Source organism: Gymnoscopelus microlampas (genome assembly GCF_963454915.1).
Source record: "Gymnoscopelus microlampas genome assembly, chromosome: 16".
NCBI lineage: Eukaryota > Metazoa > Chordata > Actinopteri > Myctophiformes > Myctophidae > Gymnoscopelus > Gymnoscopelus microlampas.
This window is the reverse complement of record NC_139953.1, coordinates 27,755,077-27,827,165: the sequence shown is the minus strand read 5'-3', so window position 1 is coordinate 27,827,165 and position 72,089 is coordinate 27,755,077. Positions and strand designations below refer to the sequence as shown.

At 40.1% G+C, this 72,089-nt stretch overlaps 3 protein-coding genes across 4 annotated transcripts; 1 reads left to right on the top strand and 2 right to left on the bottom strand.

Annotated features, from left to right (window-relative positions):
- Nucleotides 1–15,784: 15,784 nt before the first annotated feature.
- On the top strand, nucleotides 15,785–42,767 carry ptk2bb (protein tyrosine kinase 2 beta, b). 2 transcript variants are annotated; one of them, XM_084082669.1, is made up of 31 exons: nucleotides 15,785–15,953; nucleotides 22,010–22,245; nucleotides 22,628–22,806; nucleotides 23,907–23,994; nucleotides 24,497–24,576; nucleotides 25,233–25,295; nucleotides 25,424–25,478; nucleotides 26,079–26,219; nucleotides 27,136–27,210; nucleotides 27,796–27,897; nucleotides 28,283–28,400; nucleotides 28,650–28,689; nucleotides 30,914–30,954; nucleotides 31,049–31,093; nucleotides 31,182–31,276; nucleotides 31,365–31,446; nucleotides 31,691–31,791; nucleotides 32,267–32,382; nucleotides 34,191–34,291; nucleotides 34,550–34,639; nucleotides 36,292–36,496; nucleotides 37,126–37,234; nucleotides 37,743–37,802; nucleotides 37,934–38,056; nucleotides 39,029–39,181; nucleotides 39,422–39,457; nucleotides 39,711–39,735; nucleotides 39,861–39,895; nucleotides 40,561–40,695; nucleotides 41,087–41,170; nucleotides 41,774–42,767. In XM_084082669.1, exons 2-31 carry the CDS (start codon nucleotides 22,048–22,050, stop codon nucleotides 41,993–41,995), a joined length of 2,997 nt encoding a protein of 998 aa, XP_083938795.1. In that variant the 5' UTR covers nucleotides 15,785–15,953; nucleotides 22,010–22,047; the 3' UTR covers nucleotides 41,996–42,767. The 2 variants fall into 2 exon arrangements, with proteins under 2 accessions (XP_083938795.1, XP_083938794.1); XM_084082668.1 differs by having other exon boundaries at nucleotides 39,029–39,457.
- A 3,135-nt stretch (nucleotides 42,768–45,902) lies between these two features.
- On the bottom strand, nucleotides 45,903–54,180 carry chrna2b (cholinergic receptor, nicotinic, alpha 2b (neuronal)). Its single transcript, XM_084082924.1, has 6 exons — nucleotides 54,096–54,180; nucleotides 50,380–50,531; nucleotides 49,271–49,315; nucleotides 48,775–48,884; nucleotides 46,669–47,836; nucleotides 45,903–46,258 (listed from the first exon to the last, which is right to left on the bottom strand). The coding sequence occupies exons 1-6, from the start codon at nucleotides 54,166–54,168 to the stop codon at nucleotides 46,133–46,135; spliced, it is 1,674 nt and encodes a 557-aa protein (XP_083939050.1). The 5' UTR covers nucleotides 54,169–54,180; the 3' UTR covers nucleotides 45,903–46,132.
- Nucleotides 54,181–58,679: 4,499 nt separating this feature from the next.
- LOC311063528 (uncharacterized protein) lies at nucleotides 58,680–70,204 on the bottom strand. The gene is made up of 3 exons (XM_084083007.1): nucleotides 70,025–70,204; nucleotides 61,822–62,366; nucleotides 58,680–59,395 (listed from the first exon to the last, which is right to left on the bottom strand). Exons 2-3 carry the CDS (start codon nucleotides 62,358–62,360, stop codon nucleotides 59,257–59,259), a joined length of 678 nt encoding a protein of 225 aa, XP_083939133.1. The 5' UTR covers nucleotides 62,361–62,366; nucleotides 70,025–70,204; the 3' UTR covers nucleotides 58,680–59,256.
- Between the last annotated feature and the right edge of the window lie 1,885 nt (nucleotides 70,205–72,089).

Here is a 72,089-nt window from a genome sequence, read left to right as displayed (position 1 = left end):
TTTCACAAATAATGAAAATAGCAGGTGCACAAACTCCCAAACGGTTAAACTGGAAAATGGGTGTCACTTTGCATGTCGTCACAGAATACTACAAAGACTTGATATTAGAACTGCCCTGCACAGAAAGAGAATGTTTCGTTTAGAATTTATATTATCGCCATTGAAATAGAACACTTGCAAGTATGTTATTATGAAAAGACATGAGCTTCACAGAGGTACTGAACAGAAACCTAATACCATAATGTCAGGGTGTTATTTTTTGACAGAATTAAATATTTAATTTGAGAGACCATCTATAGATAAGTTTAATTTGTGTTTCTCTGCGATGAGCAATTACTCATGGACCTGACCTACTTATGGCTTCATAACGGCCCTAAAGCCAGGACTTAATTCACATGTAATTTAAATATCAGTGGAGGATCAGGAGGTCAAGGGTCATATGCATTAGATGACCTTTGGCCTTGTTTGTGTGACTTTCCCTCACAGATTGGAATGAGTCCAGCTAACTTAGGCCACATCTAGCAGTGTATCAAAATCAACTAACAGCAAACGAAACAAAACTACTGTCTTTATTGCCTGATGACGTTTGGAAAGAGAATGTCCCTTGAGGTTGCTCAGTCAATGTTGTTCCATTATGTGTGGAGCATGTATTTAACAAGGTATTTAATGTGTTCAATATCACACAATGTACGTAAATCGAAAATAAATGTCAGTCTGTAGCAAATTCTCATCACATGTGTGAAGACTTTTGAACAGTGACATACGTCATGTATTGACTTGGTACTTCTCATTATAAGAAGTACAGAGTAAACATTCATGTGTACAGTATTGTCTTGTGCAGCCAGAGTTTACTACAGTACATAGATACTGTAAACAGTACATTAACAACTGTTGGTTGATGGTCATTATGCATCTGTCATGGTCAATTAATCATTTCTCCTTTTATTAAAGAGTGCAGAGTAAGCTACCAAAGCCTAAAGCTTTAGTTCAAAATCGGAGGGTGAACCTTTGTTACAGTTTTACACTTGTGACGCAGAACATCTGCTCATATAGCAATAAAATGCTTTTTACAATCACTGCACGTACAGTGCCTCTCATAACTTATTAATGGAGCGTCTCCTAAATTAGTTTCTCTTTCGATAATCATTAAAAGTCTAGGCTGTTTTATTTCTAGGTAGCCTGTGGGAGGCCTTGCTCATCTTGAACAAGCTGTCTTCAACCATAGAATTGCCAAATGTGAATTCTGTACAAGTTAATTTTCCTTCAACATTTGAGGTCATGCTTTAGTATTTCCTAGGTCTGTGGGTAGAGGTGGAGAGCAACCCCATCTGACGGACCTCTGCCATAATATCCACAACCCAACATTCTTCCTGAAAAGCCCTGGCTGTAGGTGATCAAACTGACCATTTCTAGACCAATATTTTGGAAGCCCCAGCCCTGAATTGGCAAAGGAAGTGGATGTTTGTTCAGTGAAAAGTTGAGGGAGAGGTGGATAAAAATGGGAGTGGGTGGGACAGAAATAACTACAAAAATGTTCATCCCCTCTTTTAGGTGGGTGGATAGGACTTTGAGACAAACAATGACATCAGAATAACCCCCCCCATAAATAGACACATGCACTTAAGATGAGTGTGCACGTGCGCACACACACACACACACACACACACACACACACACTTGACTTCAGCACAAAGCCACATAGTTCCTTTGGCTGAATGAGGCGTTGACACATAAGGATTAAGTGATGTCATTCTCTGAACAGCCCCTTTGCGGTGTCCCTCTGGGACTCCCCTGACCCCTCAGGAGCCACCTGCAGTTCATAAACATCACCCTTGTGTGTATGTGCCATGTATCTGGGGCGGAGGAGTCATAAGGAAAGGCCGCGGTCCAGATGGCTAACAATGAGCCAGAGATACTGCATGAGCGCCAACAGCGTGCATTCCTGTAGCGTGTTGTCGAGCAGGGGGGGTGGGGTCACTGAGTGCATTGGCCTTTAACCCATTAAGGCCTGAGGTTCCGATTCTACAAATGTCTTCTAAATCCCAGTTTTCTGAAAAACCCATGTTGTTATATCAGTGGTTCTCATACTCCTTCATGTCAAGGACCTCCAAAATTATTTGTATTTGGGCCGCGGACCCCCATCGAAAAATATTTTGTTCCAGGGACCCCTGGAAGATTTGAGTTAAAAATGTTTGCTTTAAAAATATATATATTCAAATATTTGCAAAAATGTTCAAAAATAGCAGATCTACAAGCTCATAGCGCTGCACTCGCGCTATGAGCTTGTATATCTGCTGTTTTTTTAAAGTCAAAGTAAAATAATGATTTAAGTGGTTACACAGATGCGTTCCCGGTTTAAATACTGGGTTAAGGATGATCTCAACCTCATAATAAGATGTCTATGCACTATGCTTTTACTGCACGTTTTCCATGTACTGAAAGAAGACTAAAGCCTTTCCCCTAAAGGCTAATAGCTGCTCCTTACGCCAGTGCTGAGCCAGCTGTCACAGCCCCACTGCTATCAGACAAGATAATTAATTTCATACATTCCTTAACACTTAGAAGATTCAAGAGATCATTGATGAGCCCAGTTTACTTCAAGGCCACATCTAGCAGTGTATGAACACCAACCAACAGCAGAGAATAACAGAAAAAGCTGAGAGATATACTCAAATATATCAAAGATAACATTGTAACTTTTCTTACTTTAGTCAGTGAATGTCGTTTCACTACTCTGCTATATATATACTATAAAGCCAAAGTGCAGTAACTACAAAAACATAATTAACTGATAAATGGGTTTGAAAGTGTTTCAATTGGTCAACCAAATGATATATCAGCATATAAGTGATATTGCACTACTGTATATCTGTTCTTCAGGTAATTATTTATCCCCCAAAACCACGAAGACTGATTTGACCTTTGGGATACACAAATAAGTCTGTGTGTCCAAAAAGGTCATGACTTGACTGCACTTTGGCTTTGTAGGGCACATATTTGTGTACTACTACAGTACCATGTTTGAGGCATTTTAGTTACATTCACTTATCAGAAGCCTTCTCTCCACGTCTTGATTTGTATCTCTATACGCCTACCAATCCAACCTGAAGCAGCAGTGTAAAAACAGCCAAGGGCTGATATGAACAGTCCCGCTCCTACACAGACATTGATGCGTATCTAATGAGTCCATCAGCCCTGACAGCAGAGGGTCCCGAGGGATCCATCCTCCATGATTATTACTAGTATATCACAGTTGAATGCTTCTGGATTGAGAATGCCATCTGTCATTAAAGTGAGTGTGTGTTTTGCTAAACAGAGATAGGAGGTACAGTACAATGCAGCCTCATGTTGTTTTGGAAAATTAAACACAGCTTCCCGTCACCTGTCAAATATGCCCCAATTCTCTTATTATTCTATTAATTGCTCTTATAAACAAGGTCTGTGAACCTTGCATTTCGGGCCTACAGTATATGTGCTTCAAGCCACCAAAACATAAATGATTTATCATCCCTACCTCAAAAACACATAAGGACTCAGGAGTTTTAATAATTGATGACATCTCCTGTTAGCCACCAGCAGAGTTTCCCCACATGTCAAGTGAGGCAGTCACACTGGAATTGATGTACATCAACTTAACTTTGTATTTCAGGGTTGAAATAAGGTCCCTGGGGTTAACTGTTACACATTCTGTGGTGAATAGAGTGTTTTTCGCTAGAAACCTTCGCTCTCGTTCTAGAATGTTTAATTATGAAGTCAGGGATTTTCTGCTGGAGCTGTTACCTCCGCAACCCAATTTCGGACAAGTGGTATAAGATGGATGGATGGGTGGATGGGTGGAGGTTGTCACACATTATAGCATCATAGCTGATGTTCATGGCTTCATAGCACAGATAAACCATTTCTTCTCACTTTTAGAATTTTGCTATGAAACATATTATGAGCTACCTAATTCAAACATCATGACTTCTAGAATTAAAACACTACATAATACTTCTATTCAGATCCTGATGTACTGTTATCAATTTCACTGCCAGTGTGATGACTCTATGGCAGTGGTTCTCAACCTGTGGGTCGGGACCCCCACATGATTTTGAAATAGGCAGATCTACAAGCTCACAATCTACAAGCTCACAATATTTCACAATATTTATCTGTGGAACCGAGTCAAACTAAATGTAATGCCTCAACTCCTACATTCCAAGTGCTTTTCAGGGTGGGTGGTCCCCAGTTCAAATATTATTTTGGGGACCACTGCTCTATGTCTTCTGCATGTTAGCATATAGTCCGGGAGTCAAAGGGGGATTTTTTGGCTGAACGTGGTTTCGTCGGTTAAAGTTTTTTTCTCAACTGATTCTTGCTTTTGTTTTTTGATTTCACATTAGAACATTTCATAGATATTAACTCCTTCACACCCGAAGCACCAAAATCCATTAAGAATGTTGATTTATGACATGTTATGCACAGTAAATCAATTTAAAAAAATGCCCAAGGGATTTCACCGGGCACCCTCTTGAATCCTTAAGAGGGGACCCCCAGCAGCAAGAATCAGTTGAGAAAAAAACTTTAACCGACAAAACCACGTTAAGCCCCATGACTCCCGGACTAATAGTCTATGCTAAAATGCAGAGGTGATAATGAATTTTATTTGTAAAGCACCTTTCCAAACAAAGTTACAAAGTGCTGAAGTAAAATGTAAAAACAGAGCCTGATGTTAGAGAAAGGTTTCAGTTTGATTTCCTATCCTCTTTGAACCTGATTTAAACAAGCCAACCTAAGCTCCTCGACAACTCCCCTAATCTCTAATCAGTTTTATGACATGAATCCACTGAAGGCACTTTTAAAAAACCTTTTGTTGTGTGTAAGTAACCATTACAAATCTGATCCTGCAATCTTGTATCTCAGTCTCGCACTGTTATTATTAACAGTTTGCCAGTGTAATTTTAATAGTGGCTAATCACCGCATTGACTAAAACCCAATTCTGTTGCAAGGGCTTGCATTGTTCTATTTGACAGTAAATAATAGCTAAACGTGAAGGAAACATGAAAGGTTTTCCACATGCAGCCAATGACACATTTTAGGTGGTGCATTGTTTGTTGCCCTGTCACAATATGTGGCTGCAAATGTACTCTCACTGCTCGTGTTTACATTTCAACACACACGTGTGGGTGCAGTTGTTCTTTCTGAAATTGTAACATGTGTTGTGGCTTCTGGTAGACTTCCTCAAGGTGTGAAGGGAAGCTCTCTCTGTCCCGTGACTCACAAGTGTTACAGTAAAATATACTCACATGATAAGACAGATGCTTACGGTTTGGTTTCAGAAAGCTCTTTTTGCCCAGATACAGCTTGTGTGTGTGTGTGTGTGTGTGTGTGTGTGTGTGTGTGTGTGTGTGTGTGTGTGTGTGTGTGTGTGTGTGTGTGTGTGTGTGTGTGTGTGTGTGTGTGTGTGTGTGTGTGTGTGTGCGTGTGCGTGTGGGAGGGGGGTGGGAACATGTTTACAGCTCACACACGCTGCTTTGAGTTCTCTCGACAGGGGCAGAGAGACTGCGTACCAGAGCTCAGCTAGAGTGAAAGTGCATGCAGTACACCAGCGGCAAGTTCTCAGGGATAAAAATATCGGCAGCGAGAAGCCTCAAGCCCAGCAGTGTGTATTACTAGAGAGATACAACAACTCTAATGCTTTTGTAGCATCAGTATCTGTGGCAAACAGCCCAGTGTCAAGGTAGCTTCAAATGAATCTCCATGAAGTGAAAAATGCATGGCACAACTTCTGAGAGGAGCTGCTGCTGCTGCTGTTGTTTTATTGTCAGGGAGCACAACAATAACAATAACAATAACAACATTGTTGATGTACCACCACAGCCTTAAAGGTTTTCGATGGAGAAAATGAATAAAATAAATAACAAACAACTTGAACTGTTTGGTTGCTACTATATATGTCTATGAATTGAATACCAAGGACCCCAATGGAAACAAGACCGCAAGGACTTTTTTGGACGGACCTTTTAGACAAAGTATTATAAATGTAATTGTTTACATTTTTTTGCCTAATACAATATTCAATCAATCAATCAAACAAACAACAAAACCTAAAGCCTGAAACACTGGATATGAGAACAATTTTAGAGATGTTTTGAGATGAAGATTTGTGGAGGGCTCTGTGAAGTCAGGGAAATGTTAAATGAGCAGTTCCTGTGGGTGAATTGCAGCTCAGTTTGGGTCTCATTGCCAACAAGCCCCGCAGGCTTGCAGCTCGCTGTGCGATTGGTCTCAGTGGGCTGCCAGGATGGGTGGGCAGAACTCCCATCTACTACACATGCACACAACACACAACACACAACACGCACGCACGCACACACACACACACACACACACACACACACACACACACACACACACACACACACACACACACACACATGCATAGAAACAGTGACAAATATGCAGTGAGAGCGAAGCAAAAAACTGGACAAACACAACAAAGCCATGGCACACCATAGTACTGAAAATACAAGTGTGTACTGTAGCTACACACACACACACTTGAGGATATGGCTCCTACACACATTAAAAGCTCTCACACATCACTTCCAGAAGAGCAGCGGGTGGTCTGGGGGCTCACATTGCCTGTATGTTCTCTGCCTATTCAAAAGACAATTCTCTTGTGCTAGGATTCAAAGAGATTGGTCAGCCACCTGCACCGATGATTAGGAGGAGGGAGGTGTTAGGAAGGAGGGAGGGACGGGGAGATGAGAGGAGAGGAGAGGAGAGGAGAGGAGAGGGAGGTAGCTAGCAGTGGAAGAATGACATCACCCTCCCCGAAATGTCACCATTATCTCAAGCCTCGGCTTAGCGGTCTGTGGCTACAGAGGTGACATCATCCTGTGTTTCGCCCCTCCCCCTTCTGTAAGCGTACTCCTGGCTCCCTCGAGTCGTGTGCGCATGCGTGATTCTTTTTGCGTGTTGCGTGTGAGTGTGCGTGTTGTGTGATATTAAAATGTTTTTTTCCAGAATGAAACACACATTGGAATGTCCCCCTTTCAAGGAATAACAGGAAAGATTTTTTTTTTGCTCAGTTCACCAATTGCAAGTAACCAACTTTTCAGTTTCTCGTGTATTACAGCCCTAAACTGGCTATTAGGGTCAGAAGGAAGTTTTGATATAATTATACAATTATATATATTCTACATATATATATTATATATTTTAGGGTCTTTCTGCCTTTATTCAAGGTTTCATATAGAGATGGACAGGAAACAGGAGAGAGATGGGGAGAGACATGCAGCAAAGACCTTGGGGAACCGGACTCGAAACTGCGGTGCGCTGTCAGGCTGCTTATGAGCCTAGGTGCCTGGACCTCTAGGCAGGTCCGGGCCATAATATAAACATGTGATTGTCTCCTGGTTTCAGAGTCAGACTGGTTCTGAATAACAAATAGCCTAGCCCCGCCGCTGTCTACAGGGCGACACTGTGTAGAGTTTTCATAAAAAATGCATGAGGGGCTATGCAAGTGAAAGTCTGACATGTTGGAAAACAGAATCATGGAATACATGGAAAATAAACTAGTGTCAACACTACATCTTACATTAAAAAAGACCTTTCCGAACTCATAAACAGCGGTATGTGCATACTGTACAAATATTCGGCCTGCCACTCAGGGCCCCATATCGAAGGCCAAGCAGGTCGTTCTGAATAGATCTTGTCCTCCACTCTCTCTGGTCATGTGGACCGAATCAAACGGTTTCATGGTGGTAGTACTTAGTACTGAAGGCACTGCCATCACACACAATGGCACACAATGTAAAAAGGCCAAATCACCAGGTTGCCTTCAGCCGTTGTGACATGTCTGTAACAAGCTGTGCAGGGTCGACTTCTAACTGCAGCCACCAGCACTTTGCTGTTCTTTCCTCCAACACAAACACAATGTCAAAACCGGCAGAGGTCCGACAACAACCCATGCCTACAGCAACTATGAGGGAACACACAGCATCCCAAGTATGAGAGCATCTTTTAAATAATGGTTTTCAAATGGGAGGTCCCTCAGGGTTCCTTGGAGGAGTTCCAAATAGACCCTTACAGGCGGTAGTGAGGGCTTAGAATAAACATCTGATTAATAAAATCATTGTTTTATATTTCTTTTACAAATAAAAATATGCGATAATAAACAGACAAATCTAAACTAACACAGGTCATGTCATATTTTTATCAGAGATTGCCTGTCAGTTTTTGTAACATCATTATGTATTCTACATAATGATTATGTATTCTATATAATGATGCAGTTTTACAACATCATGTAATTACATCATCACTCCATGATGTCGCGACTCACAACATAATTTAACAACTTATAGCAACAAATCAACCTGCCCCTAGCAACTTCTGCTCGTAATTAGTTGCCAACACTGAGAACACCTTCTCAACCACTTCTTTTTCCGCAGTACACCACATCATCCTCTTGAACAGTCCCACTCTGCCCGGCATTCCACCATTCTTCAGCCTCTGCCAGTTCTATGGGGAACTTGCCATTTATCATAGATCTTCTCCATGATATCCAAGATGGTTTCCCAGGAATATAGGTTCTCTATTTTAAAAGTGGGTTGATATGGCAGATCTGATCACCGTCATCAACAATCAATCTGATCACCGTCATCAACACCTTCCAGGAGTACTGTATGTGTGCATTCAGCCATGTTTGCACCTGTAAATTACACAGGAAATACTAAAGTTGAGATGCCAGGAAAAAATTATTATGATTGAATGAATTGAATGAATTATGATTTAAACACAGTCATCCGAATAGGCTGTAGATAGAGCTTTTATTGTCAGAAAATGCTGACTCTAACCTGACCTTATATTTTCCACCATCACTGCCAACTGTGTAACCAACTCGACGACAAAACAAAAACCTGTCATGTAAGGTACTGTGGTACAGTGGTCTGGATCTTGGTCTATGAATGCAAAGGTTCTTGCACAGTTATAAGCTGGAGTGCATGTTGTGATGGCCAAGTTCCTCTCTTAACTCCAAACAATGTTTTAAAGACTATAACGAAGACTAAAGTCATGACTCTGATGAAGGTGCACTTGGCATCGAAACGCTATAGTCACTGTTATCTAGCACCAAATAAAAGGCATTTAATTGTCCGTGATGCTCCATTGGTTCATTCCTTTTGTCTGCTGTGATGCATCGGACCTGCCGCTCACTTAATAAGCACTAGGAGAAAGCTGTGGAGTGTCCAAAGGTATTGTGGTGCAATGGTATGGTCAGCTAGAACTGTACAGCAACTATTGTTAAAACTTAGGCTGCCCACCAATTTTATCTGTTCTTGTGAGCCAAGAAAATTCTTCATGGCCCTTCCACTGAAAACTTCAGCTCGGTGGGGCTTTTGTTGTCATAATCCCTTTATTTTACCTCTACAGAAACATATACACCATGGCAAGGCGTGGGACTTGAACCTGCAGGCCGGCTATACAGGGACTACAGTTCTAGCTGACTATAATTATCACTCAACAGGTTTCTTATGAAGTGTTCTTTAGACACTAGAAGACAGAGAAACAGACCATTGTACACACATCACAGGCTGTCTCCTATACTGATGTGTTCTTCTGGATGTTGGCTTTTAAAACATGCTTGCAAGTTTGTGAGGTGGTTATAGGAGTTATTTATACTTTTTTACATTTGCAAAAGTATTTGTGTATGCAATGTATTTTTAAGGAGAAGGCTTCCGCACACCCGGTTCCTCTCTAGTTGGTGCGTTGGTCACAAAAAGTATACTTAAAAAAATCTTAATAAAAAGATAAGGCCCGCACACAGCTGCTTGCTTTGTTCAGAGTTTAATTTAAAAGAGCAACGTTTCGGTCCCTTCGGACCTTTCTCAAGCTGGGGTATAGACAGGTTGACAAACATTTTATACTTTCTGAGGCTATGACAGCCAATCAAAAGAGTAGTGTATGCAATGTATAGCATGCACTGAATAACAAGCATACTTGACATATGATCATCATACTGTTATCTCATTGTCAGGGATTGTCACTGATTGTCATAACGTTGTACTATCAGTGTTGTGAAATTTCAGCCTCTGTGATACAAAATGTACCCTATATCAATGGTTCAAAAACGCATCTCCCATTTGGGATGAATATTTGCACACCCCACCTAATAACTTTCCCCATGCAGTCATTAGGGTAAACTCCATCACGCTGTCAGGATTGACCTCTGTCATTCTTTTACACCAGCTGATGCCCTCAGCAGCTGATGCCCCTAAAATCCATCCAAGCATGCCGACCCATGATGCCGGCCATGCCATCACTGCCCTTTGTCTGTGTCCTAGCAATCCAGGAATATTAACACTGAGTTACATACCGTGAATATTTCATTTACGCAGTGTCAAAGGGTACGACTGGTAAATATCTAATCTCCATGCAAAACTATGTTATGCTTCACTTTGTCATATCTGAAATATGCACAACCATGTTAATGATGGAGAACCTGACAATGCAATCACTTATTCATTGAGGACATATTGAGGAGATAATGTTTGTACAGGCAAAAAAAGGTTTGAGTGACGGTATTGTTACCAGGTCACCTTTATGCAGCTATAAATAAATAAAGATATTATACCACCAGTGAATATTTGTATTTGTTTTTCCTAGCAGAGAGTGACAGCGAGTTTTGTAGTGGAGTAGTGTTATAGCTTCCACTTGACATTTAAGATAAGTTGAGGTCATAGTTTAATATTAGCACGCAAAAGACATGACTTGACTTGAACGCAAAATCAAGGACTTTGACCGGTGGTCCCAACTCCATTAAACCTTGGCGGAAAGAGTTAATTCTGTAAAAATGCATGTCCTTCCCAATTTGTATTTCATTTTTCAATGTATCCCCATTATTATGAATACGTTTTCATTGTTTTCTTTCTTCGGTATTGCATCGTCTACGTTACTCAAAGGTCAAGCTTTCCAAAATGTATCCTAATATAGATCCCATGTGTGAACGTTGCAAGGCCTTCCCTGCCACTTTGGGCACATGTTTTGGCTATGTCCAAATTTGTTTAACTTTTGGAATTCTATATTTAAAGCTCTGTCAGATATCCTAGGATATGAGGTGGAACCTAAGCCTGTAATGGCAGTGTTGGGGGTTCCGGGAGATAACAGTCCTCTACGTCTAGAGGACGTAACTCCACTATGGCGAGATGTGTGACCCTCTTGGCACATAGACTAATTCTATTGAACTGGAAACAGGCCCAACCTCCTCCCACGTTCAATATGTTGATCAATGATGTTATGCAACACCTAAAATTGGAAAAACGTATATTTACATTACAGGGTTCCATTGGAAATTCTAGGCCAGGTGATGAATACCCTCTGGTTTATTGTGGGTTTAATATGAGATGCCATACTTTTTCATGCACCAAAACCTAAAAATTAAAACAAGCAACAACAACAACAACAGCCTTTGTATGTTTTTTTTTTTTATTTATTCTTATGTAACTTTTTGTATTCTTGTGTAATTTGTTTTATGGTCTGTGTAAATATGTATTGTAAGGATGGGGTATGGGATTGTTTCTTGTGTGGTGTACACATTTACAATAATTAGCAATTGATTTATGTTACTATGTGTACGTCTATTTGTTCAATGTCTATCAAAATGTTATAAAAAAATAATAAACAGACTTCCAAAAAAAACTAAAAAGTCATAACATGACTTGAAGGTTAATAGAAGACTTGTAACCTGTTTCTATTTTTAGACTTTTGATTCAAATGAAGGCCAGTACTGTTACCTGTTTTTAATTCATTCCATTCAAATTATGGTTTTATATTTTTCAGTTAATTGAAGAATTTTTGAATTTATTGACTAGTCTAACCTAACTTCCTGTTGTTTTATTATGGGCCACCTTTAACCACTGTGACCTTATTTTTCTTGTTAAGTAAAATGTATATGTTTTAAAATTGAATATGCATTGTTTTGGGTTGTTTTCTAGGCAGTGGAATGCCAGGTCTCTAATCCGTTCTCTGCCCTGCCCTTCCCAATTCACACCCTGATGAACACCACAAGCTCCTGCTGTGTGTTGATGGGATGAAATGACCCCCCAGAGGATTGCTACCTACACATGCCCGCACGCATGCAGCCATGCACGCACACACACACACACACACACACACACACACACACACACACACACACACACATGCACGTATGCACGTACATGCTTATTCAGATTACTCACAATTCACACATACCTACCAGCTCCCCACATGCCCTACCCCCTATGCTGACCACATAAAACAAATCCTGTTTCTGCTCCATTGCCCCGGGCTCCTATCTCTTTGTCTTCCAGGAGGCCATTATAAAGGGTCAAAGGTGAGCAAATACAAAAAGATGGACTAAACATATAGCCAACCACTATGCAGGGAAGTGATGTCATATTGGTCAACAGTGACTGTGCCCCGGCTGAAAAAGAAGAGGCCATTGGTGAAAGAATGTGGACTTAATGACCATCAAGGGAAAGATAAATATTTTAGACATTACTAAAGAGTAAAGATGGGGCAAAGAGGTAGGATGGGGTGTGTAGACTTAAATACTTAAAGGTGTGTAGATCAAAGCATTCCATGTGAACTATTTGCACAGAGCTTTCAGTGGGACTTTAACTTAAGGGTGGAGGCATTGGTTATTGGGTGGGGTGGTTTAATGGGAGTGGGAGTCGTCTGAAGAGCTTTAGTCATACTTCATCCCAAAATCAGGCACTAAAAATAACACCGGGTCAAAATGTGTCAAAAATGGTAATGAGGACCACTGTTAAAAATGTTGTATTTCATTGAAGAAATTATCCATCTAATGTCAGAGTTCCAGAATTGGTCTGACCCACCTGACACAAAGAGCTGTTCTTGCAGACAAATCAAACAAAAGTGTGCAGAAGTATAGTTAGACCTGTGCGCACGCACACACACGCACACACACACACACACTCACACACACATGCACACACACGCACACACACGCACACAGACACACACACATGCACACGCACATGGACGCACACGCAAGAGCGTTTTTTATTCTATCAGCACATGTAAATCAGGGATGATGAAATGACATACCATTTTACAGATCACACTCACAGTCAATCATAATATTATTAGCTCCTGATGTGGCATTACACTGTCAGAATGTATATGGTACATTTCCCTCAACACCTCAGGCAGCTTGTGAATGTCCCTGGAGAGGAGTGAAACAGATATGCAAAAGGAGAATGCCAGAAGGCCAACTATCTGTGCCCTGAGCTTGTATTTCCCAGAGATTGGCACCACTCCTGGTATCCTCCTCACTTTCCAACAAGGGCACAGTGAGAACAGGAATGGCAGGAATCATTCAAGAGGCAGGATGGCCCATGGTCTACTAACTTTAACTCCAATGAAGACCAAGCACTACCACTACCATTACAATATATTACTTTCTATCAATTACTCCTTTTTTTTTTTGTCGCATTCCTAAGCCAATAATTTGATGACCGGTGGAGACTCAAAAGAGTGTCCTCCCGTAGACGCGTCTCCTATTGACCGATGACCCGGTCATCAAATTATTGGCTCAGGAATGTGACAAAAACAATACAATATCCATGAATTCAAGGCTTCATGGGGTGCGTAATTCAATGAAAATACTGTACGTATTTTTCTGGGTGAACTACTCCTTTAAAATGACTACTTCAACAACAACAAGAATAGTAATAATCATAATCATGGCACTTCGACAGATAGAGCAGGGTGCAAACCGGTGACCTTCTGCTTACCAGATGGCCTCTCCACCCACTAAGCTATAGTGTGTTTCCAGTTAAGTGTTAAAACACAATTGTGAACATAAAACACAATAAATCTGACAAATAAACAGTATTAAATAAAGCAATAGATACAAACGTAGCATCAATTAATGAAAAATGCATTAGTTAATGGGAGAAATAGTTGAGATTTGTCTTAAGTTTAAGATTAAAATTATCATTTTTTCCTAACCCAAATATCCTCCACTACTATGAGTGCCCTATTTGAAACCAGTGGTGGGCAATAATTAAGAACATTTACTTAAGTACTGTACTTAAGTACATTTGCAGAGTATTTCGTATTTTTTTCCCCAAGCTGATGACTTGTTTCACTCCGCTATACATTTTAAATAGAAATATTAACTACATTTCTAGGAAGGGACTCTTGGGACCCACCAAAAATACATTATTAATGAATCACTTAAGCCCTATTTCAAATAGACTTATTATATAGTGAATATAGCTGATCTTCTATTTTCGCCAGTTCTGAACATTTTTGAAAATTTCTGATTTCTGATTAGATAATGTTCTAAATGCATGTCTATTAAAAAAGAAAATTTTATTCGTAATTTGTGTTTACTTGAGTATACACTTTGTCACCACTGTCTACTACTACTGTGAGTGCCCTATCTGAAACAGTGTACCAGTGGCACCTGTTGCAGATTCTTGTCCTTGACACTGCGGTGTGATGGCAGGTGGGTGTGGCCTGGTCTTGCCCGGCCCTGCCCCAGACTTGAACTCACAGCTGTCATCATCATCAACACACAACTATTCAAGACTTTCTAGCTAGCAGGACCATGATGCTGATGATGACGATGATGACGATGATGATGAAGGAAATTCAAAGCTGACTGAGTTGAATTTAGTGGTGATCAACAAAGCAGGGTCAATTGTTTGTTTGTTTTAGTGATTTATATATAGCAAAATGATTTAGCTACTATTAACCTATGTATTATAGCCTAACAATAACAACCACAAAGGTTGTGCTGTAAATGGGATGGCCTGACATCCAAGTTCAGGCTTTTCAAAGCGTATGGCCCCCTCTGCTGTTTAATTTCATTATTACATCAATTCTATATTGTTATTTTATTAATGTATCCACTGGAAACGATAGCAGAATAAACTAGTCTATAGTTTTATCCGACCCTTTCGCAATTGAACGAGCGCAGTACAACAGCAAATACATTTTATTTCAACGTACACCATTATCTTTACTAATTTATTCTTAAATAGCCTACACCGGGTGCGTTCGAAAATACAGCACTGAGCGCACTGGCCAATACAAACTAATAGGCGAGTGTGCTCCGGTGCGTAATTTTCGACGCACCCATATAACCAGACAGTTAATTAATTGACCAGTAGGTGTGGCTTAAACTGTTTGTATCCGACGTTGACAATAGTGGTTTTCAAACAATACAAATCTTCCACTTTTCCACCTATAATTATTATGAAGGGTAGACCAGTGGTGGAAAGTAAGTAACTAATTACATTTACTCAGTATAGCCTACTGTACTTAAGTACAATTTTGAGGTGCTTTTACTTTACTTGAGTATGTCCAATTTTCAATACTTTTACTTCTACTCTCATAGTTTACTCCACTATAATTATTTGAAAACTTACTAGTTACTTTTACAGAACATATACATTAACCACTTCAGCCCTATTTAAACTTTCAAAAAGATTTTAAGACATTTTATACATATGATAGCCTACCTTGTGAAACGGGACATTCTGTGAGTACTTTTACTGTTGGTGGCCTACTTTCATTATATTTTGATGCCAATACTTTGTACTCTTACTCGAGTACATTTTGAATGCAGGACTTTTACTTGTAACAGAGTACATCTACATTGCAGTATTGATACTCTTACTTAAGTAAAACAAGTGAGAACTTCTTCCATCACTGTAATGTTCTTTGGTATAGGTAGACTCTATCAAATAAGGAAGCGCGTCCCCCTTGCAGTGAACGGTGAACTGCAGAGGTGAGGGAGTGGCTCTGTAAACACTTCTCTGCACCTTTTGGTCGACAACTGTGAGACTTTACTGAACTGTCAGGCCTACAGTAGGCTACAACCCCGCAAGGAATTACATTTTGTACAAGCTGTTCGTCTCTGATTCTTGGACGAGAACAAATCTACATATAGGTGAGTCTAAAATGCCTGCACTGCATATTCACTTAGACAAACAGGCAGGGTGCGCCGAACCCCTGGAGAATGTCACAGTTATTCTACCTTAGGCTAGTGCTCAAAGTGCAACTGTGGCAGGTATCAATGGTGGGAAAAGTACTCACATTGGTTACTTAAGTAAAAGTATCAATACTGCAATGTAGATACTAGATACTCTGTTACAAGTAAAAGTAAGAAAAAAGAAAAAAAAAAACACTTTTGTAAAAGTACTAAAGTACTGGCATCAAAATGTACTTAGAGTACCAAAAGTAAAAGTAGGCCTACTCATTATGCAGAATGTCTCATTCCACAAGTCTTGAAAATAGCAGATCTACAAGCTCACAAGTGTTGCATTGTGAGCTTGTAGATCGCCTATTTTCAAATAGGCAAAGATTAAATAGGGCTGAAGTGGTTAATGTATGTTTTGTAATAATCAAAATCTACAAAATAACTAGGTTAGGCTAGTAGGCTACTGGAAATACTCTAGTAAAGTAAAAATACTCAGAATTGTACCCAGAAAGTACAGTACTTGAGTAAATGTACGTAGTTACTTTACACCACTGGTATTTATAGCTGTAATAGGCGCAACATTGATGTCTGCGCTGCTCAAAGTTATTAATTAACTCACAGAGTTGTGTATCCACAACGCCGTTTAAAGAAAACGCCTCTTGCTTCTTGTAAATAGAAGAATTTAAGTATTGTCTGTTGCTTTGTGCAACATATTTTAAATGTGGCCACTATGCCTGTCTGAATATTTGTATCTGTAGAACAATGAGATCAATATGACACCATAATCTACAGAGATAGCCCATTATTTTAGCCTAACTGCCATAACTGTCGGATCGGATGCATGCATTGCTTTATCAAAGCAAGTCTGTGCAGGTGGTGAAATAGTTGGCCAACATTCCACAGGCCTGGGGACACATGACGTTGCAACAAGAACACTGCTTCTCCTCCCTCAAGAAGATCTTACAGGCTTTCTAGAATTACATCTAAAACTCTTTATTTTTTACTAAAACTCTATATTTTTTATTATCTTATAGACTATAGACTAACTAACGAGTTTTTTTTATTATCATAAAAGTTCTTCAGACTACACCGTAGGCCATATAGTTGCTCATTGTGGATTTTAATTCAGGTACAACAGGATGTCATGACATGTTCAGTCATGTCACATATACAGTTGGCCTTACAGTGTACACACACACACACACACACACACACACACACACACACACACATATAGCCTACTTCAATAGACCTTTACACACTAAACATAGCCTTCTTGGGTCACAGTTTAATTCCTGTTGCAATGTGTTTGTGAACACTGTCAGTAGTGACAAGCAAGTATAAGTATAAGCTGTTCCCTAGCAACGCAATTACCTTAACAAGGTCTGTAGATGCAGCTCTTAGAATGATAATAACTATAACATTAGAACTATTAGACTACTTAAAGGACGACTTCACCACTTTTCAACATATCTTCATATAATAGGTCCTCACTAATGCTCATGATAAAATGATACTTTTTTTTCCTACTTGGTCTGTGTCTCATAGGAGGGCTGTGGACAGTCCAGAAACCCGTCTACCAGTGACATCATCGTTAGGCAGGATTTTTTTTCCCAAAAAGATTACAATTTTTTTATTCAGATTTTTATTAAGGCGAGAACAATGGGATCTATTATTGCATTGCAACTTTCCAGGAATACAAAGCCTGCCGTTTCTATTAGCTTGGATTCCCCATCGATGATGTCACTGGTAGACGGGTTTCTGAACTGTCTACAGCCCTCCTCTGAGACACAGACTGATTAGGAAAGAATTGTATCATTTTATCATGAGCATTAGTGAGGACCTATTATATGAAGATATGTTGAAAAGTGGTGAAGTCGTCCTTTAATAGTAGATAGCAAGATAGCGTAACAATAGCTCTGTTTAAACAGCTACAGTGAGTTACAGTTTATAAGTCAACTCAATACCAATGTGTTAACCATTACCCAAATCGGAAGATAAATGAAAGATGATGTAATATAACAAATATGACAACACATCATGACACAACATTGCTATAAAACAAGCCATTGATGCGTGCTACACTGCCAGACAAGTATTTTTCATTGACTGTATGGATAATGTAACCTTGCAACATGTACTGTATGACACATTACCATGGTAGTAGTAGGTTTGATGGCTATGGGCTGGTTCCCTGCTTATTACAATTTTAATACAAATTGAACAAAAAATAATCCTGTAATACATTTTGATTTGTGTGCTTTAAATGGATTTATTTTCTTCTGTGGACCCAAATAGCAGCATTTTCTGTCAATCACACTCCTGATTCAACTTGTTGAATTATTTTCCAGTAGTTGGGAACCTGCAGTGGAATCCCCTCTCATCTGTCATTATCTGTCACCCAGAAACTGTTCACACTTCACAGTTGTCATTCACTTATCTCTCTGATACCAAAAATGAGGAGATGGGATAATAGCTAGCTCTACGTGCTATTGCGATTTCCCCGAAATCGGCCTTCTTTTTATTCTGTAATTTGAGGTGCCAATTGTGCTGTATGTCACACACTAACCATTAAGGTATTGAGTATAGTCACTATTCCAAATGATTGTCCTATACTTGCACATGACCGGTCTTGTGGCTTGTTGTGTTGAAAGTGTTGCTTCACACCACCTACTGTAGTTCTCGTGTGATTATGATCAAATCTCCCACAGGACAGTTGTTACCATAACGACTCAAGTACCGGCATGAGAAACATCAAAAGTGTGCCTGGAAAGTTCACAGTAGCTTTCATTTCACTACAAAGGAGGACTACAGCATCATTAAAAACAGCCAGATAAAATACATTATTTGCCAACTAAATACGTGCCTTGTGCATGTAATGCTATAGTACACAGTAGTTGAGTTGTGTTGATGTAGTGTAATTCTCTCTGAGAACTCTGTTTGATAAGACCTTTGTAAGCCATGGACTAGCGGTGTAGGGCATTCCAAATAAAACAACACACAGCTTGTGAAAGTGTTCACATTTTTTCTAGTAAGCTTTTGCTTTCCCTTAGGTGAAACCCAGTCCCTCTCCATCTATGCCCAATTGTTCTAGGTTTTAGTGTTTGCCTGCCAAAGTCAAAACTACAGAGATCAAGTCTCACACACTTGTTATCTGAACCAGTCTTGAGGTCACAGAAATGTTGCTCATTCCAAAGAAAAGAAAGATAGAAATACTGTATGGCCACAAATTACTCCCAGACAAAATTGTTTGTGTTAATGATGTATTTCACAATTTATTTTTGTATAGAACACACAGTAAACACAGTTATTTTATTTTAAAACAGTGATCAAAAGAACTTATATGTTGGTGTTATTCCTCATTCTGAATCATTTCTTTAATTTATTTTTTATTTTTGATGCCTTTGCCTAGACTGTTTTGTCAGTTAACTCACTACTATCCACTGTATACAAGTGTTGTGCATTGAATGTTTACTGTGTCATGATGCCAGACATTGTAAATACTGTTCCATTTTGTGCTATTAAATTCCGTTCATCTCAATTCAATGAATTATATAAAGATAAAATGAACTCACTGCTTTATGATACAGTAGACTTACGCAATCTATATATAAATGCATAAATACATATATATTAAAAATTATATATATATATATATACTATATATATAATATGTCCAGATTTCACATATACATTTGACTTTATTATTATGCCCTCTCCCTCCTACCCTACCTCATGCCTCCCACACCTAGGTGGTGTTGCAAGGTGCTGCCAGACACATGCATCTCTCTCCCTTCCATCTCTGTCTTTCAACACACACACACACACACACACACACACACACACACACACACACACACACACACACACACACACACACACACACACACACACACACACACACACACACACACACACTGTATTCTGTGTATTCGTATGGGCATGTTAATGCATGTTACCGCATGTGCATAACGGTCTGTTGTTTTGGCTTTTGTTTTTGTTCATTTAGCTTTACGTGGGTACATTTGATTAATGCATGAAGTCTGATCAGGTGGAGCTGGAGCGGCCAGTTTCAGGAGAGCTTTTGTTTTTGTTTTTGTCAAGTTGTCCTTGTTTATGTATGCATGGATGTATTTGTTGTATTGTTCTGTCTATTGTACTCTCTGCATTGTTGTGGTAAGGACCCCCTTGAAAACGAGATGATACTCAAGGGGTTCAAGGGGTTATCTTTTCAGTAAAGGTACTATACACACACACACACACACACACACACACACACACACACACACACACACACACACACACACACACACACACACACACACACACACACACACACACACACACACACACACACACACACACACACACACACACACACACACACAGCCCAGTTGAGGAATTCATGGCCTCAGGCTAACAAAACAGTACCCTCTGCAATAGCAGTGAAAGCCGTGAGAGAGACACACAATTCAGCTATCTTAACAGAGGAGCAGACTAACAGAATGTGGACTCATTTATGAAGACATGTTATGACAGTCAAATATATTTTTTATGGACAGTACTGTGAGTAAGGTGGGTAAAAGTCTGAAGTAGAAGTCTACTGTTCCTTGTAGCTGTATATTTGCAGGGTCAACCTGCCTTCTTTGCTAGACTGACAGTATCTGACTGAGTATCAACTGTCTAAATATCCTAGGAATGTGGAGTCGGGTATAGACAAGTTATTAGCGCATAGATGGATGCATTTTCTTGTTAAGTTCTTTGATACATCAAGTTAGTGGGATTTTCAATATAAAGTGTGGGTATTTGTACGATTATTTGAGACAGCTTTACAATTTGACACCAAGCACTTGGTGAGAGTGAACATTATTAAGGCAACTGTTGCTCTTCTGTGTGCTATTTGTGATCATTTGTGACTGATGACAGTGCAATGAGTAATGTTTGTTGAAGCCAGGCGATTTGTTGCAAAATCCCATATCTCCGGAACATATTTCCTCTGAGTGGTCAATGTCTTAAGATGGCTAGAACAAACATAATCACTGCCTCCTTCCTAGATTACAGTTTGCGTACTTTGCTTCAAAGCACAGAGCCTTGTGTGCAGAACAAATGCACTGTGCTTGCATAACTGCCCAGAGCTGTGAAAACACTAGATTGCTGTTCTCCACTCTGTCCTACGTTGTGGTATTGTTTCAGATCTGCTGGTTTAGGGTGTTTAATTCAAAACATTGTTCTCATTTTTGCAGTCCTTAATCCGACTTTTCATGGCAATCTGTTCATTCGATTTTGTGATGTATTGTGGCCAAATGGTGGCACAAGAGTAAAGGTAATGGGGACTACAATCAGTAGGGTTCATCCTCTGCAGAGCAAGAAGGTGCACAGCAAATTCTATGGCAATTCAGCTAGTATTTTTCAAGATATCTCAGTGTCTTTCCAGTGTTACTGAAGATGCAAGAGTATATAAGTTGATACATTAACATCATTTTTGCCTTGTGAATTACAGGCCCTCACTTGAATTAGTAGGTTGCAAGGAATGTAATCAGCAAATCTCAGTCAGAACTGAATGATGTGAGTCATTGCCACATTACACAGGCTCATTGAATGTGAAACATACTGTACAATAATATGACCTTGATACTCTGACATTATCAGCTCATAGAACAACACAGTAACATAGTGTACCACTATTTGTGTATTGTATGTGTATTCAGCTCAACATGCAAGGGAAAATGTGTTTGGATGTGCATTTAAACCAAATCATTATCCAGAAACAGAAGCATGCCATGTGCCGTGAGTGTTCATTGTGAATGTGAACATGCCATACTGGCCTCAGAGAAATTACATAGTTGCAACCCACTATTATCTTGTTCCAATCCATGTTTTTTTTTTAATATTTCTCTTCACTGTGTTCTTTATTGTATCTTATCCCTGTCCAGATTGAACAACAGGTTCACTGATTAATAACGGATGGGGTTTATAACAATGTAGACCCACAGTTTCTAAATAGAATTCTCTTTTGTCTTTGAAAGGATGATGTGGGTGTGATGGTGTTGGCCCTGCTTTGAGAATGTATGAGGAGATGTTTGGTGACACCCTGGCCTGGAAGGCCACCAGTCCAGGGCCCGAAGACCCCGAGCCCAGCCCAGAATCATCATTCATTGGGGAGAACGGGCCTGTCAAGATCCTCAAGGTGTGCTTCTGCACCAACAACAATTTGAGCAAGAACTTCAAGTTGGTCAAATGTGACAGCTCCTGGCAAATCAGGGTGAGTGAGATATACATTATACAGTTATTTGCATATGTTGACCAATATTAGAAATATTAGAAATAGGACTCTTACTAGAATGCTTATAGTGTTACAGACCATTTTATTTGCCTCCTTAACCACTTAAGCCCTATCTATATACTTTAAGCTTTAATACATTAAGCAAATAGTGAAAATAACCGATCTACGAGCTCACAATGTGTTGCATCGTGACAATATTGTGAGCTGGTAGATCTGCTATTTATTTATTTTTAATGGAATGATTTTGAAATGTTTGAAAATCTTCCCCACATCGGTACAGTGTGATATTTGGTAAAAATAAATACAAAATCATTCACTATAAAACATTAATGAGGTCTTTTGATCTATCTGTGTCCTTCAGGCCATCATCCAGTCGATCCTGATCAGCGGTCGCTTGGGGCCAAACATCCAACATAACGGTTGCTATGGTCTCCTACTGAAGCACCTCAAGTCAGAGGAGGTTCACTGGCTTCATCCAGACCTAACTGTGGGAGAGGTGGAACAACGTTATGAGAGCCAGCATGTGGAAGCTGAGTGGAGGTGAATCAATGGATTATTGAGACTGAACTAAGGGTTATTTATACTTTGTTGTGCACCGGTGTCACATACCGAAAATAGCCATTCTGCCAGCTTGTAGCTTGTAGAGCTGCTATTTCCTGTGACACTGTGGGCAAACAAGTACAGTATATATCAGTGATTATGTTTCAGTATGAGTGATTGTCTACATGATATTTCTTCTAAATAATACAGCGAGGAGAATGGGCTCTCAGGAGGCAATGAGGTGGCTACTAATAAAGAGAGGAAGAGTTTGGGAAGGAACTTAAATTTGAATGTAAAAGATGACATTATTCGCTATTGCTAGTTATACAATAGCACTAGACAACTGTAATACTATACTCTTCCTCAATGTCACTCTGCTCAAACTACTTGCCATGATCAATACATCATTTAACATGGTTTCCAGCATAAAAAGAAAAGAAAACCTGAAAACAGGCTGGAAGCACATCTACCCTCATTGAGAAATTCTAGATTCATTAGTAATTAACAAGTTGTGACTCAGTCCCTCCCATTGAGAGATGCAAACGATGGAGAGAGGAAAAAAAGGAAATATGTTTTCACATAAATGATTGTGACTGCCTCTCCTCTGCAACTAAATGTGAAGCGACAATGGTTTCTGATTACGTGCGGTGACACAACTGGACCTGTCACCAGTAACTGTCAATCTGCTTAAAGTTTCTCTCTCTCACGCACGCACGCACGCACGCACGCACGCACTCACGCACGCACGCACGCATGCATGCACACACACACGCACACACACACAATTACTTTACGAACGTAATGTTCCATTTTCTAACACAGGTCTAATAAATAAACAAATAAAGGAAATGCTGCCATTACACACATTGGAAGGGTGCTGTGAGTGAGATTTTTGACATAACAAAATGCGTTGTGGATTAAATAAACATAATTTAGGTTCCCTGTCTTCTTATTAGTAAATGAAGGCAGGCAGAGGCAGCTCTCAGGGGTCTGCGCTAACAGCATTACTGCATGACTTTGCCGGACTTTTTTGGCTTCCTTCCTCTCTTTATTAAATCATAATACTTATATATACATATTTGTTTTTCTCTTGACTACAGATATGACCTACGCGTGAGATACATTCCTGTTAATTTCCTGGAAAAGTTCAAAGAAGATAGAACCACATTATTATATTTATACCAGCAGGTAAAAAACGTCATACTATTATTTTGGATCAATATCGCCAGATTGTATTTGTTGTAAATGTCATGATATTTTACTACACAGTCAAGTGGTATTTTTTGGTTATTTGTTTTTGTTTTTGTTAAAAGGTTAAAGTACTATATTTTGATAGTAATCATTGCTACAGAGCGTTTGTTCGGTCACAGGTGTCTCTCCAGCTCTTTAGTAAACAGAATATGTACATTTTCAGGTAGGTGACAACATTTAAGCCAATCAGGAGAGAGTACTGAAAATGCATTTTCTGTTTAAAGAGCTGGAGAGACATGGAGACTCCTTTTACTGAACAAACACTCTAATAGCAATGAGTACTATCAGAATATAGAGCTGTTTAACACTTATTTTAACCAAAGTAAATCACTTACCCTACCTTTAATATAACAAATGTCACCAAATTGATTTTACTGTGTAAGCTCAGTACTGTCAAGATGGTGAAGCATATAACTAATGTATAGCTGTGATTTCTCAGGTACGAAGTGATTACATGCAGTATCATGCTAATAAGGTCAGTGATGGGATGGCCCTGCAGCTTGGCTGTTTGGAGATCAGGTGAGTCCTCACTGTAGCTGTGGACAGGGTTTGATTTGCTGGGGGGGATCCATGCCCCTGCTTCTGATATCCCCCACTCTGGTCATTTTTTTTTATCACCGGCTGCTTCTGGTCAGATGTAATTAAATACATGTATTTCCTTTTGGGAAATGTAAACTGTCTGATATGTTTGATAAAATGTAAATTTAGGATGTTAATTTAAGTTGTATGTTAATCAAATTAACCCTGTCGTCCCTATTCGGTGCACATTTAAAAGAATTGTCCAATTTCTTATTAATTACATTTTTTAAAAATAAAATGTTGTCTTTACGAAAATGTCCCCTCCCTCGATAAACGGTGGAAGCCCATTTCTGCCACTGAATAAAAATGAAAAGACCTAAATAGTGACTATTATTCATCAGTTCATGATTATAAAGCATATTCTTGCTGCACAATTCCAATTTGTAAGCAGTAAAATTGTGCAACAAAGAAGTAATCCTCAGTGTTACGGGTCCATTCGGTTACATATGTACACTCAAATGGATAAATGAACACTTAGGATTTGACTCTGGGTGGGAATATTATCATTGGTGTCAGATTTATTTGTGAAGGCCAGACTATGCTTTTGTATGATTTATCCGTTGCTAATATCTGTATCTTGCATGTGCACCTTACAGGAGGTTCTATAAAGACATGAACGCTAAAGGTCTAGAGAAGAAGTCTAACTTTGAGCTGCTAGAGTAAGTTGTTGTTTTTTACTGACTTTGTTTCTTCACAAAATATCACCACTTTGGCTTATGTACATACTGTTTATCTGATCATGACTTTGAGTTGTCTTTTTTTTCCTGAATGTTGTTGACAACTAAAGGAAGGAAGTGGGCCTCAATCTGTTCTTTCCCCAGGAGCTGATTGACAGCATGAAGGTATGTTTTTGTCCTTGTTGATGCCAACAGGGTTTTATCAATATTGTATCTGCCCACAGTTAGAGAGAAGGCAGCCCTGCATAATTCATAATTTACTGCAGAGCTGTAAATCAAGTAGACCTTCATATGATTCTCTTTATTTTATTATATCGTTTTTTTTTCTTTTCAGCAAGTTGTTAACTCATTCAATCTGGGAACGCATCTGTGTCATTTTAGATTTTAGCTATAACCATTATTTCATACTTTGGCTATTCAAAAATGGCAGATATACAAGCTCATATATCTCATATGAGCTTGTAGATCTGCACTAAATAAAAAAATCCTGAACATTTTTGCAAAGCTTTGAATATATATTTTTAAAGCGAACATTTGTAACTCAAATCTTTGCTTCTGGGGGTATTATTGAGATGGGGCTCGGCGGCCAAATATATAACTTTGGGGGTCCTTGACATGAAAAAGTTTGAGCACCACTGATATAGCAACATACGTTTTTCAGAAAACTCTTGGATTTAGAAGACATTTGTAGATGCGTTCCCGGATTGAATGGGTTAAATAAAAACTGAAAACCTGCCTAAAATAGCATATTACCATGTGTTTCAGTCCAGACAGCTCCGGAAGCTGATACAGCAAACGTTCCAACAGTACGCCACACTGAAGGACGAGGAGTGCATGCTCAAGTTCTTTGAGACCCTCAGAGAGTTCGTCAGCTATGATGAGGAGGCGTACCCCTGTGAGCTGGTGGTGAGTGACAAGATGACATTCAGTACAATGTAAAGCACATCGTTGCTGTCGGGTGGAAACCTTGTATGTCAACAACTGTTACTTTCCTGGGCAAAAAAACGTGTAGTTATTATTTAGTCACAAGCTTGTATTAAAAATGTTCATTGGTTCAATATTTATAAAACCCACACACAGTCTTAATCGATGCGATGCAATGTAAGAGTGTGGTCTAGCCAACACCAACTCTGGACTCCTGGATCGCTGCCCTCCACACTCTCCTTTCTAATATCAGGGTCTTGAGCTCTACAGTGTTGTTAGCTAAGCTGTCGCACCGCAGTGCATCTACGTACTGTAGTAGTGTCAGTTTGCTTGCCCCTAGTTCTGGGTGCCTGACGCAGTGCCCTGCCAGCCTCATCCTTCTCTCTCTCTGACTTTGTCTGTGACCCGTGGTAGGTCCCCATAGAGGTTTCATTAAAAACACACCTGGGGTGCAAACCCTGTCTGCACCATAAATATAATATCTCTTGTTCTAGGGCACTCCGCTCCTGAAATATATAATGGATTATGTGATTTTAATGTTGACCATGATAGTGATCTTATCCTTTGACCTTTTTGACCCAACCATTATCTGTTTGGGGCAGATAATTGATCAACCCCACCAAGTTTCATGAAAATCCACCCATCTGTTCTTTATTGTAGTCATTTTGTTCATGGAAGGATACTCAGACACACAGACAGGACTAATTTCAATACGCTGCCGCTCATGCATGCGTCAGGGTAAAAAGAAAGTCACCAAGAGAATATTGTTACTTGTCTAGCTTATATGATTCCAGTGATATAATAAGGAAAAAAATATATAATAAGGATAAGGATATATACAAATATTTACTCAGGTTAATATTTATTTTAATATTACACCATTGTTATTTGTCAACAGCAAGGCTGGAGTTTGGCAGTGGAACTGGTCGTTGGTGCCAGAGGCATTCGCCAACGCACACAGAAGGATGCAGCGGTGAGCTTAGTGGAATATTGCCTGTTACTGTGTATATGACAGAATGATAAGCATGTTCTTGTTGCAGAACACATTACTTTATTTTCCTTTGACTATATGTTGTAGTCTAAACTGACCTAACAAAAAAATCCTATCATTTGTGGTAATGATATATTTTTATTCCAAATGTCTGGTGTCCCACATTCATTCTGTGGCGAGTCACTACAACCAAGTGTGCTGTGTTGAAAGGATTTTTTACAGACATAAAACAACCACAGCAATATGACCATGTATAAAAATGACACAAAATCATGAAAAAAAGTAAAATACTGTGCATGAATGAATATAGCACGAATATATATTTTGAGAAGACTGGCTCATATCTCTGTCAAGTGATACTACAGTATGTCAGTGGTTCCATGGAACCAAATGAATCCTTACAGGTCCATTTGAACACTCTCAGTTATGGTCCTTAAAAAAAAGTTTGAGAACGCTGCAGTATGTTATCCATTAACATAACACAATGCGGTAACCTTTGTAAGTACCATAATAATGTTACAGTTATTACATGTCTCAGTCTGACTTTAATGACTTTACCCCTCCCAGCCTGTGTTTCTAGCTGACTTCAAACAGATCAAGAGTATAAAATGCTTATCTCAGAGTGATGGCAAGGCTCTCATACACGTGGAAATAGAGAAAGCCAGACAAGTAAGCATCTGAATGAAACTATGCACCTTTACACTGTTTGTACATGGTTCAGAATCCACAATTAAAAATGTACATTTATGTACCATATCGCCACTGTTGTGCGGAAACCTTGTATGTCTAAACCCTGTTAAAAAAATCCCAAACGTTTCAGAAATAGCGACAATAACCGATTGACGTGTTGTGAACTTGTAGACTTTTGTGTGACATTGTCATACGACTAAGTATAAAATAGAGCTTTCATTTATGAAAAAAACATAAAAAGATGAAACATGGACCTACACCTTTTCTGACCAACAGCAACGATATACAGTACAGTATGATACGTCAAGAATGTAACCTGGTGCATGTCATGTGTCTTGTAAATGGATTGTCTCTTTTGTGACAGCCTCTTTCCATCAATGTGGCCACATTTGCCATGGCAGAGAACATGGTGGATCTTATGGATGGCTACTGCCGCATGGAGCATGGCACAGAGGAATCTTTTATTTCCCGACCAAACAAAGGTGTGTTCTCAGGAGATTAAGGATGAATGTATGTGTTTTCTGGGCCTAATCTCAGCTCATCATAACAAAGTATAATTATGGGTAGCAGCTCTGAGGGATTTGTTTGATGCAGCATTACTATTGAAATACCTTGTGATAAAGAGGCTCATCTTCAGAGAAGTTGCCTTTAAAGTATTTAAAAGGGCTGTCTAAGTTATTTAACGCAATATTAAAATGTTCTTATTTTCTCTACTTTTCTTGACTTAATAGACGGAAATCTACAAACAGCTCTGCCTGATATCCCTACAGGGTGAGTGTATTTTAATTAATTTGACTAAACTCCTCACAAAAAGTTCTGAAACTTAACTTGTCGATTATTTCTCCCCTTCAATAATATCAATTGGTATTGTATTTTATATAATTTGTGTTGTTGATTAGTCACCTTTACAACTAAATGTTGTGGGCTAAATGTGTGGGAAGCGCCCCCCAAAAATTGGCCAAAATCCCCCTATATGCTTTTGTTGCGACCTGCCAGAGTCACAGGTGTGTGACTGGCAACTGAACATGGGTCCTGCAACTTTGACATCTGTCTGTGGTACCATATCTTGCCTGTAAATCTCTGGAAGAGAGCCTATTGTTCCTTAGTGAAGCAAGGGTGATGAACTAGTCTTCTTGGGGTGTTGGCCACTTCGTGGTCTGTCTGTGACTTCACCAGTCTCACAGAACTTGGTCCTAAGTTTGGAAAATGGGTTATAGTACCAGGGCTGACACCAACTGATGCTGCCACTCTGCGTAACGGAACATCAGCTTCCATTGTCCCTATTGCACAAACGTGGCATCTTTCCATGGGTGCAGTGTTGCTGCTTGGAGCATACACAAACTCAACAAAGTTGTAGGACCCATGCTCAGGTGCCAGTCACACACCTGTGACTGGCACATTTTTTGGGGGCATTACCCACACGTTTAGCTGTGTTGCTCATTCCACGATTGCACAACCCATACAAGTTATAACTTGTTGTAAAGGTGACTAATCAATGATAAATTGTATTATTGAAGGGGAGAAATAATTGACCGAAGTTAAGTTTCCAAACTTTTTGTGAGGAGTTTATAATACAGTGGTTCTCAAAAGTGGGGTCATGGGGTTCCAGGGGGTCCCCAGCAAAATGAGGAACAGTTTAACCACACTAATCCTATTTTATGCTTTAGAAAATAGCAGATCTACAGTACACGCTCCCAACACGTCACACTGAATTCAAATGTCCAGTAAAAACGTGTTTATTTTGCTTAATATTTTATGTAAAGCACATTGAATTTCTCTGTTTGAAATGTACTGTACTTGCTTTTCCTTGCTTGATGCTTTGTGATCTTGTAGATGTGCTATTTTTTGTGGGGGTCAATTTGGGGGTCCTTGACATGACAGTGTTTGGGGACCACTATCTTAATGTCCTTTGTGTCCGTTGCAGTAAATGCTGCACATTCTAGTCTGTATTTATAGTGGCTCATAGGAATTAGACTATGTGACAACCAGGAATAGTTTGGTGACCACCGGAGAGACGGGTGACAGCCGGAATGTAGACGGTATACCGGGAGCAGTATGGGTTGGCGCCCCAGCCTGTGTCTTCCGTGAGGAAGAAGCCCAACAAACCTACGGTGAGGCCTTTAGGAGGGCCATTCAAGCAAACCGCAAGTGGAGCTAATACCATTAGACGGCCCAATCTAGTGGTATCGGCCCAAGGAACCATCACGCCAGAAGGAAATGTTTGGATCGGGATGGTGCAGAGGATTTGGTACAGCGCTCAGGTCCTGGACCTGGTGAGACGAAGGAGGAGCCCGGCCAGGAGGCCACCCACAGAGCCTAGTCCCTCCACGTGCCAGAGTCTCCCCCGAGTTCCGGCAGAGTAGTTCTGGAGAAGCGGACTGATTAGCCCTGTCTTTCCCTATAGAACTGACCGTGGGTAGCTACCTGGGACGTAAGTTGGGGCTTGATCAACCCCGGCTGGGTCACCTGGGCGAGGGTGTATGTTGCGAGACCCGAAACACCCGATGACCCCAGGCTACAACACTGATGATACGTCCCAGGTGCATCCATGAGATGTATTCTTTATAGTGTACTCAGTTTCATTGATTGTAATAATAGAAAAGTTAAGACTGAAGAGAAGATATATTCAGAGAGTAGTGTATATCCCAATGGTTCTCAAACCTTTTCATGTCAACCACCTCCAAATACATGTTTTTGTCCATAAACCCCTATATGAAAATGTTTTGTGCTAGCGAAAAAAAATCACAATTATTCAAAAATGTTTCCGCAATTGTTGAACTTGTAAATTGGATATTTTTAAATAGCCAAAAAAATGTAATAGGGCTTAAGTGTTTAAACTATTCCACATTTTGCTTGGCACCCCCCTCGGACCCTTGGAGTCCCCGGACGCCACTTTGAGAATCACCAGTATATCCGACTGTCAGTGCTCTAAGGAGCTATAACGCCAAGCAAGATTTATGTCCCAGTCTCTCTCTCATATTCTCTCTCCTCTCAGCAACAAAAGGGACACTACTGGCTCTTTCAGATACAGTATGGGTGAGTAAAAAAAATATTTCAACTGTTTTTCTTTAAGAAATGTCTCGCCAAATTATGTGTCCCATAAATCATACATTTTGGATTCTATTTCCAGGGTCAGATATCTATTGTGAGATCATGGATGAAAGGCCAAAATCAGGTAGGTAGTAGGCCTGTCTACTCTTGAACAAAAGTACCTTTGGGAATTCACTTTTGCCCGAGACAATGTTTTATACTTTCTTTTCTAGTCAAGTATGGGATTGACCGCAATGACATCGTTCTCGGGCGAATACTCGGTTCAGGATTTTTCGGGGAGGTCTACGATGGAGTTTACAGGAATCCAGTGAGCATGTTATCACATCGCTACGGCATTGTCCATGTATTTATGTTTCTGTATGATCTTGGCTGATATTTTTTAATTTGTTCAATAGAATGGAGACAGAACCTGTGTGGCAGTCAAGACCTGCAAAGACTGTTCACCTGATGTTATGGAGAAGTTCATGAGTGAAGCAGGTGATCAAATGCCTCCACTGTTACTGTTGCACTGCAAAATCCTGAATGTTAATATGGACTCTTCAATTTTTACAAACTTAGAGTTAAATTAATGTTCAGTATTTTGCAGTATAATACTACTATTACTACTACTACTACTACTACTACTACTACTACTACTACTACTACTAATAATAATAATAATAATAATAATAATAATAATAATAATGATGATGATGATAATCTTTGCTGATGTATTTGCTAGTTATTATGAAGAACCTGGACCATCCACACATTGTCAAACTGATTGGAATCATAGAGGAGGATCCTGTGTGGATCGTTATGGAGCTCTACGAGCATGGGGAGGTTGGTGAAAATCTACATATTTTCAGCTTGTATACCGAGTAGGATTTTCCTAGAATCAATGTGTGAACTCATACACAAATAATTCCTCTCAATCATCACTTTTTTTTTGTTTTGTTTCTGGACGTCATGTGTGTGCTATTGGTCTCGTTGGGCCAATAACTCGGAAACCATTGGTTCCCAAGGCTACTTATTTACTTACTTATTGGTCTCGTTGAGCCTGGGCCAACTGTTGTTTCCAAAATGCAACCGACAAATCCTAAGCTGGTTATACCTTTGAGATGTCACGCTGCATTATATTAACAGAAAATAAACACTATGTTTAATTTTAGCGAACAACAACACAATTCTAAATCCAAATGACGAGTGTAACTGTGACTTACATACAGGGCTTTTCTTTTTTTTGAAATAAAAGCCCTGTTGAGCTTCCTATGATTTTAAACTTAATTTTGTATATCCTGCCTTTTCCTGTTTGCAGCTTGGCAACTACTTAACAAATAATCAACAAAAGCTGACCAATACTACCCTAGTCCTATTCAGCATGCAGATCTGCAAAGCCCTTGTCTACCTGGAGGGGGTCAACATGGTGCACAGGTGAGGGACCCAATTTTGTATTTATTATATCACCAGGTCACTAGGTAAAGGCAGACATTGAAACCAATAAAGAAAAATAGGAGAGAAGTGTTATAGAGACGAGAAAACAAGAGAGACAAGAGAACAGTGCCTGGGATTCTGGGGTTCCAAATACATTTGTCACCTTCTTGCGCCACCTGCTGGCCATGTTTGTGTAAGCGTTCTGTGTACTACAGTATCATTACAATACCTCTAATAGTTTGCGGTTCCTATCACATATTGTTAATAACACAACCTGTGTGAATTATTGACCCAGGATAATATTGAAAATAATAATGATATCTAGAATAGTACTAAAAGTTATATGTAAAACCTAATCAAAAGGGTGGGACTTGAGTTTTCCCATAAATGATTTAGATGTCATCAATGACTTTGTACACAAATCAAAATATATATTATCGATATTATTTCCTAATATAACTAAAATGTCCCTTACTTTAATGTTCATTTAAATCTTGACTAGCGGATTCACTGGTTATCTGAATCAGTTCTAGAAGTTTGATAGAGACACTATTTCCACGTCCCAATGCAAATAATGGATTTAATGTTTAACATTACACCAATTATAGACAATTGTTATTTAGAATAAAATGGGCTTTGGTTACATAGCAAATTCAACATTCACCTTTCCTTCTAAAGACATTTGTCAGCCTCTTCACTAAAGGGAAGGTTGGGCCCGTCATTTGTTACATTTTCTTGAGCCAGTGAAGACACCTGCTCTTTCTTCATGTCTAGTTTCATAGCAAAGTGTCATAGAGTGTCCGAGCTCCTTGATATATCCCACAGAGAGCAGGGATATATCAAGGAGCAAAACAAGATCCCTTGGGGTTGCTCCATAGGGTTGCTGGGGGTACATCTCAGTACAGTGTATTAGCACTTTTATTGTGTGTTTTTTTGTTTCGCATAGTGCAGGCTATTTTATAGGGTGCTTATGTTTGTGCGTAAGTATAGGGTAGGATCCAGTAACAACACATAATTATGCTTTTTTTCCCCCTGCATAAGGTGTATACTGTTGTACAGGATACTATGGTTCATTATTGATGGTGTTTTCTTGCAATATGTCTTACCTTGCTGTATATCCTACAGTACTTCTCTTACTCTGTATCTGCACCTTAACTGCTGCGCTGCCTCTTGCGACTGAATTTCCCCCACGGGATCAATAAAGGTCTACCTATCTAGGGTGGAGAGGACAGCAAAAGTCCAGGATGTGTGTGTGTTCTCAGAAGTGGCCCTGCTAGAGCTTTTCTTGCCAATCCAATTGTTTATCTCACACTCACACACAGGGACCAAAGCCAATCCACCTGATGATTTAGATGTTGCCATTTGTCCATTACTGACCCCTTTTTGATTGTGTAGTTAGATTATATTGTCAGATGAATAATTCATTCTACCTTTCTCTGACCGTAGATTTATAAATCTCTCAAAACCTTAGCTGCAATTGTCCTGCATCAATGTGGCAAAAACCTGATTTAATGCAGACATCCAGTTCAGAGCTTTCAGTGCTTGGAAGTATTTGAAGGACAACAATGAATCACCATGGAATCTAACTGTAGGCTGCAGTTTAAATTATTCTAATTATCTGCAATCTGCTAACTTTCAAGCTTAAGGAATAGGCCTTAGTTAACTGAAAAAGCAAACCTTAAAGTACTCACAACTCACAAGAAACAAGATCTCCTTCCAAAACAAACTACATTACTGTGGCCGAGACTTTGACCATTGTCTTGTTGAACTGTGACAGAGACATTTACTCTACCATTGTCTTGTGACAGGGACATTGCTGTGCGGAACGTGTTGGTTGCCAGTCCTGACTGTGTGAAGCTGGGAGACTTTGGTCTTTCTAGATACATTGAGGAAGAAGAATATTATAAAGGTAATGACGATGATTCCTCTCAGACACAGTGTTACATCTGGTCTTTTCTTGTATATTAATCATTCTATGGATATATGGTTATTTCAGTATTTAATATTGATGTAGAAAATGCATCATACTCAATTATTGTTTTGTGCATCAAATTTAAAGAATTATTTTAACATTTGAATATGTTTTAACCAGTTTATATTAACATAAGGAAGGTGAAGAATATTGATCAAGTAGCCAGTAAAATATAACAGTATCTCTCTATTTCAGCATCAGTTACTCGATTGCCAATCAAATGGATGGCCCCTGAATCCATAAACTTCAGACGTTTCACATCAGCTAGTGATGTCTGGATGTTTGGTAAGTTCCTTGTTCTTTTTCTCAAGACAAAAAAACACATTTTGGGCAGGAACCCCTATTTGTAACTATACCTTTCAGGATGGGAACCCCTTTTGGGGTTCTTGTTGATATGTACAGTACCTATATACAGTAGCAACATACATTTGTTGTAATTTTTGAATAAATATTTGAAGTTTTTCAGAAAACTTAGGTTAGGATTTAGAAGGGGTTTTTAGAATCGGTCTCAGGTCTAAATGGGTTAAGCATGAAAAGATAGTGGGTTCCTTTTGAATCCCAGCCATGACAACGTGAGATTGTTATACAAAAAGCCATGAGTTAGTGAGGGTTTTTAAGTAGTTTATTTAAAACTATTTGGGATAACTAGCAAAGAAATGGATTCTACCCTCTGTTTTGGCCCTACATGATTGCCCTAAGAGAAAGACACCTCCAATGTTGTACAACATATCAAGACAACTGAAAACAAGAGTCTAATAACGGCAAGGTATCCCTGTCCAATCTTTAGCTATCAATTTTATCCACATGAACACTTAGAATAAAAATATAAACCTGCACACTGCCCAACATGCACGGTGCAGGAGCTCAATTTTATTACGAGAAGCAAAGCAGCAACGTTTCGGTCACAGATGATCTTCTTCAGGCATAACACAACAGTCTGACAGAGTTACTTAACTACTACACACTTGGGTCAGGATCAACAAATTACAAGGAGGAGTCTGTGATTAACCACATCAACCTTAGCATCCCATCCAATCTGGGCATGCCATAATAGACAAACCCTCAGCAAAAATAGCAGATCTACAAGATCACAATCTGTTGTGTTGCAATGCATTGTGAGCTTGTAGATTGGCAGTTTTTGCTAACGATATTTGGTATACAGGGGAACCAAATATGGAGCCCTGGGTAACCCCTGTCAACAAAGTATAGAGGGTTTAAGTGGGTAAGTCACTATCTGTGCAGATTGTGAAAAAATCACAAACAATGTGGTATTCAGGGTCAAAGCCGCACTATACCGACTTGAGCTGCTTGTGCAATGTGCACGTGTCCGAGTGTGGTGACTGGTGACGGTCTACGTGTACGTCGGCCAAATGGAAATAGTTCTTTATAAATACCTACCTGTATACAGTAAGCATAAAAGGGCTTAACAAGAACAATACGGAGCAATAAAAGGCACACGTTAATGTCACACTACTGTCCCACCCCGCTGGCTGTCCCTTTTACACAGACTTGGATTTGGATCTGTGGCTACCTACCTGAGCCTGCTGGCTCAATGACGGCATGGCAATGATGGTACCTCTGTACATAAGACAGGCAGAATGATGGTGCCTTGAACGGGCTGTGTACATAAAAGGGACTTCTTGCTTTTTTTCTTTCCTTTTTTTTCTTTTCTTATTTAGCACATATAAAATGTGCTACATAATATTGGCTATAATGTGCTACATAATAATGTGCTTTAATAATAGCACATATGTGCTACTATGAAAGTTCTCAAACAGAGCTCCAGGCCAAAGGCATTTGTCTCTGTGCTCCTGGGGAACAATGCATTGTTGTCCTGTTATCTTTTAATGTTAGCCTCTTTACTGCCTTTCATAATGTATGAAAACACATTTGTGCATTTTTGGCCATGCTTATTCTCTATGTGTTCTTCTCTTCAGCCGTGTGTGTGTGGGAGATAATGAGCCGGGGGCAGCAGCCATTCTTCTGGCTTGAGAACAGAGATGTAATCAACCAGCTGGAGCAAGGCATCAGGCTGCCCAAGCCAGAGGACTGTCCCGGGACCATCTACTCTCTCATGACCCGCTGCTGGTCCTACGACCCTAGAGAGAGACCCACCTTCACTGAACTGGTGATCAAGATCAGGTACTTCACAATTTCACTAGGCAGGTAAACTGGACCTGAGTTGTCTCTGTACCTGGACAGCTTTTTTCTGTCTACACCAAATGTCGTTGCCAAAAATAGCCAATCTACAAACTCACCGCGTTGTGAGCTTATAGATCTGCTATTTTTGGCCAATGGATGCTGCGAGTGTTAAATATTTCAAAGTTAAATATTTTAAACTCTTCTTGAAATGGAGTTTGGCTAAAAGTGATGTATGAACATCCTGATCCCATCGTCCGGAGGGACAGTGAGAAACCACTGTGAGAAATCTTTGCTCTGCGGATTTGGATTTCATTTGATTTTATAGGTAAAGTTGGAGGAGAATAATCTTCCACCTCCAAACTATGCTCTAGCACTTCACTGTGCTCACATTTGCTTTCATGTTCACTTTACACCACCTTCGTGAAAAGTATATTTGCCATAACAGTGTGACGTACTGTACATTGCAGTTTAAAACCACAACAGTTCACAGCTTTGTGATAAAAACAGGAAGTAAAATTGCCTTGGGGGGCTTTAATGTACCTAATGGCTAGATGTTTATTTTTTCTCATAGCAAACATGATGATGATACTGTAATAACATATTATGGACTATTTTCTGAATTGCCCCAGTGATGTTCACAAGATGGAGAAGGAACAAGATGTGGAGAGACTGAGGGACAGAGCGCGCTCCACTAAATACTTTGACACAAAGTTTAACTTCAACGAACCTCCTCCTAAGGTGCAGTGCGAGAACATCCAAAAACAAAACAGAAATGTAACAACGTATTGCAACAAATGGAATACAATTACACTTGGTGTTGATGTCTCTGCTCTTAACATGTTCCCTGAAAAGCAGCACGCAAAGCTAAATCAGGAAATACAATGTAGAAACCCTCTTGAATTTCAGTGTAACTTCAGAGCCATGCAAATCATTGAATTTCAGTTTAACTTGAGAGCCATGCAAAACCTTTCATTTTAACTTTTTCAGTTTAACTTTTGAGCCCTGCAAGACTGAACTAGAAAGGTTGAGGCTGGTGTGGAGGCAAAGCTTTCCCAGCAGCAGCATGTGTGACTACACACAATTATTCAACGAGCAGACTGACAGCTAATTACCACCCATATCCTGCATGAACACGATGCTGCATTTACTTACATAGTAACACATTACAAAATATTGTACAACAATATGTACATTACGTGCAACGTGTATACTGTATAAACATGTTCTCATGCTGACTTTTCACTAGCCTTCAAGAAAGAAACCTGGGCGGTTTGGGAACACGCTCAGCATTGGCCTGCACATTCAGGTACTGTAGTGTGATCATCACTTTGTATTTATCTCAGGCCACTTTTACATATACAAGGTAGCACGTTTTCCTTCAGAAAGCATTATGAGCATTGTGTGTGTTTGTTTGTATGTGTGTATCCCTCTGTGCAGCTGAATGAGGCTCTGTGCGCCAGCTCACCTGACCTGGCCAGCCCATGTGAATATCAGTCCCCTGTTGACTCAATGCACACACTTGCACTGCCAAGGATGTCTCCTCGACCTCGCAGCATGGGGGTAAGAAAAACAGGGCTTTGTTGTCTATGAGGGTCTCTATATCTCTGTGTGTGCGCGCGTGCATGCGTATGGTTGCTTAAGTCTGTCACCTTTCATGCTCATGCGTGCCATGCTCCTTTTCCCACCTTAACTTTAGCTGCAACAATTTTGTTGTTTCCCATCTTGTGTTGTCGTTCCTCCTCTCTGGATGCACCATGTACATACAGTAGTACAGGTCATCACTCAGGCATTTGTGGTTCCACAAAGTTATCCAACTGAGGGCAGGCATATCAGCCTAATGCAAACATGGCTGAGGTTGGATAACAAGGGCAATGCAGAGTGCCAGGCGATAATTTGTTCATTACACCCATAACCTTATTTATTCATGATTCATGAAAATGGCACTTTTAACCACATTACATTTTAACCACTTAAACCTAAAAACTTAATTGACTAGAGTCCCTCAGGGGGTCTATATTTCGTCCAGGCCTTTTTTTGTGAGCATGTAGATCTGCTATTTTTGCCAAATGTTTGCCCCCAGAATAGTGACGCAAGGGTTCATGTGGTTAATTTAATAGATTATATTAGTCAGTGAGGAACTGCCCTGTTGGGATTTCCCAACAGTGTGCAGAGGAAGTTAACTGAAAAGACTGCAGGCTGCCTGCCATTATGCAGCCATTCTGTGAACTATCAAATTTCACTGTTTTCTACTTTTGGCTCCTTTGTGCCCAGAACTCCATCGTCTCCTCAGCCATGAATACTATCACATCAACCGAACCGTTCGTGTTTGGCGTGTTTCGGCACTGTAGCTTGAAATGATTGGTCAGCCGCCGTATCAGCCCCTAGGGCTGATACAGCAAGCTTATCTCTGGCAAGCTTTTTGATCTCTGTGTACTTTTACCCCCTCCCGAGGGCAAATAAAGGCTGGATATGTGATAATCTATGCATATATTTTGCCAACCCAGTCTTTTCATTCCCCTGCTACTCTACCAGGAAGGAGAGTTTCCCCGGGTGGAGGCAAACAGCAAAGAGGATGCCCAGCGTCTGTGGCAGATGGAGCGAAATCGGATGCAGGACACGCTCCGCAAACAGAAACAGGAGATGGCCGAAGATGAGAAGTGGCTGGAGAAGGAAGAGAGACAGCTGGTGGGAAACAGGACATCATTAACCTTTGTCAAGCCACTCTCTGTGTCTCTGTGTCCCCGTACTCTTGAAATGAATGTGCCTGTGACGGCTACATGGAACAGAGGAGCCTTAAACCTTGTCAAGCCATTCGTTCATTCTCGACGCACCACCAGTCTCGAATTGAATCTGTCCTTAGCAACAATTCCTAAGCGAGGTAGCTTATACCTGTTCTATGAAATGAATCTGCCTGTTCTTTTGCAGGACCCCATGGGACCAGAGGACCCTGCCAACCCATCGGTACGTGTGTACCTGTGCATTACGGGTCTTCAAAGAATTAAACTTGGTGTTTGTCTTGGTATTTCTTACAGAGGTCTTCTTTATCAAGGAAATACTCTTTTAGTTTAGAAAATCTTTTAGTTAGGTCAGACTGTTGATTCATGAATATATGGTGAGCTATTTTGACACTAAACTTTTTTTTGTCAACTACAAGAGAGGACCTTCTGTTATTGTCTATTCTGTGTGTAATTATTGTTATCTCATTTGTTTTTAGTCCCCTGAAACGGAGACAGAACATGGTGAGTGCTCTTTAAGAAATATTATCACGTGACTAAAGAATTATTCCAGCTGAATGTGAATACTCATAGTGTGTAAACCTCCATCTCATCACTACCTCTGTATTATTCACCCTTTGTTATTACAGCAGCACCAGATAAGCCCCCTCGCCTCACTGCTCAGGTAACCATGAATGATTCATATTTTGCAGTAATGCAGTATATATATTCTTTCTTTTTCTTTCTTTACCCAAATATAACTGTAGCAGGCTCATTAGTACAGTAAATCTCAGAAACAACAGCTCTGGATCCACTTTCAATACTGATTAGACCTGTGTACTACTGTATACCTCACTAATGCTACAAGTAGGTTTACACTTAAAGGGATATTTCACTTTAAAATAAATAAATAATAATAATACAATTAAAAGAATTAATAAAAGAAATTAAAAAGGTATCGAAAAAACACGGCCCCCTCATGTATTTGCAGGGCAGGGTGAGTCACCAGAACTAAGGACGTTTGTTTTTGATGAATCTAACATGTTAAAAATTGAGTTTGAAGTTATAATGGGTTTGTTTAGGAAGGGGGCGTGTCTGATAAAATGAATATAAAATATCTAAATACTGAATCAAGCAACTAAAAAACTGTCCGGGGGGCTCACAAAAGCCTGAGTAGACGATAAAATGACCCCAAATGTTGTGAAAGTGAAATGAAATATCCCTTTGAAGTAACAACGTCCCAGGGAGACCATTCAGTTGATCGTCACATCTCTCTTATTAACCAATATCTGTGTGAAGTATTTCTTATATCGGGGTCAGTCAGAGTAATGAATTCCTTCTTTTTCTTAGTCTACCCCTACAGCTGAACTAGACCGTTCTGAAGACAAGGTGTACCAATCAGTCATGAACCTGGTCAAGGTGGTCGTCCAACTAAAAAATGACCTCAACACACTGCCGCCTGAACAGTACTTCACCCTTGTTAAGGTACTGCAAGACAAATCTTGTTAACTGAGGGCCAATAGCCTGATTTATACTTACTTGCACTGGAAATAGCTGATCTACAAGCTCACAACGTGTCGTATCGGCTATTTTTGGTGCCAGACACTGTATTAACTAAGTATTCATAAGTGACTGTTTTTCCTTGGGCATACACATCTGGCAATACAGTCAAATGTGACAAAGAATGTTGGAAGTGGCAAGCAGGGATATTGTGTGATTTGTAATTATATCTTTGAAATTGTAATTCTGGGGGGTGAGAGTTGAGCTGCGTTTTAAAACCCAATTCCTGAATTTAGTCTCATGACAAACTGGTGTTTTGTTGTCCATAATTCAGTGTGATCTGATAATGTCTTGTTTGTGTTTGACTGCACTACAGTCTGTTGGACTGTCCTTGCGAGATCTGATCCAGAGTGTGGATGAGATTCTACCTACCTTACATGATTCCACCAAGAAGACAGAGGTACATTACAGGCCCTCTGTGATTTTTATCTCCCTCCTTTATCTGTTGAATCTTCATCCTTAACCACATTACAGTCGAACATTTTCGAAAAACTTGAACAAATTTCTTTTTTTCCTTCTTTATTAAAATTAATAGTATTATTATATATTATTTTAGAAATGATAAAAGAGGGTTAGTGGTTAATGCTTTTATATATTTGTCACAGATGGAAACGAGACGGATGTCCTGTCATAGAAAACCATGTGGGATAAAGAGATGCTAAACCTTTCTCATGGTTCCTCCTCATGGCCATAAAAGCCATACCTTTTATTATGTCAGATGCCTGTTTCGATAAAGTCACTAAGCCGTTTATCAAGGTGCAACAAAAATAGCGATCCAGAGCCAGCTTATGAAATGAAAACTATCATTTGCATATTAGAGTGCTCTGAGTGCTCTGATTTATCTATTTCTAAATCAAAATTGCTTATCTGTGTACTGTTAAAAAGAATGGTCTCCCTTTCCTGGTGGAGAGAGGTAAACTACCATAAAGCTGGCGTCTCATCGAGTGTCCACTCTGGCGTGCCATCCGTTTCAAATAACGTTATTGACATTCCTTCCTGTCAGATCGAGGGCACTCAGAAGCTGCTGAACAATGACATGGCAGAGCTAATCAGTAAGATGCGTCTGGCCCAGCAGAACGCCATTACATCTCTGAAGGAGGAGTGTAAGAGACAGATGTTAACTGCAGCACACACCCTGGCCATAGACGGCAAGAACATGTTGGATGCCGTGGACCAGGCCAGGGTCAGAGCCAACTTGGCGCAGCCAAAACTATTGGAATCCTGAGGGACTGTATTCCCTTTGAGGTCAATTCACACAGCCAGCTCCACAAGGACATAGAAATGTGGAAATCAAAGACTTGGTGTAAAAATTGAGTAATACCACTGAAGGGACCTGAACAACTTGGAAATAAGTGGATACATGGGCTCACCAAAGCACCATGTATACACAAAATGGATATTTAGAGACAGTCAAGTAAAAGGCTCATGTTTGTTATTCTAGGTGTCTTTTTCAGTAAATGCAGTTTTTCCTTATGTAAAATATGTTTTGGCTTATGCAAAGCACAGTGGCTTGTACTATTGGAAAAGACAGCAAAAAACAGCAGATGAGTCATACTTCATTGCACGACAGTGTCGCACGTCGAAAATAGCTGACCTACAAGCTCACAACACGTCGTGGATGCAGCGCGTTGTGAGCTTGTAGGTCTGCTATTTTTGCCGCGCAACACTGACGTGCGATGGAGCATACATTAGGCTTTTATCTCTCAGACATGTCAGTAGCTCATGGAAATGTAAATACATTTGATGCTGAGCAGAGGTTGACTCAATAATATTTACAATGGCCTATTTCACCAGCCATGTAAGTTTTCATGAGCCTTATTACATTTCAGCCGTGGAAAGTATGTCTAGATAATCTGTTTCAAATGGAAAACATGGCAAGACAGTTCCTTTTTTTAAATATTTTTTGGTATTTTAGGCCTGTACCCTCATTAGTAAAATATGGCAAAAACACTAAAATGACAAATAAATAATACCATGGAGTATGTTAATTAAATGTCCATACTTGCCATCTCTAGTGGATAATTGAAGATTGCTTACTACTCGAGGCATTTCATATTGTAGGCTGTCATCACCGTCATTATTCATCTAACATCATTAGTAAAAGATCCTTTTGGGGCTACTGCGCCTTAAACACGCACTAATTTGTACTTTATAATGAATAGCTTATTAGGCATAGTTCAGGCCAGTTCCTCCAGTAAGAGTTGAAATTAATGATGTTTTTAATGTGAGCTCCTGCCAAAGTATTCACTAAAACGAAGAACAGCTAAAGCTTTTGAAAGTTGAAAGTAAATGCTGTATTTCCTATACTGTAGTTAAAAAGCCTGTTGGCTTAAGTGTGGGGCCAGGAAAGGCCATGGGGTGAACAAAATGAGTAGTGTTTATCCTCCAGGGAGCACAAATGCAAGTTTCATGGCAATCTGCCCTTAAAGGATTGAGATATCTTGTGTGTACTGTAAGTAGAATTTGTTGCCTAATGGTGGTGCTACAGGACAGGACGACATGGGTCACCAAAATCAGTAGAGGCCATCCTCTGGGGAGCATGAAGATGCACTGCCAATTTCATGGCAATCCAGCCAGTACTGCACTGACAGATGGACCAACCAACATAGCCATGATCCTTAGAAGAATATACAGACGGGTAACAATTTGAAGGAAAAAACAACAAATTATCTTAGAAAGGTGTTTTGCCACCACGAGCCACCAGAACTGCTTTAATAGCATAGATTGTACTAGTCTCTGGAACTCTTAAGGAACACCATTCTAACAAAAAATATTCCTTCAGAGCGCTGTCTTAACACGTCATCCAAACAATACTACTCCTCAAACAATTCAGTGACCCATTATTCCCTGTGGATGGGGGCACTGAGATCATGGAATAGACCACTCCAATCAGGATAGGGAAAAGTGATCACTCAGAAAAACGTTGTATTGATTTGCAGTGACCATTCCCTCTAGTCTAAGGGGACAGGTGGACCCAAACCATGACAGGAAAGTGTCCCCAACAGCATAACGGAGCCACCACCCTTTCTTCGATAACTATGTGGTCCAGTGCCCATAGATTTTGCACCACTGACTGAACTGTCAAATGTTAATTTGTTTTTGTAATGAGGGGTAAATGCCTTGCAACACTACTATAACATTCGTCTAAATATGTACTCTAGTTGTCGATCAGTTAACTGAGGAAGTTGCTGCTCTTCTATTTTGGGACTTTTTTTTTGGTGTTTCGCCCAGGTGTGCGTGGTTATAAGCCTAAACCCTAACCTTTAACCTCACAAAAACTATGCCCAATCTTAGCCCTAACCCAAACCTCATAAACACTTTGCCTAACCCTAATCTTAACCCTAACCTCACAAACACTATGCCTAACCCAATCTTAACCCTAACCCTAACCTCACAAACACTATGCCTAACCCTAATCTTAACCCTAACGTCACAGAAACTACCGATTACCGAAACACTGGGAAAAGAGAGTCCACTTCTATTTTATCTTATATATCACACTAATGCATGAGGATCATCATGAGTCATCTCATGTGTGCTTTCAACCACAATTTCGGACCCTTTTTACTTATGTCTTTGCCATAGATTGAAATGCAGACATCACTGTTCCTATTGAAACACTAGCCAATTGAGCAGTCTTCGTGACTGAAGCTCCTGCCAAACTTGCCCCAATAATGAATCCTCTTCCAGTTACTTAGAATGTATCTCTTACCATCTTTGTCGAAAATTGAGGTCAGCTGGGCTGATAGGATGTTAATTGCTTTGTAATTGCTGTATTCATGTTTCTCCACTCATTTAGTCAGGTTTGTTCTTTAATATGTCACCATTCTGTATTATAATTGTGCATGACATGAATACATAAAAAACAAACTGATTTCATGCCCATATTCAGGTATGGTCCAAAGATCAGATAACCTCCCAAGACCTCAGCACTCCTTTTGCTGTCATAGTCAATATATGACATTAATCACTGCTGTCAAGGTGAGGTGTTGCTTCCATCACATAAGCAAAGGTACTATGTGTGAACATGAATAATGTAATTCTGAAACATTACTCAAACTAAGGGAGGGTTTTTAAGGTGAGCGCTGCGGGAACAACTTAACTTGAGGCCCTGGGGAAGTCAAACGGCCTATTCACAATGTTCAACAAATGCCATATGGACTGGCTTGCCAAAGGTTGTTTATGGTCTTTATTATAGTACACGGTCATTCAAAAATATGCTTCACTATGGCAACATGGCCAGGGATAAAGATGTTTCAGTTATTTAAAAACATTGCGGTAACACTTAAAGGTCGGGTCTATAATGCATTATAATTACATGTATAATGCATTATAATGCGCTTATAAGGCATTATAACACATAATAAATGTTTGTAATCATGTGTGCCAACTTAAAACAATGTTTATAACGTATTATAAGTGCTGGTCATGATGCATTATAAGCTCAGTGGAACAGCACATTATAACTACCTTAACTTAGTTAGTTATAAAGTGTCTTTGTTATAAGTTGTTATGCATAACATATTTATAACACATAAACATTTATAACAAGTGTTATGAAGCATTATAAGTACATTATAATGCATTATGATGCATTATAAATGTTATAATGCATTATAGACTCGACCTTTAAGTAAAGTGTTATCTGGTAGTTATGATGTGCTGTTCCACTGAGTTTATAATACATTATGACGAGCACTTATACATTATATATAAGTTTATAAGTATTATTATAATACTTCATAAACCTTGTTATAAGTTGTTGTGCATAATTATAAACATTTAGAACAAGTGTTATAATGCCTTATACGTGCATTATAAATGTGGTTGTAATGCATTATAGACCCGACCTTAATATAAAGTCTTACCAAAATGGCAAATGCTATATATACTGCAGTTCTGGCCCAGCTGTGTGTTTTTCAGTGTTTTGCAGGTTCCCAGTAATGCATGTCAGGGTTGGTAACAAGCCTGATTTACGCTCCAGTGACAAAGTGTTGTGCGACAAGTCACTTCACAAAAAACAAGAAACAGTATTTTCACAAGTCAAATATTTTCGCTCTGAAGCAGAACATCTTTTCATTGTTCCTCTGTTTCCACCACCTCTCGTCGTTCTGGTGTCTGGCAGTCTTAAGAGCTTGATGTACTTCGTTGCATGTGGTGTCACATACTGAAAATTGGCAATCTACAAGCTTAGAATGCGTCACACTGTGACGTGTTGTGAGCTTTATCCATCATCCAGAAGACTCTCAGTCTTGAGTAGAGTTCAAGTGCAACCTGAAATAGTTTGTGGTCAAATTGTAGATTAACCACATTTCAAGTGTTGCTTTTTTGTTTGTGAGAACGTTTTTCTTATGATCTAGCTTTAGATCATGCCAGCGAGCCATGGGGGTAGAAAGAGACCAATAGTACCAAGTCCACAAACAATGATGAACATCCACAGGAAAATGCGGTCAATCACCATGGCAACATACTTCCAATCTTCTTTTACCTTTTGAGAGAGAGGGATAAATGAAAAGAAATTATGGACAACATCCAGGTTTTTGTGAAGACATGGCCTGAAGGGCTGGAAAGTTGCCTTACTTTATTATATGTTTTATGAGTTTATTATTAGCATTTGTGTCTTACTTTCCTCATTACATTCACCTCGCCTTGACATAAGCAGTGTGAGACAACCAGAACTCACATACAATGTAAACAGACCAGGACAGATCCACAGTAGACTACATATACGCAGAACAACATACAATGTCATTGTTACTGTTAAGGAAAGCCTATATGGTGACTATAGTAACGTTTTGAGGATAAAAAGTGTCATGCCCTGGTGCAGTGGCACATTTGTATTAAAAGTGCAACTCTGCCATTAGGAGAAGTGGTTTAAAATGTATCATTAATACTTACACTAAAATCAGCATCCTCTGCCCTCAGGTGGTCTGCAATGTATTGTACCCCCTCTAGAGCGCGTATAACACTTGGTGAAAGAAGTAACGACGACTCCGACACCATGCTGTCAACTTTCGCTGCCCGTGGACTGTTGTTCATCCTGCTTCCCGTCAGCTGTCTGTTGGGCCCTCCGGCCACCTCTAGGCGATTCTGGGAGGTTTGCACGTTCTTCTGTGGTGGCGGGGGAGTGGAACCAGGGGGCCTGGGAGACGGAGGACGGAAGGAGAAATAAGACGTCAGCGTTCCCAGCTCCAAGTCCTCGTAGCAGCGGCCCTGCGGGTCGTCCGCCTTGCTATCGTCCCGTAGCCAGTTGGCCGAGGTGCTGAGGCAGTTCCCGCCGTGATACATCACTGCTCGGTCCTGCCGTCGCACCACTGCTGCCTCCTGCTGGAGAAGCAGCAGCCTGCGGCGGCGTCCATCGGGTGCAGGCCGCTGCATGAATAGCCAGCGCGGGATGAGGTCCAGGAATATGGAGTGAACCCAACGGGGCATCTGGTGTGTTCCAGGCGACCGGTGGTGCACATTGAGCACAAAGACAGTAATGACTATAGAGAGCGTGACAAAAATCATGGTGAACAGGAGGTACTCGCCAATGAGTGGGATGACGAGTGACGTGGAGGGGATGATCTCGGTGATGAGCAGGAGGAAGACCGTGAGAGAGAGCAGCACGGAGATGCAGAGAGTGATCTTTTCGCCACAGTCCGAGGGTAGATAGAAAACAAGGACGGTCAGGCAGGAGATGAGGAGGCATGGAATAATGAGGTTTATGGTGTAAAACAAGGGCAGCCTTCTTATGATGAAGAAGTAGGTGATGTCCGGGTAGATTTCATGGCAGCAGTCATATTTCTTCGTGTTGTACGTGCCCATGGCATTGATGATGGCCCATTCGCCGCTCTCCCAGTAATTATTGAGGTCCACTGTGTTTTCAACCGGCTCAAGGTCAATCTTGGCCTTGTCGTATGTCCAGGAGCCAAATTTCATCTTACAGTTCTGCTGGTCGAAAGGGAAGAAGGTGACATCGATGCTGCATGAGCTCTTGTAGATGGCAGGAGGCACCCATCGTATTTTACCCGTGTGGAAAAGGTGCGCTTTTGTCATGTGAGTGACAGCAAATTCGCCATCAGCACTGGGGGAGGGAGAAAAGGGAAGAAAATTACAATGGAACATTGAACTTTACTGTAGATAAGCAATGAATGATATAATCAATAGTAATATTATGTTGTCACACAAATCATCATTCACATATTGATTTCATTCAGTCATCATTGGATGTTTTCACATTGTGTACCGTGTGAAAACATAGTGGGAAGAATCCTGCGGGGGAGAAGAGTTTCACAGGAATAAACTGCTCCACTAATCAATCAATCAGCTCTACAGCATAATTTCATTTTTTTTTCTCTCTCCACATGAAGCGGAGTGATTCATCCCTTAAACTGTGGTAATAGCAGCTGCTGAAGACATAATGATGAGTCCTTATCATTACATCTGTCACACACCTTTTTAATTTCACTTACAGATTGTGATTACACAGGCTTGCTGAAGTGGAACTACATCAGCACACCTCTCACTTCTCAGAATCACTAATCTCTTCTGAAATCAACCCAGAGGACGGGATAAGTTTATTACAAAAAGTTAATTTCGGTACACAGGAGGAAAATGCTATTAAACAGCAGCTTTCACTTCTGAAAGTACGAATAGTGATAATAGCATGTTTTTTTCTTTTTCTTTGCAACAACATGTCAATGAGTCATCTAGGCAATGCAGAGCAGCAGATGGATTTATTGAGTCCACTAGATGGTGGTATTGTCATATCAGAATCTGTTAAGTCAAGACAAACGTCAACCACAGTTTACCATTGTATGAAGACAATGCTCTGAACAGTTTCAGAGGCTTCACTGTAGACCTTGCTGTGAATGTTGTTCTGTACATGCAAATTTTATTACATTTTGTGCACAGGGCAAATACTGTGGGCTTGGTTGTCAAATCCTTTGAAACAAACATGCCAGAAAAAATATTTTTCTCTGTTTATGCTTATGTAAATTATTTTGATTTAAGCCCGCTTACTTGTTGTAGAGGACGATATCTGGTACCCAAATGAGCTCCGATGGCACTCTTATGGATGTAACGTTATCATAGTCAGACGGTCTCCAGCGAAGTTTGTAATCATTCCATTCCTGAGGAGATTCAAACAATACAACTGCCTTTTTATCCTACTTGTTGGTAATGGCATTAATCTCGTAAGAATAGACACTGAAATTGAACATTTGTCTAATTCATGTGTTAATATAAAAGTGGCATCATAATGTAATATTTTGCCAACTACTCTCACAGAAACATTTACCTTTGTCTTTATCAATTCATACCACATTCAATCATACAGATGCCTGTTGTATAGCAGTCCATAGCCTAGAGTATGAACCTGTCTGAGCTCATACCCTTCATGCCTAATCTGACATGAAAACATACTGAATCGAAACCAGCCACTCTGTCTTTGCCACTCACTGCACCACTGCTTTCCAACGCAACACTGGATGACATTTTTGCTATTTCTGCTGCCCACCTGTTTAAGCCACACATTAGTTGTCATCATTTGGTTCTTTTCATCCTGAAAGAGAGAGAGACGGGGAGAGGGAGAGAGAGACAGACAGAGAAAGAGAGAGGGGTGATATAGACGGTGTGAACTCTGGGTGTAGTCCAGGAGAATATTGGAGTTTTGGAGCCCGTTCAAGGCATCTCCAAACATAGTCAGCAGCAACATCACTTTAATATCTTGATGGATATGAGGCCGTCTGCCATAGTTGCTCCTTTGAGGGAGCTGAAAGCCTATAATCTAGTTTTCACAAGTTCTTTTTGCTGCTGTATGTAAAGATGCCATTATGGATATAGTGCTGGCACTGGGGAAGGTAAAGATGTTTTGAGCAGCAGTGGCTAAAACAAAAAGTATAGTTCAGTTCTGAAAAGTATAGCAAGCCGCGGTATTAAAATGAATCCCCTACTAAATTATTCTACAATGGAGAAGCTCTGCAGTCACGTACTCTTACCAGTCGGACCATAAAGGAATTCTACTCGGCTATACTGATTACCTTCACAGTAAATGTAGGATTTGAGAAAGTTCACACGCTAAACCCCCACTTTAAGGATAAGAGCCGGTGCCCGTCTTCTTCAGAGCCTCTGAAGAAGATGAAACTTCAGTAATTCTTTTTTACACCTACTATATAACGTTTTAGGAGGATCCGTGTTCTCCAGCTTTTTACCTTTTCAGTAAATGTAGGATGTACATGTGGAAAGAGTTTAAACTTGAACAGTTGAATCAAAGTAACTCATTTAAATAAAAGTAATTAATAGTTAATTCATAGTAGGAAATATCTATTTCTCCACTGAAACATATGGATGGTTCAGGATTCTACATTCCACTGGCTAGCGGACACCATTATTTTCATTGCAACAAAATGCTATGTATCTAATATACCAGAGGATATTTCCTCAGTATTGTAGATTTAAACCCAAATGTAAATATGAATTATCCCTATATTAGAGAGAGAGAGAGAGAGAGAGAGATAGAGAGAGAGAGAGAGAGAGAGAGAGAGAGAGAGAGAGAGAGAGAGAGAGATCTACACATCAGACCGCTTTAGCCTAGAGCATTTCTGTCATGGATATATGGATACTCACCACATCAATGAGCTGTGCTATGGACAGTCCAAACTTGACAATGACCACATCCGAGATGTTCGACACAGGTCTTGACCACTTGTTGTACCCCACAAACAACTTCTTAAACAGATCATCCTCAGCATGCGAGTGGGTCTTTTCATGACAAAAAACTGTATGGGACCAAGATCATAGATGTGTCAGTATTTTATAATTGTATTATTATTTGTCTCCGCTCACACACACACACACACTCACACACACGCACAGCGTGTGAAAATTCCACCGATTTTCCACATTCCATATGAGTTTCTGTTCTGCTGTGAAATCATTTGCATTTTGGTTTAAAACATAATTTAACATATTCACATCTATTCCTGGAACTAAACGGAATAAGGAATCCATTTTCTCAAAACCGCACCCAGTTAATATGACATGGTTATGAAAAAAAAAAGTAATTAATGTTTCAACAAATGTCCTCTGGTATTTTGACATTGAGGTCATGTGGGCTGTGTTTTAGCCAACGTGCCTTTCTTTAGGAGCCCATTGGCAATTAGTTGAAGGAAATTGGATGATGCAGCATGAAAAGAGAGTATGCAATAGGGTGGTTAACAGGGATATGTTAGAATGATATTGAATAGAATGGAAATTGAGTCATGTGGAAGGACAAGGATAGACATTTGGAACTTGAAAGTCTTATCTCTCCACTCTGCCTACCCATTACCCTTATAGTTACTAATCCACTATGGCAAGCCAGGCTAACATGATAGAGAGGGATAACAGGGTTGAAGGGCATGGATGTGATGTGAGCACTGCATATAGGTACCAGAGCATATACTATACTGCATGTCTTAAATGCTTTCTTCATTTACGTTTTCAACATGTTCAGCAAATCCTTTGATCTTAGCTCCCCGCATGAGTACTAAAATCGTGCAAGGTGAACAGGCATGTAAGTAGTAGTTTACAGCTTTTTGTGGCCTCTCCACACTTTTCTGTAATTCTCAAAAACATTTCATATATAGTCTGTAGTCTGTACATATAACCATTCATACAGTACTGTATATTCATTGGCGATAGATGTAGCCTGTATATTCGTCCATGTATTTACTGGTGATACACTGTACATGTATAGTTTATACTTATATCTATTGATAGAACATAGCCTATGTTAACTCAGTCAGACCAAGTGCAGATGTCTAGTGTCAGACTCTATTTTGTATCTCTCTACTATTTAACTGTACCTATTTAGTTTTTCACACTGCTGTTATTGCTATGACACCTGAATATCCCAACGATGATCAAATATTACTTATCTTTTGTTATTTTATCTTATGTTATGTTATCTTATATGCTGGAATGTATACGGTGTCACCCACTTCACAGGGAGAGAGAGCTTGCTTCATCTAACTGACTGATTGTGCACTGTGCAGTCTAGGCAAAATTTGGGGACAAGTGTGCTGCTGGCTGTTTCTATTAAACGAACAGAACCAAAATAGACAGGAATCCCTCCCCTCTGGGATTAACGTTCAACTCCTCATCAATGTAATCAGATTCAATTACACACATCGTTACTTGCTGCTGCTAAGGAGAGGTGGGCTAATCCCTTCAAAAGCAAACAGTTTATTGTTGAGCTGCCACAACTGTCTGTCACTCTGTGAGAGACACTGACAGCATAAACAATTAACATAATCTTTCACCTGAAGCAAGTTTACATTGATATTGTTGCTGTCGGGCAAAAAACGCATATCTCCATATTTTAACTTTTCATGTTTTTCCGTAAATTAATGCCCTGTCATGCTACAGTGTCACATAAAAGTAGCAAAAATAGCAGATCTACAACCTCAAACTGCGTTGCATCAAATTTGAATCCTGAATAGTAACAGTTTTTAGGACATACTGTATGAGGTTTCCACCTGACAGCAACAATATATTGGGGTGTGATAAAATGTGTCTTTTACCCTCTTATCATGTCAGGTAGCCATCCATGCAAGTACAGTATCATACTGTACTTGTGTATGGGGATTTTTCTGTATTCTATAAGCTAATTGCTATAATATTAAAGGTGATGCTGGATGCCTGGTAATGAGAACAACAAAGTTGAATTTCACCGAAACAGTAACATCTCCAGTCTGCCTCTATACTGTATTTGGCATTCACTGAGATAAATGCAAACATAATAAGCTTAGGCTATGTCTTGCACCTAAGTCAAATCCCAAAATCAATACTGTAATTCCATTCCAATGAATTATGGGATTCACACCATTAACACATTCACTGCCCTTTAGAGCTCTTTTTTATATTGTGCTGCCCAATGGGCTGTTCCATCATTAAGGGTCATGATAGAGACCTTGAAATGCATGACCTGCACCTGGCAGAAGACATGTTTGCTTCAATACTGTTGTCTATCCATGATAGGTGAGTCCAAGTTCTGAGGATGCCACTGATAAGTCACTCATAGATGTGGAGGAGAGTCAAGGTGAGAGCTTAAGATGGGATTGTTGTACCGTTTAAAGACAACCCTGAAAGTCTATGAAGTGATTTATTTGTCCATGATGATAATTCACTGGCTGAGGAACTTGTCCCAGTGTGGCTTGATTATTCAAAATCAATGCCCCCCCCCCCCCCCCCACACACACACACACACACACACACACACACACACACACACACACACACACACACACACACACACACACACACACACACACACACACACACACACACACACACACACACATATGAGGTCGCCTAACAGGCCAGAGGGAATGGTTCTATGATAACCTGTAGAGTGTAAGTTAAACTGTTTCCTATGAACATGATGTGGGGTCGCAGCCCATTTGCCTAAATACACAATGACATATCTTCCTCTGACGTCATGCACAGTGCACACGTTGCGTTCTGGCAAAGAAACGCGCTCCAGGGACTTCAATTACGCACGCTCTTTCCAGTCAGACTCAGGACTGTTCATCTCTGCTCTCTTCCTTCTGGGATGGAACAGATGTGGGGCGTGACAAAAAGCTCTCTGCGGAATGGATCAAAGCCTCCTGCAAATTTGCAATGAGATGACACCTCCTATACATCCCGGACTGACTGGGGCTTGCTTGGTTCTTGGACACCGGCCAAACGGCTTGGCGAGGTATATATGGACCACTGGCCAGTTGGGATGAGAGTCAGCAACTTCCCAGGCCAGAGCTGCTCTTGTTAAAATTGGACAGTCCAGTATTTAAAACTTCACAGACCACAACATCTAACAGTTTACTATAAATCGATTTCAATAGTGCCATGTCAGTTCCATAAATACTTGAGTGTAATAGCCCATGGTGACGCCGGTATTGGTATTCTGTATATATGGTATATGTATCTACCATCTAGGCTACAGCTGGCTGTCAGACTGCAATTTAAGAAATCTTGAGTGAAGAGGAAAATGGGGAAATGTCAATCATGATGACATCAGACTGTGATTGACATGCATGGACTTCAGTTGATGCAGCAGCAGAGGTAGAAGTGTTGTTAAAATTGCTGTTTAGTGTGAGTATGCAGGAAAAAAAAGTAGTCTTAGAGATAAAGTGAATTGAACAAGCGTTGCCCAGATTATAGATTTGGAGCCACATTTAAAAAAAGAAAAGAAAAAAAAAAGAAATATATATATATTTTATCTTTTGTTCAAACTTTAGCCAGAAAAGTAGACTAAACATGCCAAACGAATTTTAATGAATGAAAATAGAATCAGAACTTACTTGAGCTGCACAGGAAGAGCAGCCATGCATTGGTGGTCCTCAGAGAGAACAGGTGGTTGGATTCGTATCCCATATTTGACCCAGAGATCGAGGAGCGTCAGCTTCACTGGAGGTCGTTATGATGCCCACTTTAATCAAAACGTTATTATGTTGAATCCATGATGAAGCGTGAGGAAAATGTGTCATCTTCACAGCTAGTCGGCATTTCAGGACAACTTGAAAAGTAGCATCTGTTTATTGTGATGATCGCCTGTTATACTGTGGGCGGAGAGTGGATGACGCTGTTAACAGGACTGAAGTGGAGATCTGAGCTCTGCGGACGAAGACCGGTGAGTACAAAAAACAAACGCTCGCCCCAAAATACAGTCGCCCCGAGGCAAATCCGGCGACCTCGGAAAGATCGCCACCTGGTTTTCCTAAAACGTAACCTCAGTAAACTATGCCTAAACGGCTAAACCTAACGTGTTTGCAGTCATAACCTAACCTTATTCCCAAACGTAACCTCAGCAAAACGGTTCCAGAAACTAAACTTATTTTCTGACCTTATCCTCAGTAAAACAAATACAAGAACCTATGGGGGCGCGCGGTCCGCGAAAGAAATGGGGGCGAGCGTGTTTTGGGGCGAGTCTTCCGATTACAGTGAGGAAACGTGAGTACCAGTCCAGTGCCCTTTCTGTTCCTCAGCATTAGTGACAGGTTTAAAAACCTCTCCACACTTAACACTGTTGTATGTTAGTAAAAAAAAGAAAGGGGAAAAAATCGTTTGGCTGATGATTAGCCTACTAGTTACTCTTAAATAGTTCTGCCGAATTTAAAAGCCGTGCTCCTCGCTGCTCACCATGCGCTCCAAATCTCCAAATCGCTCCTTCTTGCGCACGAAAGTTTACGCATTTTTGGCAACATAAGGATAAGGGTTAATTTCATAGTGTCCTTGCAGTAAATATGTCTGATCTATAATTGCTAATCGTTCTTGAGCCAGTCAGTCAGTCTGCTCCGTGCTCCTGAAGTGCCGTTAAACTCCACCTGCTCCTTTGAGTACACGCCACGTTTGCACCTTTATCAACACTGTCACCAACCTCGGCTCCATCCCAGTCCACCCTCCCACACACACACACACACACACACACACACACACACACACACACACACACACACACACACACACACACACACACACACACACACACACACACACACACACACACACATCCCCCCCCCACACAGTACCACCACCCCAACCCACAGTCTAATACCCCCCCCCCCCACACAGTGCACCCCCCGACGCCCCACCCTATACCCTGCCCCCCTCTCACACTCACGTCACACACACTCACGTCACACACACACACGCACACGCACGCGCGCGCACGCACGCACGCACGCACGCACGCACGCACACACACACACACACACACACACACACACACGCACGCACACACACACACACACACACACACACACACACACACACACACACACACACACATTCAGGTCATGGAGAATATATCAATAAATAAAATAATATGGTGTCTTGTTTTATAAACCCATGAATGAGCGTTGGGCACTTTGTGTGCAGGACACGAAAATAAAATAATCAATTAATCAATCATCTAAGGGGAAAAATGTAGTTTCACTGATATATTCAATTCCGCTGATAATGTGTCAAATAATGACCAACAAGTAGCATAATTCTCACGGTTGAAGAGAGGTTTATGTGTTTTTGTTTATACCGCTAGAGGGCAGCGTAGGTGAATGGACGCTGTTGGCTGGACGCTGCTGGCTTCTAATCAGTCATGACAAAATGGTCTTAAAATAGCATTTTCTGTTGTGATATGGAGTGACCTGCAAATTATATTGAAAACGTGCTTTGAAAGAAAAACATAAGGCTGACTTTTTTTGTGCTGATATATCCTTTACTGAATAAGGCCTAACTTACATCATACATATAGGACAGCAGGACCATAAATAAATACATTTTATGACTGCAAACACTAAATCCATATTTCTCCTGACTGGGAGAACAAGACAGAGTAATGCATTGGGACGATCAATGAAGCTCCCTTTGCTCAGATACAGATAATGTGATAAATCCAACATGTAGGCCCAAACATGTTTCCTTCCTACCATATCAGATCTGGTCGGAAATGTGGCTGCAAGTACATTTAACACGTTCATCAATCATCACCATGTGTTCCATTATATGGATTATATATATATATATATATATATATATTATATATATATATATATGTGTGTGTGTGTGTGTGTGTGTGTGTGTGTGTGTGTGTGTGTGTGTGTGTGTGTGTGTGTGTGTGTGTGTGTGTGTGTGTACACACAATTTGTGCAAAGTCTATATGCATTAGTTCTCCTGTAAACTTAGTATTAAGTTTTCCCTCTGCGTCTGTCTGTCTGTCTGTCTGTCTGTCTGTCTGCCTGTCTGTCTATGTGTGTTTGTGTGCGTGCGTGCGTGCGTGTGTGTGTGAGAGAGAGAGAGAGAGAGAGAGAGCTCCTGATATGCACTAACTATCTCACATTAGCTTTTCTCCCATTGACACTGTTCTGAAGACAGAAGAACAGTGTCAATATAGTTTATGCCATAGATATAGTGTAAATATTAACATACATAAGCTTCCATGTTAACAGAGATGCACTTTGCCGGGTGGACCCGATGACACTTATTGCTATGGATACCATAACCGTCCACATCTTCATGGAGAAAAAAACTAAGTGTCACAGTGTCCCCCAGGGGTTGATGAGTTCTTTTTAAGTGTGTTGACATGGAAACAGCATTGTGATTGATGGAAAGTGGAAACATCCATTTATTTCTATGGTTTATACAATGTCCATACTATACATATTGCAGGACAATAGCATTAACAAGCATATCTCTGCTGTTGGGCAGAAACCAGCTACGTCCAAAATATTAACACAATACTGCCTCCTCAAAGTTGGTATTGTGACTTCATACATTGTCAGATACTTGAATGTGTCCTTATATTATCATCACTTTACCCAAATCCAGCTCAAGTTGAGTTAGGAGGTTTTTGACCATTAATGTGGAGGTTTGACTTTGTCATTCTAATCAATGATGGAAAAACAACTATCTCCAAAGTTGGAGTTAGGTGGTTTGACCGACAGTTTGAGGGTCCAATGGAGTTAGGAGGATTAGTCACTAGTCAGAAGCGCTTTTTAATACTTTTCATTGGTTCAATATTTGTAAAACCCTCACACAGACGTAAAGGGTGTTCAATAGCACTGATTTATTATGGTTTCTGCCCGACAGCAACAATATCCTTCCTGTAACCCCTATAACCCCTCTCACAAAGTCCCATTAGTTCCTCAAGCTTTATTTATATGGAAGGCGTTCTTGCTTGATTTCTTTTCACAGCAGAAAAGGAAATCTCAAAAAGTCAAATCCTCAGGCTTAATTTATCCATTTGTAACTCTGAGAGAGTGTACAAATAGAACCACATGGACCCGTAATTTTGTACTCTACTCTGTGTTTAGTTAACACTCAGGATTTTGCTTTGTAGAAAAACACACAGAAGACCCAAAGCCTATATCTCAGCCTCCATCCTTACCCTGAAGTCCAGATGGACAAAGGGCAGCTGCCTATAGAGTAAGCTACCAGAGACATTCTGTATTTGCTCCCTAATGACCAGTAGAACAAAATGCATAAATATATACAGCTTGACTTCCTCTTGCTCCACATACTGTTGCCATCATTGACTTCTCCACATTCCAGGAAACAATGTCTGGAAGGAAAATATTATTTTAAGCACTTAAAGGGATAGTTCAGATTTTTTGAGTATTTTCTGTAGGAAATACTTACCATTAATGTAGTGGTTGCAAAGGTATTAATTGATTGCCCGAGTCCCGTGGTCAGAGTTATGGTCCGTTTCTGATAAATATGAATGTAGTTCCGGTAGATTAGTAGATTTGGTGGGGGCCGCTCATTAAAAATAAATAAATTAAAAAAACTAACGTCATTTGTATTGTTGACCTATTTCTACCATATAGAGCAGGTTTCGTTCAATTTAGACCCCTCTGTCACATGGTACTATTTTTTGTGTCATATATTTTGTGAGTGAGTAGGCTGCCGCGGCGCAGTGATTCTGGACACAAACATTAGTACCATGTGACAGAGGGGTCGAAATTGAACGAAACCTGCTCTGTATGGTAGAAATAGGTCAACCAGGGGCGTGCTGGGACCAAAATTCAGCTCTGGGATTTTCCGAAATTTTTCGATTTAAAAAAAAAAAACATGCTGCAGTTGTCTTGGGTGGCCCACCGGCCGTCTGGCGGCCCGTAAATGGCGCGGCCGTTCTGGAATTTTCCCGAATTTCCCAGTGGCCAGCACGTCCCTGAGGTCAACAATACAAATGACGTTAGTTTTTTAAATGTATTTATTTTTAATGAGCGGCCCCCACCAAATCTACTAATCTACCGGAACTACTTCATATTTATCAGAAACGGACCATAACTCTGACCACGGGACTCAGGCAATCAATTAATACCTTTGCAACCACTACATTAATGGTAAGTATTTCCTACAGAAAATACTCAAAAAATCTGAACTAACCCTTTAATGCAGTCAAATGTTATAGCATGCAGAGTCGGAATATACTTTTTTTCCTCTTCTCTTTTCTATTTTGTATGCTTTATTTAGATAGGATAGTGAAGAGAGTCAGGAAACCAGGCAGTGAGAATCCCGGGTGTTCACGACTCCCAAGGTGCATAATTATGGTCATTATTATACAGAAGAAGAAGCATTATGACATCCCCATGACCTCCAGGTTTCTCTTCCCCACTGCATTGGTGATTTGGGAGATGATATACCCTTCGCTTTGTTACCTCTCAGGTGTTTTGCAAAACGGCTCACAGTAATGCATAGATTTCCTCTTTCTTCTGAAATGTCTTTTTTCATGAACTGAGTTTGTTTCCATAAAATAAGCACTGTAACAAGAGACACTGGAATTTGTAATTGCTCGGTTGGAAACACGGTAGCAGGCTTCCAATTCAATGCAGGAGGTCGTATTTTTCATCATGATTTATGATACGGGGCTTACTAAAAGATTCCAAAGGTACCAAAGTAACGTGTTCGATGGCATGTATATCCCGAGCATTGTGCAACATGTGCTCAACAACACCTCCTGCTGCTTTAGCGGTGGACGGTGAGAGTGTTCTTCAGTTTCTTGGTGAATGCAGCATGCAGGGAGCCCGATGAGCTCTCCAGCCTGCCAGCGATGTCAGCAGCTGTACGTAGCATGCCTTCAAAGGCCAGGGACTCTTCTCTGATTCTGATCAAGAAGACAAACAGTAGGAGTCAGCACGTGTGAGCGATCAAGAAACAGGCGAGAGGTAGAAGAGAGCAGAGGGCAGTGGTGAAAGAAGTAATTGTTAAACCACAATGTAGGAAATACAACTCTGTTACAAGTAAAAGTCCTATATTCAACATTTTACTTGAGTAAAAGACAAGTACAAAAGTATTGACATCAAAATATACTTAAAGTTCCAAAGTAGAAGTACTCATGATTTTCAAAGTCTTTTGAAAATCGCAGATCTGCAAGCTCACAACCACATTGTAAGCTTGTAAATTTTGAATAGCCTTTGAAGTAGTAGTCAAAATCTGAAAAGTAACTTTTAAGCTTTCAAATAATTGTAGGGGAGTAAAAAGTACATTATTTGCCTAATATAGTGGAGAAGTAGAAATGATCAAGAAAATGGAGATACTCAAGTAAAGTAAAAGTACCATAAAAGTTTACTCAAGTACAATACGTGAGTAAATATACTTAGTTACTTTACACCACTGAGCGGGGGTTTAGACGAATACAAGAACAAGCTCGCCCCAAAACACGCTCACCACCAGGTATTCTTAAACGTTCCGGTTACCGTTTAGGCACCATGGACATGGCGTACTGTCTATTAGTTAGGTGTCAACAGTGTTAGGAATAGGAATGAAGTAAAGAGTGAACATGGTAAGAGTCAGCAGGAAACTGTGAGGGTCTGTAATAATAATAATAATAATAAGTGATAAGCATATGTAGGAGACAAACATGGTCATTCACAGTCAAGAATAATCAAAAGTCAAGGAAGGGAAGGAATACGTTAAATTATATATGACTTTGAGGGAATAAAATAGGTAATGATTAGATTCTGACGCACGAGTGAAAGATCATGTTTAAAAATGTCAGCACATTTGATAAATAAATATATAAATGGATAAATAAATAAACATTTTGCAGTGTTACTGGCAGTCTTTCAAATCAACTGAAAGTGCAATAACAAATTATCTGCAAATGATCTACGATTCTACCTGATCTTGGAGCTTGTAAAGATAATAAACAAAACTCTCTTAGAGTCAAGCCATTTGTACTGTGTAAGCTCTGGTCTTTTTAAACTGGAAAACCCAGAAGTAAGTGATTGCCAATTGTCTAATGGAAGGGAACAGATTTCCTGTTTGTAATATCGTAATTTGAACAATTATTATTTTCCTACGCCATCCCTACACTGGATCCATACCCTAGAAAGTCTACAACCTCTAGGTTTAAATGAGGATTTTCACATGAGTGTATAAAAAAAATCACAATATTTGCTCTTTGCTTTATGATGGCTACTGCCTGATGTCTGCGTTGTGTTGCATTTCATCTAAAGTTATTTGTTTTTCTGTTTGTAGATAATATCGTAAATAACGTTTTGGGCGTTTACTGTCTCAATGGATTTGTTTTTGTACACTTAATTGTAGAACTACAACTCCCAGTCCCTTGGGTTTGTCACTGACTTGTTTGGCACAGGTGTGATGCATTGATCAATCAAGTGATGACAGCTGAACCTAGTCACATTCACTGATTGCTTCATGCCTAAAGAAGGTCTATGACTGAAAGCTTAGTATGATTTTTTGTTTTTGAATGTGCGTAGGCTGCCTTGTATTTCCTAAGGCTTAGGCAATCTGTCAGTAAGATTTGCGGGATGGCTTAGGCCCTCAGCCATCCCCAAATCTTACAGCCATTAATTTGGAAGCACGACACTAAACCAGCTAGCAACAGTTAAAAGCCACTCGTACCACCCAAGACCTGTTGGTGCATTTTAGCTTTAAATTACTTTAAGCAGTGCAGTGCCAGTGACATTTTCGGTCATTGTATTTTGAAGATTCAGTCTGAAACGCGTCTCAACCAATCAGAAGGTCCCATCCCTTCGGACTATGGGACTTGTCATCTCAATCACTTCAGCCTACCTCTATGACTTCAGCCATGCGCAACAGGGATAGTGTTTGTTTACAAGTGAGAGATAGACGACCAGTTAAACATGTTTGCTACTACGTGGCTTATTTCTAACCTATAATGTTTTCAGATACATATTTTAGTGTGCAGATTAAGTTTAAAATTAGTAGCCTAATACACCGTCTGGAAGTCATCTGGAATGAGATTCAAAACGGAATAACTCTGTAATTAAAATCAGCTGTGTTTGAAGAACGTGCAGCTATTGGAATCAAACAGGTGCATGTAATCAAGATTCATTTATATTCATGAAAGCTGCGTTATGTCATCACGCAGCACTTTTCGGTTACAGGAAGTAATTAAGATTGGCTTTTTAGGGACTTTTGATATAAAAAATACACAATTAAAAATATATATATTTTGGCATCTATTGTTAGGTATGCCCATATGATGACCACGGATATGCTCTAAAAGTGTGAAAAACATAATTTCACTTTAATTCAACCTACTTGTGCAGTGAACCAAGGGCCTCTGAGAGGTCTCCTCCCAGCTGTTTTTCTAAATCCTCTATAACCTTCTCTACCACCCCATGGCAGCTGACGTGCTCCTCCTTGATACCAACAATGTTCTCCTGGATCACATCTGCATAGCTCTGATCCCCCAGCTCCGCCCCAACGTACTGGACCAAGTTCTCCATCACTGCTTGGTTTCCGTGCTGGATTGCTTTCAGGTACGCCAGCTCCTCTTTCTGGGCCTTAAGCCTTCGAGCTGAAGCAGAATTGGTGTTGAAGTGGACCGAGCACTTGTCTGGTTGGGGCTCATAGAGTAGCATTGGTGTGATTGGGGATGAGGTCGACGCAGGTGTCATCCGCTTTTGTTTTTCTGTCAATCTTACAGGTTCGTCACCGACAGCCTGGGACATGTTGGCAGCTGAAGTTGCTATGGAAATGTGGAAGCCTGAACCCCAGTCATCATCCCCGCTTTGGCAGAGCGTCAGGGCTGCCATTGATCCCCAGAGGAAGATGGACAAAGTCCAGTAGCGCCACATGGTAACCTGGAGAGAGGCGTAAGAGGTGAGTGACCTTGAATGACTTCAGCGAACTGACAGATGATGAGGTGAATAGAGGTTCATGTGGATGCAGGCTTTAAGGTCTTTAGTTAGAGTAGGACAGTAATTTGCAACAATGCAAGAACATATGTACAGAAATGTCTCGATATACATGTCAGGGCAGATTGGCAACACGGATATCCCAGTCAAAAGTGGTAGTTGGTGCTTCTAAGGGTAAATATATCACTATATATTATCACTATATATATCACTATATATCACTATACAACAGAAGTCAGTAAAGAGAGAACAGAATCAACTTTATTGTCACATCACAGGTTTACAGGTGTAAAACTGTGGGTGAAATTATTTTTTGTGCAATCTCCATTGGTTCTGTTATTTCCATAAGAGAAAGGGAAAAAGAAGAGGGGGGGGGGGAGGGATCAATAAAAACAAACAAATTATCTACATATTTACACATAGTACAGGATATATATATATATATATATATACAGTATATCTAATACATAAAGGTGCATGAGCATAGCAGAATACATACTGTACATGAAACATGAAGCCAATAATATTGCTTCAACCATTTAAAAACCCTATATACTTTGTTGATCGGGGTCCCCCAGGGGTCTATACTTGGCCCCTTCCTTATTTCCAGAGTCTGCACCAAATCCCTTCGCCGAAAATAGGCAATCTATAAGCTCACAGCGCATCGCAATGCGATGAGCTGTGAGTTTATAGATATGCTTTAGTCGCCAAATATTTGTCTATTTTGACTGAATGTCAAAACGCCTATTATAACGTGCCCAGAATAGGGACGCTAGGGGTTGAAGTACCGGTAGTTATAATCTGAACCTCTCTGATTTATCAGGGAGGAACACTTTAAAGTTATGTTTAAGGTCAGTTGTGTGACTGTGCTGTAATAATGTAGAGAGATACCTTTTAAAATGGTCTTTCAATAGTCTATCCAAAATAGAACACTGTGTCACATGCACCACATATTGTCATTTTATTTTATTTTATTTATTTATTTTATTATTTTATAGCTTTTTTACCCTCTACATCTTCCTTTGGTGTGAGTTTGACACTGGTTCACAAATTACTTTAGAAGTAATACACAGGTTGAAGATATATTTACGGGCGCACATGGTGAATGAACACAAGTCCACCTCTAATTCCCTCAGGATGACCATGCCAATCATGCTCCTTTTTTAGTTTGTGGTGGTCTACTGACTACAGGACAATTACTACTCTGACTCTCTAGTAATCAATGACACACTAACAAGCCTCTAATTGTTCAAGGACCCTCTCATTCTGCTACGAATCCTTGAGTCTTGAAGGCAGTAGTTAAGGTTCTTCTGGCTCTGAGCCTCAACATCTACCAATCCATCTTGAGCTAAGCACAACCCTGACCTTTTCTAAAAAGCAACAGGAAATGATGTCTAGATTTGAAAGAAGTAAAGTGAAACTGACAGAAACTCTATATAAGAGCAGTGAATGGGGCTTATTTGAAGAGTAAAAAAAGAAAACCGTTTTCTGAAGCGATTACTGACAGAGTGGAGAGTTCCTGCTTTCATTATGGTTCAATAAGTCATCAGACTTGTGGAGTTGTAATGGCAAAGTTTGTTAAGTCTTATAAGATAACAAAAAATCAATGTTGTATTCTTTCAGAGTGACTGTATCTTTCTGTTAGAGTGAAATTTCAATTTGATGTGGTGCAATTGTGTAAAGCCTATTCAAAGATTCAAAAAGTCTAAAGTCTAAACTATTGTACGAAACTGTTATCCACAGCATTCAGTGTATACTACTTGTTATAAATGAATGAAGGCCAGATATTTCTAAGATAGACTGTGTAGAGTCTAGGATCAATAGTGGTGTGTGGTGCAGCACACAAGGGCGGTAAGAGTGGATCTAATCTAGCTTTTTTTTTAAACGTATATATATTTTGAATCCCGCGATTTTGTAACCCTTTTTCACCCGGTGCCAATTATCTAAGTGATCCTGGGCGCTTCCCCGGTAGGACGTAGCACGTGGAAGGAACACGTTATTCCAACCAGTTCCCTTCCCCTCCATCAGGCGCCCCGACTGTCATGGGGGAGGTATAGCGTCCAGGATTACAACATGTTTTTGTGAGGGTATTAACTACCCTGGGAGACACGGGGAGAACATGCAAACTACACACAGAGTAGGCCCTTTCGACAACCCCACCTAGGGTATGGGCACTGATGACACGGAGGAGAAGACACGCTGCCAGCGCCCACAGCGTCCCCGGCGGGAATCGAACCCAGGACCTTCTAGCTGTGAGGTGACAGCGCTACCGACTGCGCCACCGTGCCCTAATCTAGCTTTTTAATCTATTTTTACCAGCTAGCTTGAAGAGCGGCTGGTCTACGAACAGACAGAGCAACTAGTCAACACCTATGCGAGACCTTTAAGACTTTTTCATCATTGGCTGTCCTTTAAGCCAATGGGGAGATTTCCCATATTCTGAACGGCGGTCGTCCTCCCATGCTATGGCATCATAACCCTACTAGACACACCTGCCTGCCCTGATGACTGCTCGCAAGTTGTCGCAACATAATTAATTTGAGTTTGGAATTATGCAGTACTATATGTGGAGTGTTTTTGTTCCAGGACATCACTTTTCAACACACACACACACACACACACACACACACACACACACACACACACACACACACACACACACACACACACACACACACCCCTTCATCATAATCATTGTTTTTGCTTGCGTTGTTCTCAACCACACACACACACACACACATACCTTCATCATAATTTTGTCCCGGGCGGCTCGTGTCGTCTCGCAACATGAAAATACTTGAAATAATGTACTTTCTGACACGTGCCTCCCCAACGTGCATGCGCACGTGCATGGCCGCTCATACACGGCCGTGGAGCCCCAGCAAACAAACACACACACATGGTCACAGAGATAAGCAGCTGGTTGTGTTGTTTCTCAACCACACACACACACACACCTTCATCATCATCATCATCATCATCATCATCATCATCATTTTTACGGCCGTGGAGCCCCAGCAAACACCAACACACACACACACACACACACACACACACACACACACACACACACACACGGTCCACGTACGTGGCCGCACATTTGAATTTAATCATTTGTTTACACTATATTTTGTGCTGCAGATACAAAAAAAAGATTCGATCTGGGCAAAAAAAAGCTTGCAGCAAGCTGGTTTAATATGACTGTCATTTCTTGTTTATTTTTTAAAGATTAGAGGCTTTTTCAAAGATCTTTTATAACACCTATTTACCTCATATCTCTAGTCAACATATGAGGGTACAGGGAAGGAGCTGCTATTGTTGAATTTCTGTTTGCTCAACATAAAAGGATTTTTATCAGGTTTTGTTTTCTCAGTCCGTCTCTTCTGCCTGTGTAACAGTGAGCAGTCAAACAAAAACACATCACAAAGCTTCACTTTATCACTTCACACGTTGTCATCCAACTGCGCATCCTCATCAACACTCCTCTGCATCTGGAATCCTTTTTGAAACACGACCCAGGAATGTGCGGGCTAGAAGACATGCAGAGGTTTTTTCTGCTGTCCATGCACATTTGGTTTCTGCTGTACCTCAGTACAGTTTGTTTTTGTGGTGGACTTCACATTTTTGTGGCTGAAATGAAATTTTGAAAGGCTACATATCGACCAAACTCTTTGTATCTTTAAGAAACGTAGAATAATATGTGTTTTAATTGACAGTGAACACCTTGCTGTACAGTAGGTAGGCCTGCTGCGGCTGTCACTGTAAAACTGACTATTTTCAAAGATGAGCTGCAGTGCAGCCTGAACTTAAGTCATAAAACATAAAACAACCACAACTGTTGGCTGCACTCTCCCTCTCCCTGTTTTGGATTATTTTAAACGGTGACCTCACAAACATTATGGAGGCTGGGGGAACGGTAGTAAACGAAGACCTGTAAACCAGACCAGATTGCAACCACATTATGCCAACAGTCTGCATAGTGTCCGGGTCTAATTTTGCTCACTCCATATATTAACATGTGTCTTGCAGAAGATGAGCTGATGCTGTCTGTCACCCATTAAGCCTGATTTATACTTGGTCATTGTGAGCTTGTAGATTGGCTATTTTCGGGCACCATTGTACGATGGAGTACATCAATTTGGCATTGATTAGACTGATACAGACTTGATGATTCTATTTATTATAATTATTTTGGGTTGACTTTCTGAGCCTTTATTTGACAGGTAGAATGGAGAGAGACAGGAAACATGCAGAGAGAGTAGGGGAGTGACAGTCACCTGCGGCAAATGATCCTTCCTTGCGGGAGTCGAACCTGGGACTCGAACCTGGGAGTCGAACCTAGCCCATATGCCTCCTAACCACTTGGCTGGGTCGCCCGGACTTAATGATTCCTAACTGTGGTGAGGCAAGCCATGATGCAAGACTTCATGCGCCTATATCTCAGAAAAAAATGTAATAGCTTTGTCTTGGTAAAAGCAATTTGTTTTACATAATCTTATACTTACTTCTATTTACTTGTTCGTGCTTGTTTGCTCCAATGTATTCAGAAACGGTACCAGTATGCAATACGAATGTCTAGGAATAAAACCGTGAATCTCTTAACTGCTGACCTGGGTTTTGATGAGTTTCGAGTTGACAGTTTCCAATGTGTAAACACATCTGCAAAAGTCTCTCTAGAGATAAGGTTACGTAAGAATCTTAATTAAATTGAAAGTCCCCTTCAATGAACATAAAAAGTGCATTTAGTGTCTGAAATGTTTCAAAACTACAGTATGATTTAAGTTACTTTCTTGGAGTACTGTACTGTAGATCTGTGCTGACTGAAGAACAAAACAGACAACTTATGACTTATGGGCTTATGACGTTTTACTGCAATTTCTTGCACTCTTAAAAGGCACAAGTCAAAGGACAGTTTAGTGACATTACTCTAGTCTATAAGCGGCACACTAACTAGCAGAGCATGGCCCTCTCTGTCACAGATTGGCAGGAGCTATAGCCTTTGTCTTTGGAAAATGTCTTCATATTTTCCATGCTGCTTAGTGCTTTGTGTGGTTTATTTGAAATGGTCGATGTGTTTCAGTCTCTGGCCTGTGTTGACCTTGTATGGCTTTGTTGTAAAGGTTCTGTCTTTGTGTAGCTGCTTTTATAGGCTGAAACTTCTCTTGGCTTAAAATAGCTGTAGCTTGTCTGAGGGAGGGAGGCTGTCTATTGAACATCATTAGGGGAAGGTTCCAGTTCTTGGCTAAGGTTGGACAACACAACCCATAAATTACTCCTTGTTGTTGGCTCTACTGACAGCAAAGTCTTGTTGTCGGTAGAATATAGAGCTTACTCACATCTCTGTATACTGTGGTGTTACCACTTATACCCTGGCCTACAGTATATCCATAGTTGACTGTGGTCCTCCAGGGCTCTATACTTGGTCCACTCCTTTTCCCCCTGTACACCAAATCTTTTCACCAAAAATAGCCGATCTACAAGTTCACAACGAGTTGCGATGCGTTGTGAGCTTGTAGACCTACTCTTTTCGCCAACTGTTTGCCCCAGAACTGGAATGATAGGGTTTATGTGTTGTTTTGTCACTTTGACACTTGCTTTGGCAATGTAAACTTATGTTTTCTCATGCCAATAAAGCTCCTTTGAACTGAATTGAAAAGGTTTTGCAGACCATGCACTTTTGTTCATTATCATATATTGACTGATTAAAAATTCCACTAGTATTCAGCCATATACGTGATCCAGAAACAAATGCATATGAACAATAATGTAAGTAAAGACTAGGAGATTTATGGGCAAAAATTGTGAGAAGGATGCTTTGCTATACTGTATGACAAGGGCACTCGATGACCCTGAACTACTGTATATGACGAGTGAAGAGTCCTTCACTCCTCTTTGTTCGTCTTGGAAGTATTACAGTATTATCCTGAGATGAGTTCAGGACATAAAGCCTTTTCTTTAAAAATGTGTAGCTTTCATACTTAAGATGCATTACTGCATGTATACAGCTCTACTGGGTTCCAGGACAGCTGATGTGGAAAACTTGGGAGTGACTTTGTTTCTGTTACTTTGTGTGTGTGTGTGTGCACTGTGCATGTGTCCGTGCGTGACTTTGTGCGTGCGCGCGTGTTTGTGCTCACTGGGGTCCTTTAAATGTGTGTGCAGCCAAAATGTATTTAATGAGAAAATCATGAATGATTGATTTATTTGACTTTAGGGAGTGATGGCTGAGCATATCTGAGCACTAAAGCTACTGTTCATGGCATTATACAATATCTGAGTAATATAACCTCAATAATTTTATATAAATAATACCACAAAATCTAATAATTAAACTGCCATATGAAGGACATGTCCATGTACTGTAGGAACACCGGTCCTGTACCAATAATAATATGCAACTTAATTTTCATAAAAACAGTAGATTTATTCATTGCTATGCAATCTATTAAATCCATCTAAATAAGAGCGATAATGTTGTTATTTCAGAAGGATTTGAACTTGTATCCATATTTTATTTTTTATAATCAACAAGTGTCTAGAGAAGTTGTTATTGCTTTGCCATTGGTTATATTGTTGCAATTAATGGCTCATGCTGCCGAGATAGCCAAAGATGCATAATAAAGTGATTTGCAGACTTGCATTGTTGTGATGAATTTGGGGATTGGATTTCTGGACCGTTATAATAAGAATTAATAGTTTTCACATTGTGTAGGTGACATTGCAGAGTGACCTAATATCTTGGGGAATTACTTCAACTTTAAAAAATTGGATGACCATTATGTCACTCTAACGAAAACATGTCTGCAGACATGGTGCACTAAGCAAGGAGGAGAATATCCACCAGCCTGACCAGATGTGCATGTTATGGACCCTTTTCACAGTGGACATTTTGACACTTAACTTCCTTCTGGCACACAAACGTCTAAATTAAACACTCCCTGAATTAATGTTATTACATTCAACTGTGTTTACCAGCTATGACATGTTGACAAAATGTTTGCTGTGAAAATGGTCAACTGACTTGCATACCATGCTTATCATTGTTCTTTTGCACTGACGCGGTTTGAGTTGTAGACCCTGCTTTGCTCTCCACTGTGAATCATGGAGGGCCCACTGATTGCAACACTGCTGTCTGCGGCCCCTCAGTTAAAAGTGACATTGATCTACATTGATTTATGTTGAGGCATTCAGTCAGAGCAGATGTGGGTCCTGTCACTCTTTTCAAAGGCTCAACAAGTGTGTGTCCACAGGCATAGGCACATGTCACTCAACCATTTCGATAACTATGGCAACAAGCTAGTAAAGCATTTAACTTTTCCAGGTATGCCTATGGTCAATGTCATTGTTGACTTAAGTGGATAATGAACTTGATGAAACAAGATATACGGCAAGATATAACATCTGCAAAATCTTAGGAAATGTTTAATACCTTGCCACTACAGTTAAAATACTGTATGGCATTGTAGATCCCATTAGAATTATGTAACCAGATCTTATAAACCATAATAAACACATTTCTGCTTTTACAAATACAATCCATGGCATGATGAGTGAGCACCAGCCTCCAGTCACTCTTAAGGCCAAGACAGAATGTACACACTTACCTAAACTCCAGTAAGCTTTCACAATAAAATCCTCAGCCACTTTCCGCGTTTTTTTTCTCACCAAGTAAAAATAATACTATACTATAATATATTAATAAAAAGGTTGAGGGCCACAATTCAGTCTCGCTGAGAAAAATACTTGCTCTGTTTTCATTTCTGAGAAACGAGGGGAAAAATTAATAAAAAATACAGACTCATACACATGAGCAGGGGAATCAGGGGTTGGCTGGAGAGCAGGATCGCCTGTGTGCCCCTTCAGCAGTCTGTAGGGGAGGGAAGAGGAAAGGAGGGGAGGTTGGGAGAAAGGGCTGAAACTCAATGATTTCTTTCTTTGCGGTGAAAAGAGGGGTAGAATAAGGAGGGGTAACAAGAGGGGCGTAATCTAGTTCACATCTGTGCACTCAGACAGGGGACAGATGAGGTATGAGGGTTCCTAGTGAGGCCCGGGGAAACCCTTTTATGACTGCCGGATATCCACTTCCTATTTTCTTAGACGTGGAGAGGTGAAACTTGTTTTTGAGCCTCACATTTTACACTGTAAAATCCTGTTAATTTAACCACTTAAACCCTCTATACTTAGTAAATCAGATCTGAGTTACATTGTACTTCTTTTTTGATCTTTTGCTATACCAAATTTCTTGCCACGCAAATCGTGGATTGAGCCCGTAGATGTTATTCTTGGCGAACATTCTACCCAGAATAGGGATGCTTGGGTTCAAGTGCTTAATTCTCAGAGTTATGAATAGATAAATTAAAGGTAATGTAAGTGATATTTTTTAAGTGTATTGTTAAAATATAAATATACAAAACTTTAGTAATCATTGCTATAGTATGTTTTTTCTTTTTTTTAAAGATATTTATGGGGCTTTTTTAGATGGTATACAGTAGTCTGACAGGAAATGGGGAGAAAGAGAGATGGACAGTGACACGCAGCAAAGTTCGTCAAACCCGCAACGTGCTGTCAGGCTGCATCACCCGGACTGCTTCTTTAATAAACAGAAAATACAGTTTCAGGTGGGTTGCCAATTTCAGCCAATAAGGAGAGAGTGCTCATTTATCAGGTTAAATTTTATAGTGTACCCGTTCCAATTTTGTCTGCTCACTTCTTTGTGTACTTGTTTATCCTGTATTCTGCATGGGTTCTCTCTCCTGATTGGATACATTTGGTATTATATGGTATCCCAACCTGAAAACGTACAGTATTTTCTGTTTACTGAAGAGCTGGAGAAACAGGGAGACCCCTGTCACTGAACAACCTCTATAGCAATTATTACTACCAGAATATAGATCTATTTAACACTTGTAAAATAATATCACTTACTGCACCTTTAACATGGAGCATTTTACCGTGTAGCTTGTGACAAGTGACATTGGCCTCTGCTTCAACTCATTAACGGTAGCATTAAACGTTGAAGTTTGCTTAGCAGAAGTAAAAAAGGAAGGCTGCTTATTACAGATACATTTCATACAGAAAGCTTTGTTACCAATCCACAGTATTTCTGCTGCTTAGGCATGCCTTTGACCTACTTTTGTGCTCATTTTCCAATATAAACATAGAATCATGGAGGAATCTACTAAAATGACTTTATTTTATCCAAAATACATAAAGTGGTTTGATTTGTAGCCATTTTGGAAAATGTGCTATTATCATAATGCTGAGAGAGAGAGAGAGAGAGAGAGTATTTGCGTGTGCGTGTATGTGTGATCTTGAAGTTAGCGGTGTGTTTGACTTGTCCATTGTTGAAGGAGTCAAGTGCTTTCAATATCAGACACTACTACAAATATCTTCAGCCTTGAGGTATAAATGTACACTTTCTGGGGCATATGCACTTGTTGGAGAGAAAAGCCAAACAGCCAGCTAATGTATGATACCTAATATATCAGTAATATCGGACCTGTTTTCCTTGTTCTTTCTTTCTATCTTTATTCTTCTTCCCTTTCCTGACTACCAATGATAAGAGCCTGTACGGAAAATCATTTCACCCACTGTGATGTGAGTGACAATAACGTTGAAGTTGAGTTGAAGTTAAGCTAACTAGATACTCTACTCTGTTTGAGCTGTTAT

Excerpts from the sequence above, each read along its gene's own strand:
- ptk2bb (XM_084082668.1), top strand. The coding sequence starts at position 22,048 with ATGTATGAGGAGATGTTTGGTGACACCCTGGCCTGGAAGGCCACCAGT. Across the intron at positions 32,383-34,190 it reads GGGGTCAACATGGTGCACAG|GGACATTGCTGTGCGGAACG; the intron begins GTGAGGGACCCA and ends GTCTTGTGACAG. Across the intron at positions 34,640-36,291 it reads TAGTGATGTCTGGATGTTTG|CCGTGTGTGTGTGGGAGATA; the intron begins GTAAGTTCCTTG and ends TCTTCTCTTCAG.
- chrna2b (XM_084082924.1), bottom strand. The coding sequence starts at position 54,168 with ATGGGATACGAATCCAACCACCTGTTCTCTCTGAGGACCACCAATGCA. Across the intron at positions 50,532-54,095 it reads GCTCTTCCTGTGCAGCTCAA|TTTTTTGTCATGAAAAGACC; the intron begins GTAAGTTCTGAT and ends GGTCCCATACAG. Across the intron at positions 49,316-50,379 it reads TAGCACAGCTCATTGATGTG|GATGAAAAGAACCAAATGAT; the intron begins GTGAGTATCCAT and ends TCTCTCTTTCAG.
- LOC311063528 (XM_084083007.1), bottom strand. The coding sequence starts at position 62,360 with ATGTGGCGCTACTGGACTTTGTCCATCTTCCTCTGGGGATCAATGGCA. Across the intron at positions 59,396-61,821 it reads GCCCTTGGTTCACTGCACAA|AATCAGAGAAGAGTCCCTGG; the intron begins GTAGGTTGAATT and ends CTTCTTGATCAG.